Below are 71,412 nucleotides of genomic sequence, written 5' to 3'. Positions count from 1 at the left end.
ACATTTTTCAACAAAGGTGAACTACTATTATCAATAGAATTTATTTTTGTATGACACCATAATGCCCCTTTATATTTCACAAAATATTGAATATTAGATATGAAATACATATTGTGAAATATACATACCTAAATCGCCAAAGAGGAGAATCAGATTAACTTGCCACAAAAAATGATAGCTCACCGCAATAAGTTTCCTTCCATCGGATCAACTTGGCAATCAACTGTACCAACAAATGCCTCACTAAAGTTGGCGAAAACATTCGATGTCAACTCCATATAGCGAATAGTGCGACTTGATCCAATCTTATCATACTCTCATTTCTCGATTTGATTGAAATAATCAACTCCAAATTAAACATCATGGGCGCGGCAATTTGTGCGATTAACAATCTATTTTAATCGACTATAGCTGCTCAACCAACTTTCTTGTCAGCCTGAAATTTCCCTCGGACAAGCAACCACAACATCAGCGAGTCAAGCTGTCCGTGATCAAGATCAAAAGGTTGGGAGTAAATTGAGTTTGTTCCATGATGTCACCAAGGTTTATTTTTGGCAATGTATCTTAATCCCCTGGAGTGTTGGTATCTTTATTTTTGTGTGACAATATAATGCCATGTATATTATAGAAAATGTACTCCATATCTAATATTCAATATTTTGTGAATATATGGGGCATTATGTTGTCACACAAAAATAAACTCTATCGATAATAGTGGGTTGCCGATGTTGAAAAATGTCAATTGATTGAATCTAATCGACTTAAATTAAAGGCCAGGGTATACTAGTGTAAAAAATCATGGTTCAACCCCATCGATTGTTCATGGAGCTCAAGGATTGATCAATCAACTAATTGGTCACCATTTTCATCTAACTCAATGAATTAATTGACCACTACCTTAATTCTTATTAAGAGAGTAAGTGACCATTAATCATTCAATTAGATGGTGAAAGTAGTAGCCATTAATCGGTTAATTAAAGAGGAGGTAGTGACCCTAACCAAAGGCAATCATGGGTGAACATTTATGAAAGTTGAATGCGAGCGTTACGTAATGAAAAATGATGTTTTTTTTACTGTAAAAGTAGCAAGCCGTGCAAAAAAGAGGAAAACAACATTTCAATCCACAAAATTATTTATTTTTTTCTTTACATTTTTTGTGCATTTTCTTACTTTAATTTATAGAATAATGTAATTTGATCTTGAATCAAATACAAAATGTTTATGTTATTTGTTCTTGAATGGATTTATATTATCTATTTTCTAAGTGTATTGCATACTACTGAAAATTTACATCGACTTACCCGGAAAACTACCAATCCTCCAAACGAAAAGTTTTAGGCCGAAAATATTGAATTTTTGGGTCAACGTCAATAAACACATAATATTATATGCAATAATATAATATGTAAGTTATCATAATAATAATAATAATAATGGTTATAGTATAAAGAGAAGAAGAGAAAATTAATAGTAGTAAAGGAAAAAAAATTGGTGAAAAAAGGAGTTTAATTTATTTATAGATTTTCAATTCGAAATTTAATTATTTATTAATTCTTTTAAAATTAAATCAAATTTATTTTTATTTTTATATTATATTAAAAAATTAAACTTACATTACTTTAAAATTTTTATTATTTAAAATCCTAAATTTAACTCGAAAATCCACAATGACGTGAGGGACGGCGGCAAATTGATTTAAGGGTTGCAATTTTCTTCTAAATTACAAATTAATATATAATTTAATTTATTATTTTGGGTTTATGTCGAATAAGATCCCATCCGATCTAATTTATTTGTTTATATATCCAATTTATACCGATTTTATTATTATTATTATTATTATTATTATTATTATTATTATTATTATATACAGTGACGGATCTATATTGGGGCTTAGGGTTCGTTAACCCTCAAGCCCTTCCCAAATTTTTCTTAAGTGTAATTTTTTAATTTTTTATTTAGTAATTAAATTTGTCCCCTAAATTTGGGATTAATATTCTACATAAACCTTCATATTATTATTATTTTAATTTATAATAATATATAATATTTTTATTTATAAATTTATTATATAAAAAATAAAATATTTTATCTTAAATATTGTTTTCGTTCATTTTTTCTTCTTCACAGCCATATTATAATATTAATAGAATCGACGAGAAAGTTTTTATATTATTTTTTGTACACACAAACAACCGAATGTCTGTTTCAAATAAAAAATAGACTCAAAATAATTTGAAACTAAAAATAAACGGTAAAAAAATAAAACTAATAAACATAATAATTTTTCCCCCTCCGAGAGCCGTAAAAGCTGGTTCCGTCACTCTATATATATATATAGTAAGCTCAATTTTAGTTAAATGAATTTGGTTTGGGTGGGTATTATTCAAATTCGGTGTCATCTTAATAAGTACTACTACAATATTAGTGTGACATATGAGTGCAAATTATTTGTGAAGATTGCATTAATTATAAAATACACACAAATATAATGTCAAATAATAATTTGAATATTTTTTTATTAACCACACGTTATTAATTTGTTTAAGAATGGTTGTACTAAATTTAAGATTTCTAAAAAGATAGTGTAATATAGACTCTATTGTGGAGTAACAATGTTTTTCGATGTCATTATTGATTTATTATGCATTATGTTATGGTGATTTCATTTTATGTACCGACAGAACCAGCTTTTGACCTTCGGGTGCAAAATACCTTTAAATTTTTTTAATGTTTAATAAGTAATTAATTAACAAAATTAAATATATAAATAAATAATAAAATAATTACCTTCAACAAAAGTTTAATATCATAAATCGGAAATATTAAAGAGATGACAATTTATGTCTTCGATGTCCTATACTCTTAAATCGGCTCGTATGATTTCATTTTCAATTTTTACAAAAGTTTATTTCTTGATGTAATAAAATAATCTAGGGTGTGTTTGTCTGGGAGTTTTGATTTTGAGTTGGGATTTGAAAAATAAAAATTTTGAATGGAAATAGTGGTATGATGTGATATAAATAAATATTGATGTGATGTTTTGAATGTAAAATTAATGTTTAGTATAATATAAAAAATAAAAAAATAAATATTTGATTTGATGTTTTTTAGGAAAAAAATTGTATGAATAGGATAAATCTTTGCAAAATTTTCAAACAAACACACTATGACAAAAATTCATCTCCTATCTTGTTGTGCAAGTCATTTCATAGTGGATACTGGTCTTTTAATTGTAGTTTTCGTAACAGGTAAGATTAATGTCAACTCAATAAGTCAATACACTAACTTATAAGTTGTATGTCATTCAATAGTCACCATATTCTTTTCCAAGTCTCTAATATTTTTCAATCTCAAGAAAGTGGAGATTATTTAACAAATATAATGAACATCCTGAGTTTTTATTCCAAATTCACATCTTTTCCTGATATGATATTATTGGGATATAATTGAGTAAAATGAAGTAATCACTTTTGATCAAAATTTGAAAATGAGTCTCTAGGGCTTAAACATGTTATGCACATATTTTTAAACTTGACTATGTAAAGCGATTATTCATCTGTTGAATGAGCCGATCAACAACCTGTCATGATAAAAATTAAACTAATGATTCATAGGAAAATGAATAAATACGTATATGCTAATATCAAATAAAGGGGAAAAACATACTTACAAAAATATATCAACATAAAAATAGTGATAGTTGGTCTTAAACATAGTGGCATTTTTAAGCAACTCACTTAAATCATAATTATTCTTATAATTTTTTAAATCATTATTCACACTTTCAATAAGAACCAAAACATTCTTTATCTTTTGATTATTTTGTTGAAAATTCTTTGATAACATATATATATATATTTACAACAATTGCATCATTAAATGAACAATAAATATAAAATCAAATGTTATCATTTTTCAACCAAACTCAAAGCGGTGGACTTGCATTTAAAATCAACTTCATCATCATATATAACTTCAAGCACCTAATCATCACATCCTACATATCTAGAGCTCTTTAAATTATTTTCAAATAAGATTCCCAACGGGTATCCCCTAGTCAAACTACATTTTTTTTTGCCCATCCCAGTATTAATTTCACAATATTTTATGCAATCAACATGTTTTTTATATTGTAAAAGATCAATCTTTCTTTTTGATGCCACGACTACATTCACAATCATAACAAGATAGTCGAGGAAAAAACTACCGATTATTTCATTATTCTTTAAAGATGTCACAATTATTAATTGAAATCAGTAAACAAAACAATGAATATGGTGTGTTTTCTTATTTTCATCCAATTTTTGTTTTTTTTTTAAACCATTAGTCTCACCACTTATATTAGAGCTCCGTCATATCTTGACCTCGAACCTTAGACAACGAGAGTGCATGTTTTACAAAAGAATCATCAATTGCATTTTTCAAAGAATCTGCAGAAGTATCAATGACATGCACCAAAAAAAAAAATAATAAAAAAAAAATTGCTCTATCACATCCCCACAATCATCAACAAATATCAAAATTACAGGCATTTGCTCTTTTATTGAACTATCTCGGGCTTCATCAATCAAAAGCGAAAATAATTGGTATCAAACTAATTAACAATAGTTTCTCTTACTTCTGTAGCATAAACATTAGTATTTTTCTTTTGGATTTTGGAAGGGGTCATTTGACTATTTTCTGAAGCATTTAATTTCATCAATACATTTATTTGTGAATGCCGACTACACTCTCATTTCAAGACTTCAATAAAATTACCTATAAATAAATTAGGCATTAGAAATTTACAATATAATAAATAATACTCTCTCTGTCCCAAACACTCTGCAACATTTTTTTCTTTATTTTCTGTCTCAAACTCACTATAACATTTTCAAATTTAGAAATAGTTAATTATGTATAATTTTTAATTAACTTTAATTATATTTTAATTATTTATTTTTTAAAAGAAGGAAAGTACATCGTATTAAATGGTGTGCATAAAATTAAATCAGAATGTTGGAAATTAAATCACACCGACCATTTTGTTTCCTTCTTCACCAACATACCCAAAATTTTGGAATTAGGGTTCGCAGACGCAGTCGATGGCAATAGATCCTTCATCAACCATCATCTCATCCCCACCCCTATGTTCGTCTCATCCACCCTGCTCGAAAAAAAAGCCAACATAACTGTCAACGACTTGGAGCTCAATTCTTTGGTTGAGAAGACGCTGAAGGTATGTGGTTTGGAGGATGGAGGGCTGCCATTCGAGGATGGATCTGACACCTATGTGATTGTCGAAGACTTGGAGCTCGATTCTTAGGTTGAGGAGACACCGGAGGTGTGGGATTTGGAGGATGGAGGACTGTTGTTCGATGGTGGATGGTACGACGTCGGGGTTGCTTTTCTGACAGCCACTCACGGTGGTGGAAGAGATGATACTCATCTACTTGTCTAGGGCGTTCTAATTTTGGTTTTTAATTTATGTCTGCTTATATGGATCTTCAGTTGATTTTTTTTTCAATCTATGCTTGACTCTATTGTTGTGGCCTTCATAATTTCCAATGCATGATCGATCTATTTGAGGGTTCTATGATGATGAATGTGATATGTTAAATGTTGTGGTATTCCTCTTGGTTGCCATTTTTTTGCCTTCCAGAATTTTGTCTTTCATATGGGAATATAATTCTTTAAATATAATAAATTGAGGGGATGATTATGAGAATATATTGAATAAATTCTACGGTTATTCAATCTATTCTTGAGTCAGCTCATACACAAAAAATAAGATAGGCTAAGTATTTACATTAAACAAAAGCAGGCTCTAAAACTTACATTAAACAAAAAGAATACCCAACTAATTTAAGAACCAACTTCAATTCGTAACACACTTCGTATGTGATTTGCATACTTTAATGATCTATGATCAGTGAGCCATGAAATACACTATTTTACTAATTCTCGAGATACTTGGAGATTGTTAGGTAGGGCATCCTGTCGATGTAGTGTTTTCTTGCTCATATGTGGAATATGATATGCATTGTGTCCTTTGATTCTCATAATCTCTAGCATGCACCCCTGTAGAGTTAGGAAAACATAGTTAAGGGTTTCAGCTGATAGTTGATCGTATGAATGTCTAACTGCATCCACCAACTCCTCAATTGTGGTATTAGCCGATTCAATTTGAATGCTTTGAATTTCCCTAAACCATCCAAAATCATTAACATTTAAATCAAGAGGATTAAGGGGTTGGTGCACGAGAACAATATTGAATCCATCGCTGCAGCACAAAAATCTGGATCGTTGTTCTTAAAGTGCGTCTTTGCGTTGTTTTGTTGAATGAATATTGTTTTGCTTCCATTTGGAGGCCACTTCTGTTTGATTTCCGGGATAATCTAAAATTTTCATATGTACAAATGTTAGCGTGCAATAATTATGAATGAAAACAACTTAAAAAATGCATATCTGATTGATTAGACATTCTTTGATGATTGATTCAATTGATTTAGTTTCTAGTGTGTTGTCTGGTCGGTTCTTGCTGGCTCTCTGGGTTGTAACTTGTCGTGTGAATGGGGATATTTCAATCTTTACATCAAATAAAACCTGTTGGTCCAGGATTAACACTGGCCGACTAACAACACATATGAACATGATTTTCGTGATGAATTTTTTATTCTTGCATGCTCTATGTGGCTCGGCTTCGTCCGGAATCAAATAAAAACGCCTAGTCTCTCTTGTCAAGTAATACCACTTTTCGTCTATATGGATTGTGTTATCCATACATCAAAAGGCCAATTCTTGTTGGATAGCGCCATAAACTAGATTGTTCAATGCAAACTCAAGCCTTAATAGTTTGTTCGGGGCAATATTCGTATGGGTTTTGAGCAATCTCTTTGAGATCCATCGCCCAACAGTGGATTTTGAGCAATTAATGGAAGCTGCTAATCAACGTATTTTACCTCTCATATTTAGGGCTACAGCTTGGATCTCTTCCATGTTCGTAAGAACCCATTTTTTAAGATTTTTTTTAAAGCCAATTGGTATGATTGCAATTGATTTCCCTTGTTCTTACTGCATTTTTAGCTTCTTTCCAAAATCTTGTTACAATAAATCTACATACAGAAAATAAAGTGGCAGCTTCTTTCATTTTACTAGAGCTGTAAATGGGCCGAACTGAAATGAGTTTTGCTTGTTTAAGCTTGGCTCGTTTGCTATTTCAGCTCGGCTTGTGTTCGTTTGTTAAGAAAAATGAGCTAAAGTTTGTGTTCGAGCTCAGCTCGTTAAGAATTTTAGGAGCTCGAGCTTGAGTTTGCCTCGGCTCGTTTAACGAAAATTAAACCTGTTTACGCTCGAATTTGGCTCGTGAGCTTGAGTTCGGCTCGACTCGTTCAGCTAAAATAAACTCTATTCGAGCTCGATTTCGACTAGTTTAGGTTCAATCATTTATAAACAGTTTAAATTTAATCGAATTATTATATTACCATTCACAAAAAAATACAAATAAAATAATATATTCTTCAACATAATAAATACAAATTATCTAAGATAAATAAAAACAAACAATTGTAGAAAAAAAAATATACAACCATCAATAAATTAGTTAAGACACTCGCATAATCTAACAAATAAAAACAAACATTGTAAAAGAAACATGCAACCATCAATGAATTAATTGAAACGCTTCCAACTATATAAGAAAACATAACAAAAATTATTAAAACAAAAAAAGCACTTAAACTACAAAATATAATTAATTTTCAAGAGTGCACTAAATCTCCATTTGCAGCCACATGCATATAAAAAATATATATTAATTAAATATCAAAGATTAAAAAGTTTAAACAATTTAAATATCATTAGAAATTTAAAAGGCAAAAATAATATACACAAACCAATACATAATTTTAGAATCCAGACATCTGGATATAGAAAAATAATAATAATAATTAAATATCAAATATTAAAAAGTATAAAAAATTAAATATAATAAAAAAACGGTAAACTGTTTTTTTTAATCCCGTAACTGACCCCTTATCATTTTAGTCCCGTAAGTGGAGCCTGTCGCAAACTAGTCCCATAAGTGAAAAAATTTCGTTGTTTTAGTCCTCCGGCGCCGGAGAAGTAGAAGAATATGGAAAGGTTTCGAGGCCTACTATATATGGTAAGCTAACAGGTCTATGGACGCAACTACAACTGATTCACAAAAGCCAGGAACCATCTCGTCTTACGCGACGTTGTTGCCAGATTTCTTTGAAGAAGGGGATGATCGGTTCAGAATGCCCGCATGGCTCGCCGGAGGTGACGTGTCCGCCAGGTGTCGCTGACCTGGCGAACACGTGGATTTTTTTTTATTTTTTTTCATTTTTTAATTTTTTTAAAACTTATTTTTAATTTATTTTTAATTTTATTTGTATTTTTTTATTTTTTTATTTGGCCCAATTGAAAAAAATTAAAAAAATTAAAAAAAATAAAAAATAAAAATAAATCTACGTGTCCGCCAGGTGTCGCTAACCTGGCGGGACACCTGGTGGACACATCACCTTCGGCGAGCCACACGGGCGTCTCCGGCACCGGAGGACTAAAACAGCGAAAATTTTTCACTTATGGAACTAGTTTACGACAGACTCCACTTACGGGATTAAAATAATAAAGGGGTCCAGTTATGGGACTAAAAAAAACAGTTTACCCTAAAAAAAAATAAAAGTAAAAAAAAAAAAATAATATACACAAACAAATATATATTTCCAATTCAATCCGGAAATATAATTTCTTTATAACCAAAACTTCATCATCACCCTATATCTCATGAATTAAGAAATTATGCTAAATCACATATATATATATATAAATTTAGTATCTTTGATGAATTTTCTTTTATAAGTCCATGCAAATTTCTTATCCAATCATTAGTATAAAGTAGCATTTGCACAGTGTCAACTGACATAGAAGCATGTCGATCATCAATAATTTTTCCACCGGCACTAAAAGTAGACTCCGAAGCTAATGTAGTAGTTAATGAAATTGACAGTAAATCCCTGGCCATTCTGGACAATATTTGAAAACTCCATATTTCTCTTTTCCACCAACTTAAAACATCAAAGTTGTGTTCTTTTTTGGGTTTTATCACAGGTTTCTACTATTCAGATTTTTTTTCCCTAAAAAAATAACACATATAACAATTACTTTTTCTTTTTTTTTTATATTATACTAAATTTATTTTACATTCAAAATATCACATCAACTTCTATTTATATCGTATCAAACAACTATTCAAATTCAATTTTTTACTATTTAAAAATCCAAACTAAAAAACTAAAACCCACAAACAAACACAGTACAAGATTTGCATTTGCATCGCATGTGTACCAACTCTCACTAAAATAAATATCCAAACCCGACTTTTCATCACTCTTATGTTTCAGCACAGACATTTCTGTAGAAGATAATTTAAGGGCAGCAATGTATTCAACATATAGATCACTTGTTTTATTTCTTTAATATATTTAGGGCATGCTTCTTCACCACAAATAATAGGAAAAGAAAAATCAAAAAACTTTATCTTATATCTCGGATCCAAAATAGCACCCAATGAGAGCAAAATATTACTCTCCCCTCAATATTTATCAAACTTCACTATCATTTTTCTGGCCATTGTAATATGTGCTATATATGATGATATTTTATTATGTGTTGGGCAATTTTTGGATGATAAATTTTGTATGTATGCTTCTGATAGTGTGTTTTCGAATGTTTTACCCGGCTTCATGAAAATTGGTAAAGTTTTGGGCATATTGTGCATGAAATGAGCATAATGAAGAAAAGTCTTAGGTGTGACCACGCCTAATGATAGCACAGTGTTGAAGAAAGAAATAAATGAAAATTACAAAAAGAAGTCATCTGGGGTAAATTAGCAACTTAAAGACTCTTGGGTATAAAATTGCAAAGGGGATCTAAGGATGAGATTAAGAAGACACGATGTGCAATTGAAGAGGATAATAGAAACGCAAACCACATTCTTCACCACGACACCACTTGTTAAAAAAGAGAAGAGAACGCAAGCAAGGGGAGTGCAGAGAACCTCCATACCGGTGCAGACGACTCCCGGACATTCTTCTTTCATTCTCAGTATTGTTCTTCTTTGTCGATTTCCAAATTGAAAGCTTGATGAATTTCTTCATTCGCTTTGTGTTTTCAATTTCCATGGATTGTGAGTAATCTATTTTCCAGCTTAGGTATGGAGTGAAGTTTGTGATATGAATTTGTGAGACTTGGTTTTGATTTTAAATTGGTGTTTAATGGTATTGGGTATTTTTAATTTCTCTGCTTGACGAGATTAGAAATCTTTTTTTATATTTGTGGCCACATATTAGTTTGAGATTTCATAGTTATATTGAGGATTGACACCTGTAATTGTGCAATCTTTCAATTAGAATAACAACTTAGAGGAAAAATACTCTAGGGAGGAAATAAAATCAATTTTGCACAAATCTGCGTAAAAATTTTGTTAAATTGAATTGGACCATTCTAGTACTCAATGTTGTCGAGTAAGTAATACTACAGTCGTACCTATGACTCTCACTCGATTAGGAAAATAGCTAACGGTCGTACCTTAGCTATCAATAAAGTAAGGAAATGTTGGTCGTGAACGTCTGTAGATCAAATATAATCAATTTATCCAATAAACCAATAAACTTGATTATGGTCGATGAACAAATTTTCATATCCCGAACTGAAATTCGTGCCTAGATTAGAGTTTAGTCCATTTTGGTATTTGGTTATATTTAGCTTAGTTTATTTTTTTTGTAATTTGAATTATTTTTCTTCTTTATTTAGTGTAGTAAATCAAATCTCAAATCCCTCATATATATATATATAATTATAATACGCGAAGTGATCAAATCATTGCTTCTTTCCTGCGGAGATGACCCTACTCACCACTGTTATATTGCATTTTTTTTTTGGTGGCGTAGGAACTAATATTTTATTTTGCAGTTGTGCGATTAGCTTGCACATTACCCTCATATGGCTTGAAGAATCTAGTAGCTTTTCATTTAAAAACTCTTTGATCCTATATAATTATGGCAAAAAAATATTTGCAGTCGGAGAATGATATCCTGAAATCACGTTAGTTATTTCATGAAAACACCCAAAAATTGGCAAACTTCTCCAACTTGCATCCATTCAACATTCTGAGGTACATAGTGAAATCCATGATCAATGTCAGTATATCTAGATAACACATCTTTGAACTCTAAGGCAGAAGCTAACATCATGTATGTCTCATTCCAACACGTCGGACAATCAAGATGCAAATTTTTAGAAGACAACTGAAGTTGTTTCTTCATCTTTCTAAACTCAATGCGACGGGCCTCAGAGTTATTAATGTACTTGATTCTTTCTCGAACAATATCAACCACATGACCAATTTCACTAAGACCATCTTGCACCAATCAATTCAGAATATGCATACAACATCGAACATGGAATATCTTTCCCTCAATATTCAATTTTTTTTCTCAACAAAAAATCATCTTTTATCCTCTTCACAACCACATCATTATATGGAGCATTATCAACCGTGATGCTAGATATTTTATTCTCAATTCCCCAATCAATAAAACATCTAGTAAGTTATGATAATGTCTGTACGTAAATGTGGGACATTACAGAAATTTTGAAACCCTTTTTTGTAGTACCCAACTCGCATCCAAAAACTGTCAAATTGCTATCATGACCTAAAATTATGTTAAGCAGCTCTCATACCTTGGCATGATCATACCGGTAGTTGCTGATTGAAGTTATTCTATCAGAAATTGAATATGTGGTAAAAGATAACACTTGTTGCATATCTTTTTCTCTAATCGCCAATTTTCTTTGCATGAAATTATCCAAATGTCTCTATATGCCGTTGTAGTCCCGTGAACTACTTTTTTGAATAATTCCTTGCAATGTTTGCATTGTACACCATTTTTTTTTTTTTTCTTCCAGTCCCTCCTCAATTTCAGTCTGATCTGTTGTCGCAATAATTTCCAAGTCAACATCATCTACACTTGATCTTCATTACATTATTCAGAATCAATAAGTTGTTGTATTTCTTAATTATTAGTATCCATCATATAACCTGAAGAAGAATCGTGGTCGGAAGGATGAAATGACATACCATGTTAAACAAAATAATAATAATAATAATAATAATAATAATAATAATAATAAATAATATGTTATATATAAAATAAACACACTATATTTAATTAAAAAAAAAGATATTTTTAATTATTATTAAAATATATTTTATGAGAATCTGCAGTTTTTTTCATTTCTCCTAATGTAAAAAAAAAACATAATTACAATGAAAATAATATAAAAAAAACAAAAATATATATCTAATAAAATTAATTTATTAAAATAAAAATTGAGAACACATTAATCCATTCAAATATATATATATATATGGATTACATAAAACCGTAATATACAACTAAATTATATATATATAGAAAAAAAAAAAAAAAATCTACGTATACGAAACACATGCCTTATATAAAAATTCAAATTAGTTTGTTTTGCAAAATTGAAATGTAAATCTTTACAAATACAAATTAGTTTGTATTGCAAAATTATAAAAAAAAAAAAAAAAGAAAAAAAAAGTCAATCTATAAGGATTGAATTTTTAGAAAATAACAGAAATAATATAATTGTAAAAATTGATTGATTAAAATTGCAGAATTTGAAAAAAAAAAAAAAGAATTGTATTTAAAAAATACACATAAATATATTATAAAAATTTAAAATATATATATTTTTGCATAATATTATAATTATTAAGAATCTACAATAATATTAATAAAAAAAAAACATAAACTTACTGTACTAGTGAATATAAAATAAGTTGAGTCTAAAAAAGACAGAATACAGTGTTAGGGGAGATATAATACGAGAGAAACTGTTTCGGCCGTTTGCCCAAAATCATAATAGAGATTACAAACTTTACTATAAAATCTAAACTATGAAATTGACAAAATTACCCTCTTAATAAACTCTAAGAAGTTAATGACAAAATTACCCTCTAATAAAATCTTATGAGCCGAATGACAAAATTACCCCATTAACAAACATATATAGACACTATCGAACGTTTGCGAACATGACTCGTGTTCGTTCGTTAACAAAACGAGCTATTTTTTTTGTTCGAGCTAGTCTCATTTAACTTAATGAACAAGTAATAACAAACACGAACGAACCAAACCGAGCTTTGTTCACACTATTTGTTCATTTTTCACCTCTATATTTTATAGTGTATTGGCTTTTATTTTTGCGATTCTATTATTGGACTAATGCATTTCTCTGCTCTTTTTTAATACTGTAATTGTCATTTTCAGTCCATAAATCAAGAGAATGCTCGTTTGGGAATAAGGTGCTGCAAAAAGATCGACTGTGGGCTATTTAGTTCGACTACTTTAATTTTAATGTATAAAATATAAAAGAAAAAATGAGATGTGGAAAATACCTTATCGCCCTCTCTAGGTCTATCTTTTTGCATCTGTTTGTAATGTGGATGAAATGCAGATGAATTTAATGTGAGGACTTTTTATATTATTGTATTTCCACTCCTTTTGGAGGGAAAACAATCAATGGGTTTTGGTGAGAATCTTTTTGTGTTGTCTCTCAGTATTTTAATTTTCAGAACGTCCATAGCATAAGTGCAATAAATATAGTTGTATTTATATAAATAAATTTATTTTTGTATTATTACATCATTTTCTACCAAAATTAATTTTATTCTTATATTCATCTACAATAAAAATTAATTAATTAATTAAAAATTCACATAATTAAATATATATAAATATACATTTCACTTTATTCTATCACACCGCTTAAATAAAAAATAAATAAATATACACTATACTCCTCTTTCATATCCATCACTTAATCTCTAAATTATCTAAAATTACCCTATTTGATATTACTCACCTAAATTCTTGTGTCAAGGTCGTATGTAGCTCGGTGTTTGGGACGGACGTAGTATAAAAAATCATATAATAATTAATTGCTTGAATGTATTGAACTAGGCAATTCGTCAGATCCTCGAAAAGTATAATTTCCCTTTAAAAGGAACTAAACCACATCCATTTCATTGCTAATCTAACTCGGTAATCAATCTCATCTTGCTTATTTTGTTGTGAAAACATTCGTTTACTTTTAAACTCAAGATATAGAACTTTTGCATAGCAATTTCCGGAAACGCATCATCTCCAAATTTACTATCTTTTGAAAATAAGTAACAAACCTGATAAAATGCTGCATCTATAGCAATATTATACTTCAACCACTTAAATTATGTAAACCATTGTTTTCAAACTGATTGTGTACTCCCAGTAAAGTTAGTTTGTGGATAAATAAATTCATTTTTTTTTTATTAGCAATGAGTTTTTGTCAAACAGTGTCTTTTTAATTCATCTCTCATATTAACTAGATAATCTTTAATCGATTTTTGGAATCCAAAATCCTCAATAATATCATAATCTGACAACTCAACCCCTGTTGAAAATTGTTTAATATTGTCTTCCACGTTACCAACTACATTATCACTTAGAACATTGATATTATTTGATGGAGAAGATACACTCTTCAATTTTTTAGAAATCGATTTAAAAATCATTTCATAATAATTTTTTTGTTCAAATGACCCACCATTAAAATACAATAATTAAAAATATTAAATTACAAGAAACATAAATACAAAAAGTACAATAAAAAAAAAATCCATTTGTTGATTCGCTTTCAAGATATACAATAAAAATACTAAAAGAATCATAAAAATCTAACCAATTAAATTTTTTTACCTATCCAAAAATTCATTTGTTGCTTCTTTGATTCCGTTTAAAATACCAACTGTTTGTAAAGAAAATGAATAAAAAAATAATTTCTTTAATTTTGGGTAAAAATAATAAGAAGAAAATAAAGAGGTGAAAGAAAAATTTGAGGAAAGAAGTGGGGCGTGGTGGGACTACAGTGGAAGCTTTAGTTTAAGTTAAAATATTACTCTATTATATCCGTTTCAATACAATAGTCTTATTTATTATTTTTGTCCGTCCAAAAACAATAGTCATATTTCCATAAATAACCATGTCACCATAAAACTATCCTTATTTTTTCATTTTTGTTACTCAATTGTCATTACTTTTTACACTAATACACTTACAAGGGTAAAAAAGTCTTTTATCTATATTTTTTACCAACAACTAATATAATATCAATATTTCTTAAATCTCGTATCTAACTCAATTAAGACTATAGTTTTGAGAGAGAGTGAGTATTATTTTTAATTTTTTTATATAGATTAAATTTTAAATGATATAAGTTAAAATAAACAAGTTTGCAAAGGACACAACGACAAAATTCATTTTATCTTCCATTGACTTGGAGTTGGGGCCATTAATATAATTATATATATTTATATTTTCATTTCGTCATATTTATCGTGTTCATTTTTTCATTTTCGTATATCATACTTATTCTGTCATTTTTTTATTAAAAAAAGTATTATACATTTTAATGTCATTTAAAAATTTTGAATTATTTTTGTTAATTATAATTATATTAATTAGTTATCTTAATCTTAATTTAAAATTAGTTTTATTGAATAATAATTATTTTTACTAATATATTCTTAATTATTTACTAAATATATTTTTCCTGAATTATCATATTTACGGTATAGGAAACACCGTATATAGGATGGAGGGAGTATTTTTTACAATGAAAAAAGTAAAATAATATGAATTTGGAGGTCAATTTACCCTCCATACCCCTATTTGTTTTCGTCTCTAATTTTATGCATGTTTTAAAAGTTTATCTAATCTATGTTCTCATTTTCTTTTACTCTCTCTACACTTAACTTATCGCTTTGTATTTTGTTAAGAGTTTTTCATCTATTCAATATTTTTACATTGTTACCTTTAGATTTTAGTATTTTGAAAATTTTTAATGTATTGTTCTGTTTAAACATGTACTTGATGCTAATTATGGATTTGTTTTTAACGTGATTGGAGAGTGATACTGTGTGTAGATTTTTGTTTTACAATTACATGAATTTGATATTTATCTTCCTTATTTGAAAATTTAAAGGCATGTTTGGTTGACACTTCAAATAATTTTTTACACTATTAACTAGTGTATACTCAAATTTTTCCATTCAAAGTCGTTTGAGTTTTATTTTTCTCACAAACCCAATGTCTGCACATATAACTTCGGTGTCGCTTGGGTCTTTATTTTAACTATTAAAAATTGGTCTTTGTCTCTCTTTCTTTGTTGTGTATATTGTTGGTATTTTGGCCCAAACCTATAAATCAAGTCCAACCCGCAATCCAAAACCCTTTAACCCGACTCGGTTATAAGGACCCGACCCGGCCCGACCCGGCCCCTTATATCTCCTCTCCCTTCTCCCTTTCGGTTTAAGAGTTAATGGATGAAGAACATAAATCGGTTTCTCTTTCTCTTCTTCGCGATTTCTCTCGGTAAGTTTTGGGGATTTTTTTTCTTTGCCAAAATTGCAGGTGTAAGCATTAAAAATTAAATGTTTAAATTAAATTAAATATTATGTATTTTGAAAGAAAATAAATTTTCAATAATATAAATATATGGTATTTAATTATGCACATATGTTAATTTTTGTACAATAAATATCAACCATTAATGCAAAAAATCTACTTAAAATGGAAGATATCGTACAAATATTACGTACATAAATAGAGCTATAATAAATTTGGCAGCAAAATAAATTAATCTTATCAATAAATGAAATATATAAATTATTATCTTCCAGAAAAGGCAATGATATAAAAATATTGTCAATAAAGCAAGTATATAAATTAATATCTTCCAAAAAATGCAATGATATAAAGATTTTGACAAGAAATGAAGATGCACAATCAAATCTGTCAAGAATGAAAAACGGCATCTGATGGAAAGGGAAATATTATAAAATCTTTCTATTGGTCAATCAGGACGCGCCACGTGGCACCATCCAAAAAGGAAGCCAAGGCCACCCTCCCCTATAAATAGGAGCCTTGGCCAATTCACTACACACCGAAGTTCATTTGAAGACTCGCGCAAGGGTAAGTCTCTCTAGACTCTCTGCAATGTTCTTCATTGTTCTTCGTGTCATTCGAAGCATTCTTCATCGAAAAGTCACCAATTTGGACAAATGATCCAATATTGGTTGACGAACCGATGGAGTTAACGTTCTTCGTCGTATAGCTCCCAAAGCCATCGAGGAATCGATCAAAGCCAAGGAAGAGCCTGCAAAGTCGCTCATAAAGCTTCAAGATATTCATTGCATTCTTCATCAAAGGCACAAACTCGGCCCTCTTTGATCCAAAAGTCAAAGGGACATGCCGCCAAAAGCGTTATGGAGCACCAAATCTACCCCCTAAAAGACCAAATTCTATCGGATCATCCAAAGGAGGCATCAATCCAAAATCGACGATCAAAATTGCCAACACGGATACCAAAGCCTTCCAAAAATCGGCAAAGCCAAACCGAAGACCAAAATCCCTTCGGATCAAAGAAGCTACCCAAATCCAAGTTAGAAAAATGGATCGACCCGGAAACAGAATCAAAGGATCCGAATAGAGAATAAGACCCACTTATATTTAAATTAAATGTAATTTGTACGATTTTGTGTTTATAAAAATATAACGCAATTTTTTTGTCTACAACAAGCATTCTTGTTCAATCTCTTATGGTATGTTGTTCCTTGGGTGTTCTTTGTGAGTTATTTGAGAAATTGGTCGATTAGAGTTAGAGTTCTAAGATCGAGTCCATTGGTTTGGGGTTTTGTTTGGAGGGGTTGAGTTAGTCCTATCTGAGTCATTAGGTTGTAGTCTGAGCCGTAAAAAATTTCCCAAAGTGTTATTGTTGATTCGCTTGGGAATTGCCGGAGGGAGTTGCCAGATTCGGTTGTTCCCTGTCTTTGTCCGTTGTTGTTCATCGCCGGAGTTTTTGCTATGCTTCTACCGCCGCTGCTGTTGCTACCTGAGTCGTTGGCTGCCAATCAACTTCGTGGTTGGAGTTGGAAATAGACACGAGCATGGAGTGTTCAATTTAATCACCTTGTTTTCTTATACTTATATGTTTTTGGATTTTGTTAAGTTTCTGTATTTTAGGCATGTATTGTTGTTTGACATACTAGTAGAAACACAACATATATATATATACCTATAGATATATATCAAATTTGATCGAATATTTTTGGAGAGATTTAAAAATATCTTTTAAGATAAAAAAAATGATATATATAAAATAAAAATAGTGTCGTGCATGTTCGTGTAGTAACTCCAAAAATTTCGTCAAAAATAAAAAAATCTCTTTAACCGGTGAGTGTCCGGGTCGAACTCAGGGAATATGCAAATATCTTATATTTAATTAGAAAAAAAAGTGCAATGAGTTCGAAGAATTGAAAAGATAAATTGTATAAATTAAATCTAACTAAAAAGCAATAAAATATACGTATCTAAAAAAGAATGAAGCGAGACGTTTGTGTCTGACTTTTGCGTCCTTAATGGCTAGATTTCAATGGATGAAATGAGTGGGATGACGATGGCGTGATAGCGAAAAATATATGTATAATTACGGGGCGGCTCGGAGGAATGAACGCGATCGCATTTGCTAGCTTAAGCCGATTCTTAACCAAAAGTTATTTTTAAAAAATCACTTATTCAATTTAGAATTAAAAATTATTTTTAAATATTTATGTTATTAAAGTTAAATATAAAACATATTATAACTCATTGTTATTAATTTATTAACAACATAAAATACAATGAGTTTCTTGCATTGTTAGATCTATCTATTTTTTGTTTTAGGTAAAAAGAATTATATTAATAATATAAAAATAATAATGTTATATTAAATTATTGATTCTTATAAATAGACAATATATAAATATATATATAATATGAATTATGTTAATATGTGTAAATTGTATTTTTTTAAAAAAAACATATTATAAAAAGTCGTGCAAAAAATATTAAGCGAACAAAATAAATATAATAAGAAAAAATAAATATACTTTTTTCAAAAATAGTAACATATTATAATATTCATTATTTTGGTATTTCCAATACAATATTTCATATCTCACTTAAAAAATATTTATTCAAATAATCTTATAATACAAACACATCGTCCATGTAACATTATTAAAACCATACATAAATCAATCATACCAGCTTTGAATAAAACATCATTGAATCCATTGAATGGATCAAATTAATTTTAAACTTAGGGTTTGGGGCATTGAATTTTGATTTGAAATTTAAATAGTAATTTATTTTTTTTAATAATTATATGATGTGATATGAATTTGTATCAACGTGATATTTTAAATGTAAAATTAATTTTTTAATATAATATAAAAAATAAAAAATAGACTGTTAATTTAATATTTTTGATTTTTTTTTAATGAATAATAGAATTTGGAGAAAGTTTTACAAACAACACATTCTTAATATAAATATGTTAGTAATTGTTTTTATATTTTATATTACTATGGTTCATTTTAGATAGAAATTTTTAGAAGTTTCGATAAAATTTATAAAAAAATACTAGTATATGACGTGATATTTTATAAAATGAAAATATTTAATATTACATTTCTTACAAAAATTATTGTTGATACATAAAATAAAAATTTATATAATTTATTTGTTATTATTATACTTCACCCATTAACAATTTATCTATTTTTTGTCATATAACAAAGTATTTATTTTCTTTAGTAATTGTACTGACAACCTAACACTACATATACATTTCCAATTTACTACAATTTATACTTTTAATCTTTTTACTGTTCCTTAACAATTTATCTATTTTTTTGTCGTATAACAAAGTATCTATTTTATTTAGTAATTGTACTAATAACCTAACACTACATATACACTTCCAATTTACTACCATTTATATTTTTAATTTTTTTACTATTGTTTATACTTACATTTCAATATAATACTAATATTTTTAAAATTTAGTGAAAAAACAAATAGATAAATACATATGAAACAACAGAGTGAGTATATATTTCTTTACCATTTTGTTTTCTATGTTAAATATACAAAATTATATTAATAATATAAAAAATACAATAATTATCTATATTAAATTATTTATTTTTAATAAATAAATAAAATTATATTTATTATATAAAATATGTTAACATATGTGCATTATATATATTTTTTAATAATAAAAAATTATATATAATAATAAAAAATTATCTCATTAAAAATATGCGTGTTTCTTTAGCTTCAAACACCCAATTTTTAACTCTCTGATGTTTGCAAAAATTATTTTTTTTTTTCTCGCAAAATATTTTATCAAAAATTATTTTAATATCAAATTAAACCAAATATTTTTCAAAATCAATAAAAAGAAAATACATCCCAAATAAACAAATTCTGTGTAGTCGTATATACAAATTACAGCTGTCCATGAAATTAAATAAAAATCTGAAAAGGAAAAAAAGTGAAAAACCGACAATGCAGAAGGTACAACAAAAGAGGCGAAGGTACAACAAAAGAAGCGAAGGTACCTGAAATTGACGTTCATGGCCTCGCAAATAAACCCTTATTTTGCAGCTCACTGACAATTGATCCAATCCGCTTTCCCATTCATCAAATAAAAGTCTTTTATATAATTTTATATATTCAACAAATAGCATTTTGTATATCTGAGAGAAAAATCATCATCAGATTCCGGAATTGAATAATCATCCGATCCCTTTTCTTCAACCAGCAATTTGACAGATCCAGTAAGCATGTCTTCCTTTCCATTCTTTAATGTTTACCGCTTTGCGTATCCATACACTGCCAGACTTGCATGTAGCTAGTACTAATTAATATGGGTTTTTCCATTTTGAAGAATCGCGTTCTGATTTTGGGCAGGTTGTGATTTTCGTGTGCAAAGCTTGCGGATTGAGCTGCTTTGAAATGTCAATTTTTGACGGGCTTCCCATTTCGCGAGAGAAATCGGTGAGTTTTTCTATTTTTCCTGTTCTTTGTTTTTGTTTGTATGCGATTCTATTAATTTGTGCGTTTGGTGGCGTTTAAGTTTGCTTAATTGTAATTCGATGCTGTCATTAATTGAAATGAATAAATGAAAATGATTTGGACAAGGATTTGGATGTGTGCTTGTTCTTACCAGGACTGCTAAATATTGATTTTTGGTCCTATTTCCATTACTGTTCAAGAAGTGTAATATGTGGACATGTATGGGGAATCTTGCTGGTTAAGTAAGATTTATTTGGTAGACGCTGTGATTTTGTGTACTTGTTAGTTTACATTTATGTTTTTTTGCTACCCAAATTCTAAATTGAATCCTTTTATCATTTTGAAGGAATGCTTGCATTAGGTTCTTTACTAAATTTGAGCAACTTATGGTGAAGCTGAAGTCTGGAAAAATCGTCTTTGCACCTATATAATTTACTTTTCTTTATTTGAAGCTAAAAAATTGAATATTGCAGTGCTCTCCTATGTACCCAAAGGATCCGCTGTTGCATAACATATTTGCTTTGGAAAGTGTAATGACTAGAAACTGTTTTATGTGTACTTTGGGTTGCTAGATCTTTGTAAGAATATGTTAATCCAAGATCGTGTGCTCTGATATATTTTCAAATAATCTGAACGGACCATATCAAGAATCTCCATATTATGGCAGAAGTAAAAATTGTAAAAATCATAGGTGGCCACCCATTAAGTTCTCAAACATCGTTTAATTTAATTGGAAATATTGTACGGTTCTTGGGAGAAGATGCTAGCTTATACTGCGGGGTAGAGTTGGTTACCTTGCTATTGATATTGATATTCTATATTCATAATGTTAAGTTAAAAGGAATGTATAATCTATATATCTGGAGAAACATAAAAATTTCATGTACGCTCGCCCAATTTGCAAGACATGCCCTACAAACCTAGAATTTCGGACAGACAGACACTCATATTGTATACTTATCTTCCTGGCTTGTTATCACTTGTTTGTTTCATTTGCAAAGTTTTGTATGGTTTCTTTTTCTCAGACATTTGTTGCCAGTATTTCTTATGAGTATTGATTTCATAATCTATTGATAGAGTTCTGACTATTGAAGTCATTTTCGTCATCTTCTTCCCTGGTATTCACAGTATTTAAAAGAAGAACTTTCTAAAGTAGATGAAAGTTGGGCTGCTGCACGCTTTGATTCATTACCTCATGTCGTGCATATTTTGACATCAAAAGACCGTGAAGGAGAAGTCCAGATTTTGAAAGAGCAGAGCGAGGTTATTGAAGAAGTTGTTGATGAAGTTGTCCATGCTTACCATGGAGGTTTTAACAAAGCAATTCAAAATTATTCTCAGGTTTCTCCGTATTTATCTTTTATCTCTTCGTGTGATGCTCAGTGTCCCATGTTAATATGATTTATGCCTAGGTCCTGGTAGCATGTAGCTTGTTTGAGATGATTCCACTTATTTTTATTACATCTTTTTGATCATTCTGCATTTTACGGATATTTTCTTGCATGAAGTCGACGCCAACGGTAAAAGTAACTAACTAACTATGCCTTACATGGTTTATAGTTTTAGCTTCGTATATGGAGATCAATAATATGTGAACAGGATTAAAAGATATTTCCTTTTATCGTGTCAAGGGAAACTATGGCTTAATTCGGCTATAGTTCTAGGTTCTCATATGGATGCAAATATTATGCCAGTGGGCCTTTAAGTATTTCTGTCTTGTATAAGGAGCATTTGTAAAGTTAGTAGTTTCATATTTATGGGCCCAGTCCCCAGTCCAGGGGTTTGTACTCAAACTGCTACAAATGCATGTTCAACTTTTAGTAGTATGTGATTAAGTACACATATTATCCACAGGAATATAGGATTAACTTTAACCTAAGATAAAAATGTTTTTCATTTAATTCAGGCAATCAAAACGGAAGTGAAAACTAATAACAGAATCAACTGCATAACAAGTAGGCACACAGAAAGGGAACATAAAGAATTTCTGAGGAAAGTGTGCTCAAAGCTTAAAAGTCAACTTATTGGTGTTAGATTCAAACAATCAAAAGTATCTAATTCATTTAGTTATTCCTCTCAAATGCTTAATGGTGACTTATGTGAATTGCTAAGGATGCCCTCTTGATGTCTCCCACTTCTGAACATGATAATACCATTCTTTTATCGATCTACTAGACTATGTTGTTATTATTATTATTTTTTGACTCACCCGAAACATCTAATTGGTATTCCATTAATTCAGTTATGTAGTCGTAGTTGATTGCATTAAAATTAGGAGCAAAACAAGTGGAAGGAACAGTTTTGCTAGTCATTAAACAGTCGCCAGTTATACCACACTCAGTAATTATTTTCCAACCACTTAAATTATATAAATATAAACATGAATCATTTTGCAACTCAGAAACATGATTCACTACTCCAAAAATACCTGGTACACATCTATGAAACAAGGAAAATAAAATTTCAGTTGACTGTAAAAATTTTGAGTTGCTTCTAGAAAATCTGTTGGTTTTAAGGTCTTGTTGTGCTCAATAATTCTCAGGTGTTCGTTAGCAGATATCTTTACTTTCATCCCTCTGTGTGTTTTTTGTTTTTCCTTCAAATTGGATATGTATGCACAAATTATAAAGTTTGAATGGGTTTTCAGTAGGTGATCTTTCATTTTTACTTGCAAAATTTTCTAATCAGTTAGGTTGCTCAAATAAGGAATCTTAATAATTTGTCTGCATGCATTGATCAATCCATGTAAGCATTACCTCAATTAATGCACAATGTTGTTTGTTTCTCTCATGTGACTTTCTGTTGATTCTCAATTTCTTGTCGCATACTTGGGCTCCCTTTGACCAATCTCAAACATTAATACTCCTTGATTTTTGCATTTTTTACTCTATGATCAATTTTGTTATTTGGAAAGTAGAGGATATATATTATATAGAAACTAGTTGGAGTTACAATAGGATGAAGAAGGAAAACACAACTAAACACCAAAATGTCCAAATTTGACTTGGAAAATGTATTATCTAGTAGTCGTCAAGCGCTTAGACAAGGAGCTTTGAAATGAGGCATTCTTAGAGCCAAGCAATGAGATCCTCTCCAATTGAGACACTATGTTTTGCAAGGAAGTGAGTCGGATTATTTCCGCTTCTCGAAATGTGATGGAAGACAATATCTGAGTGCCTAGAAATGAGATTTCAGAGCTTGTTCAATTCAAAATTTAGCTTCCATGTGGTAGCCACATCGATAATCAAACCAAGGGCATTGAGTTATTTTCAAACAAGATTTTAGGAAGGGGACCAAATTGATGTGGAAAAAGGTGAAAATGTGGATAATGGCGATGATTTCTGCATCGTTTGAGTCTACAATGTCGATAGATTTGGACATTATGAAAATTACATGCCCAGAAATATCCTTACTAACTCCAGCAATGCTTGCAGGGCCTAATCTGACAAAAGCAGAACTGTCAAATGCTAATCTTCCATCAAACTTTGTCTGGAGGGTCCCAATCTTTGAGTCCAGCTAACTTATTGCTCTTTATATTTGGATGAGTGATCCCATGAAGGTTGTTCATTATAAAAATGGCATTGGAACATCTAGACGAGAGAGTTTTGTTTGATAACATTCACCAACCAGAAGAAGATGCAAAATATGACCCAATTTGTAGAGGATCTATTAACAATCATTTTCCTAAGTTATATCCAAATTCTTTCTTTTACTTACCATGTTTTCATTTTTCCCCACTCTTAGACTCATTGCCCACACAAAACATAAGATCTTTCAAATGCAAGAACTTTGTTCACTCCAAGCCATAGCATAAATACTATGAAGTATCGACTTTAGTGGTCTTGTATATGATGTCCAAAGGTCATCGAAAGTTGGATATTACAACTGTTTCCAACCCAAACTCCAAGGTTCCAATTGGGATATATCCCACGACTTGCAAATGTTGAACTAAGGTCCCGAGCCTAGATGAACCAAAAATTGGAAACACCAAATTCAATTGGTGGAAATATCACAAATGTTCTTGGTTATTATTTAGAATGGTGTTTAAAGTTTGGAGATTGGTTGGGTTATTATTTTTTCGAAATGAGAGTTATGGGATGTTTGGATATTTTTTGAGATTTGAGGATAAATTGAAATATGGTGTGATATATTTGCTTAAAAGTGAATTAAAAATGCGTATGGGAAGTATTATGAAAAATATATTCGAGATGGGCACCCTTGTACAAATTACATGGGCACCCTTGTACAAATGTAGTTCATCGAGATCCTCCTTTTAGAGAACACTTATCATTCTTCTTGATGATCACAATATATGGAGATTTTCGAGTAGTAGGTGTGGGGAAATCAGAGACTAGAGGAAAGAAGATTCTGTATTTCCACTTGATTTGAATTGATAATACATGGTCTTAAATAGAAGATTACAAGGAGAAAAGAGGGAAACAAATTAACTAATTCCCTCGATTAAGGGATTGACTAATTCCCTCAATTTAAGGGATTACAAATTGATTCTCCTGAGACATTTACAGAGCTATTTACAGCTCAGCTACTCTTTTGACACTCCCCCTCAAGCTGAGGAATAGATATCTTCCATTCCCAACTTGGATACAATATTATGGAAACTCGAACTGTTCAGCCCCTTTGTTAGAACATCGGCTAATTGTCTCTTTGATGGAACATAGGACATACATACTAACCCTTCATCCAGTTTTTCTTTGATGAAATGTTTATCAATTTCAATATGCTTTCTCCTATCATGTTGAATATGATTATGAGCTATATTAATAACTGACTTATTGTCACAGTAGAGCTTTATAGGACCATCCCATTTGACTCTCAAATCATCCAAAATGATCTTCAACCAAAGTAATTCGCATAATCCTTGAGCAATTGCCTTAAATTTTGATTCCAAAGATAACCTTGCCACTACATTCTGCTTCTTGCTCCTCCATGTCACTAGGTTACCTCCAAGAGAAGTACAATACCCTGCGGTTGATCTTCTATCCACAATGGAGCCAACATAGTCAGCATCGGTGTAGGCTTCCAAAGTAAGAGTGTCATTCCATTTGAATTTTCCCGGATTGCCTTTCAAGTAGTGTAGTACCCTGTAAGCAGCCTGAAGATGAGGTTCTCTTAGATCATGCATGAATTTCACTAATCATACTTACAAAATATGCTATTTCTGGTCGAGTGTGAGCAAGGTAAATGAGTCTGCCAACCAACATCTGGTACATTCTTTTATCAACATTCAACACCTGGTTCTTCTATAGCTTCTCCCAATTTATAGTTTGGATCTATTGGAGTAGAGATCGGCTTACACTAAATCTTCCTTGTTTCTGCCAATAAAGCAAGCACGTACTTTTGTTGAGATATGAAGATCCCTTGTCTGGAATATGCCAGCTCAATACTGAAGAAGTACTTCAATTTCCCCAGTTCCTTTATTTCAAATTCTTTCAACTTTAATTCATGCTTTTCTTTCTCATCATTTCTAGTCACTATGATGTCGTCCACATAGACTAAAGGAGCAGTCACTCCCCCTACAACCGAATGCTTAATGAAAAGAGTGTGGTCACCTTGGCTTTGTTTGTACCCAAATTCTTTTATAACTTTTGCAAATCTGCCAAACCATGCTCTAGGAGATTGTTTTAACCCATAAAGGGCTTTTTTCAGCTTGCACACCTTGTTACCTGTGTCCCCTTCAAATCACGGTGGGATGTTAATGTAGATTTCCTCATTTAAGTCACCATGGAGGAATGCATTCTTAACATCAGACTGTAGTAGTTGAAGAATTCTCACCGTGTTTATTTTTGCAACTGGAGCAAATGTTTCTTGATAATCCACCCCATAAGTTTGAGTGTATCATTTGGCTACTAACCTTGCTTTATATCGTTCAAGGGATCCATCAGCCTTGTACTTCAATGTAAAAATCCACTTGCAATCAACAAGGTTTTTCTCTTTGGTGTATCAACGATCTCCCATGTTTTATTCTTTTCTAATTCATTCATCTCTTCTCTCATAGCATCACTCCATTCCCCTTTTGACAATGCCTCAGCCACATTGTTAAGGATGGCAATGGTGTTCAAACTCACAATGAGTCCCTTTTAGGCTGGCGATAGGCGCTTAAAAGAGACATAATGAGAAGATCCAGAACATTTGTTGAATCAGAGGATTGTTCAATTGATTGAGTGTGTAAAGGTGGGTCAGAACTTACCGTGATTTCATTCTCCGAATCTGGATTGGATTCTTGGACTTGTGTCAGTTCAGGAACAGTCTTTCTCCTCGAATACACCTGAGGAGATTGTGGGAAATTGTGAGTGATGTTGGTTGGAGAATGAGATGATATGGGTTTAGTGACAGGGTCAGGTGAATCAGATGTGTCTGGTTCAGAGAACTCGGGTTCAGAGGGAACATGAGAGTTTGGCTTTAAGGACCCTGAGGATTCAGGTTCAACAACACGGGCTGGCACATGAGGAAGGTCAAGGGTTCTAAGTGGGCATAGAGCTATTTACAGCTCAGCTACTCTTTGACAGTAGGCTTCCAAACATCTAGTCGACATGCTGCCTATGTCACTCAATAGTTTTGTTGCATCTATATCGAATACTTCCCCTCCTAAGCTTGGATTCTTAATTCAAGTAGTTTCAATAATACTTTAGCACCCTACACTCCTTCCATATGTGACCCTTGATTTCATATTATATGTTCTATGTATTCGTTTAGTAGTCTCTAGTAGTAAACTGATTTAATAATTAAATAATTCTAATCATACTTGAAGTAGGGGGACATATCATTGACGTTAGATGTGAGTCACATGGACTTTACTATTTCACTCCTATTACATCCACTACTTATGTCACCATTAATTTTCTCTCCCTCATTTCCCAACACTTTGATTGTCCTAGCTTTCCTAAACTAAAACCTATTGTTACTTTTTTGTTTTTGTTGTTGTCTTTTGATTAACTTGTTTGCCTGGGCAAACAATCTCATACCTCATCTCCCAAGCAGGTTTATAATTGTGTTTCTATGCCCTTTGCATTAATTTATCATTATATTTGGATTCCTAGTCATATTCTATTGATTTTTGACTTTCGAGTATTTTCTCACTTTTGTAGTCGATTTTTAAGATGTATTGGCCTCTAGGCCCTCTACTTAATGAAAAGTCACTTTGAGTTTTACAGGGTGTTTTTGTTTGGGTGATTTAATTTGTTTTCCATTATTCACAATCCCCTTTTTTCATCCAAAGAAATATCAAATCAAATACCTAATTTTCATTTACTATATTACACTCAAAATCAATTTTACATTCAAAACTTTACACCAATTTCTATTTATATCACATCAAACAATTATTCAAATTCAAAATTTTACTATTCAAATCAAAACCCAAAATCAAATCACCCAAGCAAACACATCCAAAATTGTTTCTATAGTTTGTGCTGAGATAAAACACACTTAGACTTGTTAATTAAGATTCTTTGTAGTGACAATACTCTTGAATTACATTTTTGTCTCTATTGTTTCCATTATAATTATCCATCAATTTTCTTGTGCCTATAATAAATGGGATTTTTAAATAGAAAAATTTCCATCTTATTGAAACTATTTTGGGAGTTTATTCTCTTCTTGCTATGCATGGTTGAACTTTTTAATAATTGAATATTATAAATGCTTTCTTCAATGAGAATCTCAGATGAAGCAATCAATATATAGAGTAAGCACCTGATTTTGTTGCTCACGGGGATTTGGTCTTGTCTATAAGCTTCTCTTCTCTTTATATGGTTTAAAATAGTCCCTGCCATGTGCTTGGTTTGGCGGTTTAGTACGATTATACAAGAGTAAGGAATGATTAGATGTGAATCGAGTCACTCCATCTTTTATAAGCACACTGGAAAATGTGAGTGCTTGTACCCAATTGTCTATGTTTATGACATTGTCATCACTGGTCGTATATTAGGATGAAATTTGTGACCTAAAACTGTTTTTATTTGAGCATTACAAACTACGGATTTGGTGCCTTTTAGATATTTTCTTGTTGAGGTTACTTTCTTAACTAAATTGCTATTTCAGTACAAAAATATGTCTCAGATTCTAAGGGTCGTATTTGGATGTGTTTTCATCTGAGGTCTTGAAATATTCATCATATTTTTTCATCTGAAAAATATAACATTAATACTTATGTTTTATGTAAAATATTATATAAAAAACTTATTTTTCACTCTAAATATCGCATCAAATCCTTAGTTACTTTACATATAAAAAAAAAAAAAAAAAAAAAAACCATTTTAGTTCAAAATTTTACTTTTCTCAAACCACCTCTCGGGTGAGCTTTTGATGGATATTGGTCACTATGGGAAATTAGCTTAACTACCTTAGCTTCTCTCAATTGGATATTTTCTATGATGTCAGCTGTTCGTCAATTTCATCAGTATCCATGTACACACATTGGGATGCGGTTACATTTTATGGTATGTGAATCTTGGTCAAGGACTATTGTTTATGAATGAAGGCCACACTCGAGTTGTACTGTATTCTGATATTGACTAAGCATGAGTGACTTCCGACAGATATACATTAGAATGGATTTTGTTGACCTTAACCTTGCATCATGGAAGGGTTAGAAGCAAAGATCATTGCCATCTAATGAATTTGAGTATAACACCATGGTCTTAGCTCTTCTAAACTCAAGTGGTCACACATAACTCTTAGAACCAAAGTTGGTGCTATTTTGTTGTGTGTCCCCAATGACCAGCAAACCAAAATTGTCACAATTCTTAGAGTTTCTCATATTAAGTACATATACGACAGGTTTGGTGCATGCAATTTATATGTCCCAGCTAGAGGGAGAGTAATGAGTTTTAGCATCAGGCTAAGCCCATTGGGTTTGTATTTACTGTTATAACTGTACCCTCATATGTGTTTAAGAAAGTATTACTGTCATTTTTCCCAGAATAGATAGTGAGGGTGTTAAAAATATACTTTATCTATTTGTTTTCATGGTTAATAAATAGAAATGGTGAAAATTTTGAAAAAAATAAAAAGACTCAAAAGAGAGTAGAGCTTTGAACATAATGAAATAATTTTAGGGACATTTTGGTCTGACAATCTTTTTATTTTAAAAATGCAGTTTGTTTAGTGTGTTTGTTTGGGGGTTTGGATTTTGAGTTGGGATTTGAATAGTAAAAATTTTGAATTTGAGTAGTTGTATGATGTGATATAAATAGGTGTTGATGCGATGGTTTGAATGTCAAATTGATTTTTAGTATAATATAAAAAATGAAAATTAGGTGTTTGATTTGATGTTTTTTGGGGGAAAAAATGGGATGAATAGTGTATTTAAAATCCAATCCCCCAAACAAACACACCTTAATATATTATTTCTAAAAGTCAGTTTTTCCCTTAAATTTATGATTTCCAAGTATTCAGATACATTGCAGAATTAAAGTAGACTTATTAAAATTAATAAATTGATATATATATCTTTGAAAATGAACTTAGACATGTGTATTGTCTACTTTGTAATATGCTTATATAATAAAATTATATACGTAGGATATACTTTATATGATGAATATATTTTTATATAGAACATAAACAGCTACACTTCATGGACAATAAACATGTATATGATTTTTGTTAGTTTGTTCATAACATGTATATTATTGAATGAAACCATTCGGTAACCTTCTCCTCATCTGTGGTTCTAAACTAGTTCATATTTGGAGAATGACCTTCTGTTTTTTACTGGTTACATTTACAGCTCTTTGTATATGTCAAAAACTCAAATTCTGTAATCTAATTCCAATAAATTTGATGAACAAGTCCTAGTATATTTAATACTATAGGTAAATTTTAAAGATAGAGTATTGTATTTATTATTTATGCATTTTTCCTATACTACATTTGGATGAGAAACCTGGTTTTTAACTTAAATATTACTGTATATGCTTGTTTTTCAGATATTGCGGTTATTTAGTGAATCTGCTGAAAGCATTAAGACCTTAAAGGTTGATTTATCTGAGGGAAAGAAGCTTCTTGGTGCTCATAATAAGCAGTTGCATCAGTTTTGGTATCGTTCTGTTACCCTGCGGCATATCATTGCGTTGTTAGAGCAAATTGAAGGCATAGCTAAGGTTGATTTGCTCATGCAAAATTTTATGTTTTTACTCTCTCTCTCTCTATCCATATTTCTTCACTGTGTTTTACACTCTGCAGGTACCGGCTCGTATCGAAAAGCTCATTGCTGAAAAGCAGTTTTATGCTGCAGTTCAGTTACACGTGCAGTCAACTTTAATGCTTGAAAGGGAGGGCCTCCAATCGGTTAGTTGACTATTTGTTTTCTTTTTTTCTTTTTAGTATGAGTGATCGTTGTCATTTTAAGAATAAAAATATAGACAGTCCTGCTCATATACAGGCTTTCAAAGATTCCAAGGAGGTTGGAACTTAAGCAAAAAATATGTTTCTTGGATATTTCATATCCAACTTGCCCGTAAACTATTTTTTTGATGCTCAGATATGCAGTCTACTCCCTGGATAAGGCTGAGTTGAGTTCGTTGTAGATTTATGTTTAATTTGAATTTGGTGTGGGATTCATGCCTGCTTTACAACTTATTTTTCTAATGACCCCTAAAATATACTGTGTCAGTTTGATTATGTCTTCTCAAACATGAATATGAATGCTGTAGAAAACTATTAAGTACGAAGTATTAGGTTGAGGAACCAAAATTTTATTGAGGATTCTACATTTTAGTTTAAGTTGAAAGGAAACATTAGTGTTTCAATATTAGAATAGTTCTGATTATTTCAATGTACTGCATTATTATGCAAACCAGAACAATTCCGAATTGTTAAGATTTTATTGAATATTCTTTCTCCATTATATTTTTAAAAATATGTCTGAATCACACTAGTTTGATTCTGTTTATTTGATAATCATATCTAAGATGGTGATGTAAAGTGGTTTGCAAATAAAAGAGATCCTTATTTATTGAATAGAACGTTAACAAAGATAATTCAAGAAACCCTTGGACAAACTGAAGCTGAGAAGCTTACTCGACTATTCAATAACATTCTCTACTCTGACACTCAATACTGAACAAAATAAGATGATTAAACTCAATCCTAGAAGAATGCTAACTGTAGAAAAACTCAATTGTAGATCCTAATAAGGCATTTTGATTCATCCAAAGTGCTGCGCTTCTTTCATACGGTACCGAGTGTTGACAATCACCCTGCACCTGCTGCCCTAGACTGGTTGGTTGGACTGGCAGTCTCATTTTAGTCTAATATCACATGGTATTGGAGCCTAGGCTTTCCAACTTTTAACATTTTCTTCTATCCTTTTCTTTTTTTTTTTTTTGGAGAAAAATGATATATATTAATTCTTGGTGTAATCATGGATTACATGGTAGAAACGAAGAGCCTCTTGGAATTGCACAGAAACTAGAAATAAAATCAAATGTAGCTTATATGGTGAATCACAAAAGCCAAAAGGAAATCTCCCTGGTTCCTCAACGCCCCATGTAGCAAAAAAGCATGAGAGATCGTTTGTGCATTTCATGGGATGTATAACGAAGAGATTAGATGACATTGGGAAATGGAGCACTGCAATCAATGTATATCAAAGTTAAGATCCAGGGGGCTAATGCTCCTTGGAATCCAACATTCCAACCAAGCCAATTTTAGAGTCACCTTCAACAATGATCATGGGAAGAGTGGCCTATTTTTCCAATCAATAAGCAATAAAGAACTTGGATGATTGGCAACATTTTTTACTTATATGAGTTAGCAATGCTAATGGACTTGGAGAGAATAAAGCGGACGTGGCCTTATGGTCTCTGATCACCCCACTAATACCCGCCTGCCTCATATTTTCCCATCCCATTATATATATATATATATATATATATATTAACAACATCCATCATTCATCTACAGCTTTCGCTAAATTTTTTCTCACCATAATTTTACCTGGACGCTTACAGTATAGAAGCTATCTGTTGCATTTTTCTATATTTCTGGTCTTGGCAGATAGCTGGATATAGTCTATTGCTGCTTGGTCTGCTATGGGCACATATGCTTTGATTCTAAAACAAAAGGGCTTTGTTTACTTGTGAGTTTTTTGTTGGTTTTTAACTATACCAAAACCTTTCTCCAAAAAACATAAAATCAAACACCTTATTTTCATTTATTATATTACACTAAAATTTAATTTTACATTCAAAACATCTCAGCAATACATATTTATATCACATCAAACTATTTCAATTCAAAAATTTACTATTAAAACCCAAACTCACAACCAAGCACAACCTAGAAGATCAATATTGTACACGTCTGTATTTAGCCAAAAAACAATAATTTATTTGATGTGACTGTGTCCGGATACTGTGTGTACCTATATATATTTATCTCCCTATAGTATCAAATTATAGAAAATTAGTAAGAACAATATATGTTGATGTTCACAACACAATATGTGCATGCTTCAATACCTGTTTTCACAACTTTTTTTTTTTCATGGATGTATTTCTTTAGGTATTGTCTTATGGACATATTATATGTGACACAGGTTGGTGCTCTTCAAGATATTCGGTCTGAATTGACTAAGCTGAGAGGGACAATCTTCTACAAGGTTTTTGAAGAATTGCATGCCCATCTCTACAATAAGGGTGAATACAGGTGGGTAAACATTGCTAGTCTATGAGCCTCTAAACCTTTTTTCTAATAAATGTGCCAGATTAAGTATATACAGGGAGTAATTACCTTGCCTATCTGTGATAAGGGATATATATTAAATTTTGTTTGCAATTTATCCAACATGCTTTACTTTGATTATCCTGGAGATTGGCTTTCTTGTAGGAAGACTGTTCTTATATTTTTCTTTTCACCCCTTTTCAGTTCTAGCTAAGATGCTGTCTCTGCTTTATACTTTTTTATTGTGGCAGCTCAGTTGTCGTGAGTATAAATGAGAATGATGATGCAATTCCAACTTCCACAGCTGGTACATTTTCCTTGAACCATTCGCACACTCACTCTCGAAGAACCCGATCTATGAAAGTAGACAATGATCTTGTGACAAATGGTGCTGCAGATGGATTCCGGAGACCGGGCTCAATTGATGGAGGGTGAGCTAAAGTTTTACACTTCCACTGGTCATTTTTCCTGACCCTAAGTTTGGTTGGTTTTGAGGATTTATTAGTGAAGAAGGATGAAAAGATAAATATTTGAAAGTGTACTAGTGTGGTAATGACCAGAAAAAAAAAGTTTAACAGAAAATATGTTTCAATAATGTAAATTAATTTTCCTCTAAAAAAGGCTAGATAATTAGAAAAAGATGAAACTGTTATTTTTTCACAGTGCCACACCAAATTGTTTGCCACCTTTATCTATTCATCAATTTCTTGATTATTATTTGAAAATTAAAAGAGTTATACATGCATAGAGAACTTATTTGTTTATTTCATTTCATTTATGCTCCTTGAAGGGCCACTTAATTCCTTTCTAGTATTTCACTTCCTATGTCAGTATCTTTCAATGCACAAACTATACTAAATTTCAAATTCTCAGTTCCCTATTTTAAGTATTACTGTGTTCTTTCTTTTTATCGTTTTCTTTCTCTTCCACACATTTTAAAACAGTCTATGGCTGGTAATCTTTCTCTTAGGATTTTTTGTCTGCCTAGTTTTTTTCTGAATGTCTCTTGAGCTTCCCTGTGCATTGGCATCAAGAAGCTTCATTCATATTCGGTGTAGTTGAATTGGTGTTCTTACTCTCTTAAGTATGGGGACTTTTGGGGTGTGTTTACTTTGTGTTTTTAGGTGAATTTGTTTTTTATGTTAGGTATAGGAAATTGTGTCGGTAATATAAAAAATAATATTGTGTTGAATTGTTGACTTTGTGTGAGTTGATCAAATGTATATGTTATATATATATTGTTTTAATGTGTGTATATAATGTATTTCTTTTAATAATATTTATGAAAAATTGTACCATTGAAAAACACAAAGTGAACAAACCGTTTGCTCTCACTTGAATGAAAAATTGTTAATAATTTTTTTGAATGATTTATGTAAATGTGTTTGGGCACGAGTATCTTAAATATAAATCTATAGCATACAGAAATCACTTGAAGAACATATGGTTTTACAAATGGTATACATCTTATGTGAATATGTGCATACATTTTAAAATATTTCCTTCTATAAAAATCTATAAATGCCTTTGCTTTTGTTTCATATATTATTCATATTACCTCAGTCATAGCACAGCCGCATTAGGTTGATAACCGGTCATAAGTTTTTCACTTTTCAAGATACGCAGTCCAATTATAAATTTATGCTTTGTTATATGCAACAAGGGGAACTCCAAAGCACATTTACACCCTTAAAATTAAGATTGGCCATATTATGCTTCACATAAATGAAACTATTTTTTGTTATCTTCCCTTTCTTCTCCTATGCCTCAGTTCATCAATCAGTGGCTACATCGAGGATGGCATGACTGATTTCAATGATGATGCTGATGGACATACTCCTACAATGAAGGCAAATAATGGTGATACTGGCTCAAGGGATGTGAAAGTTCGGTCTCGTCAGATTCCCATCTGGCTATCAGATTCCACTCCTGATGAATTTGTTGTATGCGCTTTACTACTTTGAATGGCTCTTGTTGAGGTTACTTGTTCTTAGCTTTTAAATGTGCTAAATTGCTTGTGTAACTCAATACAGGAAGCAATGAGAAAGAGTGATGCTCCAGTTTTTGTGAAATACTTGCGGACTATGGTTGAGTGCCTCTGTGTGCTTGGGAAAGTTGCTGCTGCTGGTGCTATGATATGGTATGTTATTAAATATAACTACAATTTATCTCTCTTCAATAATTTGCAGCTACACATGGCTACTATGCTGTAACTCATGATTTTATATGTTTTAGTGTAAATGAATTATGCTTTGGAGATGAGATAACAGAATTTCTGTGCCCAACTGGAAATTGATCATCTGAAAGATAGCACAAAAACTGGGAACTAGTTAGAAGAAACAAGTTGAGCTGTTAATTTAATCTTTCTTGTTTGTTGAAACTAGTTACTTTAAATTTTACAATAGTCATTTGATGACGTAAGTATAGTATGAAAACCCAAAAGTTATTAGTTGATTCTCAACCACCACCCATTTATTAAAAACTTTACATACTAAAGGGATCATGTGCATAGAGAGGAACATGTTAAAGCAGGTAAAACTATAAACCATAAGATTATGTCATTGAGTTCCTAGTTACATGAAATCTATTACTTGAACACGAACTGAATTATTTGCCTACTTATCTATAGAAACCTACAGTTTATTTGAATTTTAAATTGTGTTATATGATAATAAAATAGTTCTTGATGTAAGTGAGATTACAAATATATAGAAGTCTATTTAAACCACACCAATAAACTCTTGTCTATCTAAACTATACAATCAACGCTCTTCCTCAAGCTGTAGTATATATATTTATCATACCCAGCTTTGTTACAACTTGTTAAGAAGGTTTCTGGGATTCCAATTTAAAACCAATTGCTATTAAGTGGAGTAGTTCTTTCACCCTTAGAAGGCAAGGGAGACCTAACATTTTGTGGGATATATTCAACACTCTCCCCTCGAGATGATATCATCTCAAAATTCTAATCAGAATCAATACCCAATACGGGTATCATGGTTTTAATACCATGTTAAGAAGAGTTATGAGGTTCCAACTTAAAACTAATTGGTATTAAGTGGAGTAGCTCTTCACTCTTATAAGGCAAGGGAATCCCAACATCTTTTCCAATGTGGGATATATTCAACAACTTTTCCCTGTATTTTTTCTGCCACTGCCTGAATTATAGTGAAAGTTAGCATTGTTTGGTTGTTGCAAGTTTTTTTTGTTTGGTCTAAAGCTCGAGCTTTAGTAGTCTTGAATCTGGGATTTACTGTCTTTGTGTGGTGTAACATGAAGCCTACAAACAACAAACTTACGTGGCAAGCATTATTTCAAAGATATTTTCCACATGCTTTTGGAGCCATAGCTACCAGTATCATGCTTTCTATGGTTATCACTCAAGTAATGGATCTTTTGTGATACTAAACTACCTGGAAAATATGGATGCTTTGGTTTCATACCTAAAAGCCAACCAGTTTAAGTGTCCTAACTCATATTGTTCAAATTGTATGAGATTAGAAGAAACAAGCCACCTTGCTGGCATTTTCCCATCAATTTCAATGCTGCTCTAACTTCTTGGTTTTTATTTTTTAGCCAACGCTTACGCCCTACTGTCCATGAAATTATTACCACCAAGATCAAAGCTCAAGCAGAACGTGCTGCAGGAAAAAAGTCTGGTCTTGGTCACACGTCCTTGTCCACATCATCAGGTCTACGATATCTGAAAGGGAGGGTGGAGGGTCATCACTTACCTCAACAAAAACGTCTGAATGGCGTATCAACCACAGGAGCTTTGTCAGCAACAAGCCCTGTCTCTCACATGATGTCTCCTTCTGGTGCTGCCCAATTTGCAGCCAGGGAATTACTTGATTCTATACTGGATACTGTTGTTCAAATATTTGGTATGAGATTGCAATTTTTTTGGAAATCTATTTTTTTAAGCTTTCTTTTTCCTCATGTTGGTATAATATTCCAGAAAACCATGTCATTGTTGGAGAGCTACTTGAATTGAAATCTTCACAACAAGTTAACCTGAATACGCCAAAAGCATTGGCTGGAGAGATTAGTTGGAATCATGATTCGGACGCTTCTCATGATACTGGAGGTTATTCTATTGGCTTTTCCTTGACTGTTATACAGGTTTTTCCTTAACTTATATTCTAGTAGTTAGATTTTGTGCTTCAACCTCAATTTGGGGATAGACCTGTTTAGCTGTATTACTATGTCACCCAATGCATGATGACAGAGTGAGTGCCAACAACTTATATGTGAGATCCTGCGAGCAACTCCTGAAGCCGCATCTGCAGACGCATCTGTGCAAACAGCTAGACTTGCTGGCAAGACCAGTCCCTCGAATGAAAAGAGGCAAGTAAACATTATCTTATTCTTTCATCTGATATTTTCCTTCCCTTTGAAGGTTTACCTTATCTAGGCATTTTCTTTTCTGTACACCAGCCTTATTTCTACGGCTTGGTGTTTTATGTTTTGACCATTAATTCATCTTCTGTTATCCACATTTTAAAAACTCTTGTACTTGTAGTAAATGCTGTGGCATGGTGTTGACATGAGTTTCTGTTACTATGGGAATCTATGCACTTTTCAGCTTTTATGGAATTGTGTTGAAATGATGATCGATGTAGTGGTATCCAATGAGTAACTTAATAACTTTGATTTTGTCATTGACCAAAAACTTATTTGAGCGGAATGGTTATTCTTTTAGAATGCTTGTCCTCAAAATTGTAGTGGGCATATATACGATGTGATTTGCTGTTAGAATCACTTGTGGTCCGATCTCCAGTACAGTTATGTTAATTGTTTTGGCTTACAGTGATGGATCAGACGATGGCCTTGTCTTCACATTCCGCTTCACAGATGCTACTGTTTCCATTTCTAATCAGGGTAAGAAGGAGATGTACTGTCAGTTCCTGCCCTGCTTCATTCAATCTTCCACCTTTGATGTTAGTGAAATGGCTTTATTGTTCTTATGCTAATCCAAAAATCATTCTGTTTTTCCATGATGTTGGGTTGACAAAGTTATATATCAGTGCTTTGATAATCACTATTGTGTGCGTCAATGCTATCGTGTGTGATAATAAGGAAAGCTCTTCATTTTGTCATGAGCTTTACCGAGTCACTTTACATAGGGACTGATCTTCTTCGGCAAGGATGGAAAAAGGGCGCCAGTGTACACCAGGAAGGATATGGAAGTGGAACTGTGTTACCCGAACAAGGGATATATTTAGCAGCATCATTGTACAGGCCAGTGCATAAGGTATGACTCGGCAGAAGGAATTAAATTCCCCAGTGGACCATTTTCCAGGTTGCTCTAATAGAAATGTAAATTACTATTTCCTTATGTTTCCCACTTGACATGTGCAGTTTACAGATAAAGTTGCATCAATGCTCCCCCAAAAGGTTTCCCAAATCAGGCAAGCACATTCAGCACCATCTTATAACTTCTATAGCATATAATTGCATTGATTTGTGTGAATGCTGTGGTGACTTCTGTACTATGAGCTCCAGTCAATTTTCAAGTTCCTTCAACATTTTCATTCACAAACCCAGTGCAGCAGACGATTTTCTACATATTAAAATGGTGTAGTTAGAACACATACTTTTGTGGGGTGTGGCGGGGAAATTAACTTTTATGATTCTGCGAACTTATATGATCCTAATTTAAATTGGTGATTGACATCAGTTCTTTTCTTCAAATAATGGTGACAATGTCATGACTCATGGTAATTTGTTAACTTATTCGATGCCTCATGTAAGTGGAACTTGATTTTATATAAATATGTATATATATGGGAATTGTGTTGTATTTCCCTTGAATTGGCATGAATCAATTTAATCCTAAATACTTACCTTGTTTTGGTACAATTGAAATTAAGGGTTGAAGATGAAAGTGGCATTCCTATAGTTGTGATATAATTACTGAACATTGCCAAATTGTCATGGTGTTTTTCATGTATAATGACCCACAAACATGAGAGACTGATCATCATTGTGTCCTTTTGGCCTGATACTTATATATTTGATTATTCCCCATCTGGACTGCTATTCTTTCCCTTTTGTATGTTGTAGGCTTAAGTGTATCTTTTGTCACCTGAACCGCATGCGCTTCTTACTAAGTTTGGAAACCTCAATGGAGATTTAGTAGCCATTATATTTGAGTTATTTTATTTTTATGATAATATTTTTATTGTTCAGCAGAATTGGGCCTTTGTTGAGTAGGAAAGCATTAGTGCTGAACTGAGATACTCCGCCTTATGGCTGCTAACTTTTTGTGTGTTCCACATGATATTCTATGGACAGTATAGAAGGAATGAGATAGGCGGGCTTTTGTTGGATGACAAATGTATAGGACATAGTTTGAGATGTGCATTTTTGGTATACACAGAACATAATAGAGTGCTTTAACTTCCAATTCCTCTACATCGATCAGCCAACCGAGCAGTTAAGTCAAACTGGTATATATGAAATTTTTTAAATTTACAAACATTAAGTGCGTCTCCTTGTTCTACTGTTGCTGTTTGCAGTAGTTGAAAGCTTGGCTGGAGTCTGTCAACAAACTTCAGAAAGTAAATATACTTGTTCAGGACACAAGATTTACTAAAAGTTAATGGTTGAGACGTACTGGCTTCATTGGATCCCTTTATTTTCGTTAAGAGATACAAGAATTATGTAGCTTGTTTGATATGAAGTAGTTGCTTCATGATTTTGAACCTATCTACACTTTTTATGAAAATGGAAGCTCTTGTGCAAATCCAAATAGGCATTAATCCATGGCTCCATGCTATTTGTATCATAATTGAACCTTCTAAAACATGATTCCCGGTTTTTCTTCTCTGAGCTATCCTAACCTCTCTTATTCTGTCAAATGTTTCCAGTAGTCTTTTGTTTATTTTTGTATGTGTAATCTGATTCTGCATAACCTATTCATTCGGTGAAGAACTTGTATTTCTGAACCTTACTCATTTCACTTTTATAGCTTACAGTACATCTTTATGCTACCATTTTTGCCTCATACTGGTGAATTAAATTTTGCAGCAATGATGGGTTGCTTTCGTTTGTGGAGAACTTTGTGAAGGATCACTTTTTACCAACGTTGTTTGTAGATTACAGAAAAAGCGTACAGCAAGCCATATCAAGCAAGTCTCATGAACTTATTTTCTTCCTGCCAATAATTGAATAATATCTTTAATCTCTTTGTTTGATGAGTATGTTATTACTTTAGTCTAATATGTTTCAAGTGTCAAATGTAGTTGTTGACTGCAATATAGTAGATTCAGTATGATTTGGGTCTTCTGGGTGACTGCTTGTGATAGATACACCATGGACACCAGTTTACAGCATGTGAAGCATTGTGTAGATGTAGCTAAGCCTCTAGAAATCTAAAGCATGAAGTCTAGAGTTCAAATCTAATCAATTATAGTATTGACTTTTTTCTCCCCTGAAATCTTGCAATATGAATTGAAGAGACTTTCAGCATGGGTGTGTGTGCATTTTTTTGGAACTCAAATAGAATTGCTATTCTTAACTCATGGAATTATTCTTTTGAAGGTAGTTCATGCCATAAGTTTAATAATCACTGTTGGCCGCACCTAATCAAATTTCATTGCTTGCCATGGTGCATGGGCACAACACAGTGCGCTCATATTGAATCTCACTGGAATTACTTACTAAAACATATCTATTCTACCAACTTATCATAAAACTAGAAAGAAAATCTGTGTAATAAATTAACACTTGTAATCTTCAATATCTACTTCAATAAACAAGATAATAGGTGTTCAACCTTCAAGGTATGCACCAAATTCGGTTTTATTAAGTCAAATAAAACACATGGAACTAATTTAACATTGTATTGAACTACACTAGTGGTGGCTTGAACCAGACTGCTGTTATTTCTTTCATCATTGGAAAAGGTTTAGCTGGTGCTATTTATTTCATGATGAACGGTATTATATTCTTAGCATCTAAATGTAATCTATAAAATTTCTATTGTCAGTTTTAATGTTATTTACTTTATATTTCTAGATAAAGTAAATATAGGGGTTTTGGTGATTTCAACAAGACTTTAGCTATTGTAAGCTGAACCATGTGTAGTTAACATAATCTCATTGCATTGAACATGCTAGGAGATGCTTATGTTCACACCGAGAGCTTTAATGGCGTTTAGATCCTAAACCCTAAACCCCCAAGTGCAGTATGTGTAAATATGGTGAACAATTCTGATATGTTTTCTTCTTTAAACAGGTCCAGCTGCATTTCGCCCACGGGCTAGTGCAGCTGCTTCGTATACTCCATCAGTTGAGAAGGGGCGTCCTGTCTTACAAGGACTGCTGGCAATAGATTTCTTAGCAAAAGAGGTATTATTGATGTCATATTAACTGTAATGATGGGTCACAGTAATATATTAATAGAAACAAATGGTTCGTGTCTCTTACTATCCCATGCCAATTTGTCTAGGTACATGGGTGGGCTCAAGCAATGCCAAAATTTTCTGGTGGTCTAATTAGCTATGTAAAAACTTTCCTTGAAAGAGCATATGAAAGGTGTCGAACATCATATATGGAGGTTTGAACCTTGCCCTTGCTATCCCTTTATTCCAATTTTTAAGTATTATCTAAAAGATCGCGTATGTATTCTTTAATTTTGTCTTACCATGGAGAAAAGCATGTTCATACGCATTCTTGTGTTCATCCTCTTCTCTTTTTGATTGTTGATTTTATTGTTATTCCTTATGACACTTGGATGCATGCTGATTGTGATGGGATCGATATGCAAAACAACCTTTGGATACTCCTGTATTTCTTAATAGAAGAAATTGTAATCTTAAGTTTGGTTTGAAATATTAGCATATGTTCCTTGACTGCTTTGCATGTTCATCTTGATTAGATGACTTTCAAGGCTTCATGCTAACATAAAAGGTGATTATCTTAAAATATCTTTAACCATAAGAGGTTGTTATTGAAAAATGGATGCAGATATCATAGACGAGATACTGTGCAAACTGCAAAGCTTCAGATATCATCTGAGCATTAGTTACTTTTCTTATATTTTAATTCCTGGAACTCTGTTGGTTGAAATACCAGGCTGTTCTTGAGAAGCAAAGCTACATGCTCATCGGGAGGCACGATATAGAGAGGCTGCTGCGACTTGAACCAGCAAGTGCATGTTTACCAAATTCAGCAGATTATTTTGGTGAAACATATGGATATGATACAGAGTCTTCTGATATCGAAAATCAATTAAGTGATATACTACTTAATTTGAGGCCTATCAAGCAGGTATTCTTAGTCAGCTTATCTGTACATAGAAGCACAGATGATATGTCAGGTTTTAGTGAGAATGGATGACCTTAGACTAATTTTACATTTGGTTTATATATCTTCAGGAGAACCTGATTCATGATGATAACAAACTTATTCTATTGGCTTCATTGAGTGATTCATTAGAATATGTTGCGGACTCAATAGAAAGGTAAGTTGCCTGTTATGTTGCATTAATAAGGTTATTTTGTCATCAGGTTTTGGCATCTAGGAACCCATCTCTTACTTTGCCTTTTGAATTATGGTTAGATAGTTTAGATGGTTAAAAAGGTGGCTTTATGACATGATGTGTTAGTTGTTGTCCTTCTCAGGCTTTACCATTCATATTACTCTATTTAAATTTATGATATCATGTACACTTTATGTCCGTCCTCCCCCCGCCCTTTTCTTTTAATAATCATATCCACCATCAAGTGATGCTTTGTGGATCAACGAACATAAATTCCAGAATTATATATGACTATATGTTTGAAATCTTTGGAGATGTTAATAATCAGATTATAGACAAGGAGGGTTAATTTTCCGTTGGAGGGATGGTTGGTGCATCTGACTTGAAGAAACTGAAAAGATTGAAACTGCTACTATCCATGTTAACGTAAATACGTGCAGATGTGATGATTTTACCCTAATATGGTAGCTCAAGAGCTCAACTGTTGTGAATGACTCTCAAGCTTCTAAGTGAATATGTAATATGTGAAAGCAATTGCAATGGATGGAGTTGATGGCATTCTGTGACTAATTAAGGATATATATATATATATATATATCAACTTATGTGGTGTTTTACATTTTCCTTCTTATGTACAATAGGCTAGGGCAGTTATCTTCCACATCAGATGATCATTTGGAAGAAAATGGAATGCCGAAGTCCCATGATGGATCTTTAAGAGGTCTTGCATCATTTGCTGAAGAGTATAGAAGATTGGCAATTGATTGTCTTAAAGTTCTTCGGATAGAAATGATGCTGGAGACAATTTCTCATATGCAGGTACATGAAATATTGTCTACCATCAAATTGTTATAACAGCAATTTCTCCATCTTGCTAACAAGTAGCTGTTTTCATTAAGTAATAATTTATGCTTTAAAAAATTGTGAATCAATGTAGGAAATGGCAAATAGGTCTTACATGGACGACCAAGATGCAGAGGAGCCTGATGACTTTGTTATATCATTAACTTCCCAGGTATGTTATTAATTGTGACAATTAGTTGGATTCTGTATTATTGTGTTATTAGACTACAGAATCATATCCAGAGTCCAGACATTGTCAAAAAGCTAGCATTTAACGGTTATTTATAAGTTGTTTTAATGCGACACTGACAGTTAGCACTCACAGTATTTTTCTTACAGGATTCATTCCATTCTTACAAATAGATGGAAATGTGTTTTTTCATTCCTAAAAGCATGTTCACAGTAACAAATTACATGTTGAAATATACATAGTATTACGACACTAGACCAAATGAAATATCTAGAAACAAACTCAAAAGAAGAAACTATAAGAATGCAGAATAATCCTCTTCATTCCTAGTTTGATGCTGACTTACTTTTAATCTTGGGAAGTAATAGAGTTATTCTCCAGGAAAGGTTTTGTTTGCTTCAAACGTTTCATCATCCAGCATTTATTAATAATTTTTCTCCTCGACTAAGCTCACAGTTCACAGTGCATGTGGCTATAGGGTTTTCGTTATTTGTTTTACTTTTTTCACCCAGTTGAATTTATGTGGTCACAAACATCTGAATTATCATGCTCTTTTCAGCCTATCTGAATATTCATTAAATTTACTTGGCCAATGTCCATGTCCTCAGTGGTAATCAAATGTGAGAATGTTACTGTATTCAAATGAGAGATTCCAGTGTCACCTTAATGAACCCATTTAACTTGGCTCTTGCATAGTGAACTCCTCCGACCCATCCAAAAACTGATGCATATAAAAATAAAAAGGGATCTGAACTGAAACTTTACCTATTTTCTCCCACTTCTCTTTAGATTTATGGAAACTCTACTTCTCAGGGAGACAACTTAGTGCTTCAGAGAAATCAAATAGGATTGTGTGTACTAAAGACTGCAAGCTTGCAAATATGTGTTCCCGGAAAGGTTTTTTGATAACTACAGAGAAAAGACCTGTGCAATCTGTGTGGATTGAGAGTGTTCTTGTTTGTTCATTTTACTTGGATTAATTGCATCTAATCTTTAATGGAAGAAACAGTCCCCTTTCCCCTTTTTACATCAATTCCACGACAATAGTTTGGTGAGGTTGTGAATTGATTTAGGTTCTTAAAATGACCTACTCCTTGTCTACATAGATATCACGCCGGGATGAAGAAATGGCCCCATACGTTGCAGATGTGAAAAGAAATTACATATTTGGAGGAATATGCAGTATTGCAGCTAATCTGTCATTGAAGGTTTGTTATCACCTGTGCTTATATTAAATGCATCCACAAGACTCTGGAGAAGCACCAATTCTAGTTCTTAGATGTACTTACGATGAAATCATTAATCTCTTCTAGGTTTTGGCTGGAATGAAGTCTATTGACCTCTTTGGAGTTCAGCAGATTTGTCGTAATTCAATTGCACTGGAACAGGTTTCTTATCCTTGTGCTCTCTCTCTTTCTTCTTCTGGGAGCTACTAAAATATTTTGGATGATTCAATCTGAAATTTCAGACAAGTAAATCTATGCTGAACATGTTTTAGACAAGCTATAATGATATTTGCATTCAATATGAGACTAGTAACTATGTTACTTGAATAAGCATGTATCGACAGTCTAGTAGATGCTGATGCCACATCAAGATTTCCTCTTACACACAAAGTACTTGATTAAAGCCTTTGCCTCTAACACATGTTCATTATAAGGAGACTAGAAGAAAATTTTTGATTTTCCATCTCAAGAGCTACTTTAATACCCAGTTTTTAAAATGGAGGTTAATGAAATATGCTGTTTGTAGTCTTGGTCAATATATAATTTGTATCTCCGAAGTCTATTGCTGAATGTTCATTAAACTAGGTGGATTGCTTGAGTTCCCTGTTGATGTGCTTTGAACAAATATTTCATTCATTTCCCATTTCTTGAAAGCATCACAACTGATGTAATCAATTTTCTTTGTGCTCATATTTAGGCTTTGGCAGCTATTCCTTCAATCGACAGTGAAGTTGTGCAGATGAAACTGGATCATGTTCGGACGTATTATGAATTATTAAACATGCCCTTTGAGGTAAACACTCCCCTCTCTCTCTCTTTCTCTCTCACTCTCTCTCCCTACCTTCGACACTTCTATGGCCTTCACAGGAATCATATTGGATAAAATTTTCAATTGATAAAAAATTTACTTTGACCTTCCAGGCACTGCTTGCATTCATTTCAGAACACGAAACCCTCTTTGCGGCTGCAGAGTAAGTTTATTCAGCCATTTTAGAATCTCTGGTGTCTAAATGTCACAATCATCTCTAATCCAACGAGACATCCGGCTGCAGGTACGGCAATCTTTTGAAGGTACAAGTCCCAGGCAGGGAAATCCCCGATGATGCTATGGATCGTATGGCGGAGATCATACCCCTCTAAAGATGACGAAAAGCTATCTCTCGTTTATTAAAGTAAGCACCTTCTCACATCAAACGAAATGTCAGTGGATGAAATATAAGCGAAGGCGAAGTGAGAAGCAAGCCGTATGAGTTCGAGTTTATATTGCGAACTTGTGAGCAATTATTACATTAATTTCTGATATGTTTCTTCGATTTCTTGGATCAGAATGGTGTCCATCCAATTCTGTATATTGTGGTGTGGAGGGATTTTGATGAGGATTTTGCTTTCTAGATGATGATGATATTGAGAAATATGAGTGTTTATCTGGAGTTGCAGAGAGTGTTTTACAGCAGAATGAAATAGTTGGTGTATGTTTTTGAAGCAAAGTGAAGTGATGAGATATTATTTATTTATGTTTGCCTTGTATGAATATTGATTAATTCTTGCTTGCTGCAGTTATTGGATGTGTTGTAAAATATGGTACATTTTAAATTGTGCAATATATTATATGATAATATAATATAAATACCATACATAAGAATATCACAATAGTCGATACAATATATATTATATTTGATTTCATTACATACGTTATATTAACAAAGTATATATGATATATAAAAGAATAAAACAGGCAATAAGCATGTTAAATTGTGTTTGATATGTTGAAATGAATAATTACTATGGTGTTTATTATACCAATTCAGCATTCTAACATGTTCCTATACATCAAATATGCTAATGATATTTTTGTAATTAAATTGTTCAACAATTATAAGTTATATTTCCTTAGTTTAGACATTTTATTTGTAATTTACAAAGAAAATATCTATAGATTTGGCATATTGGGAAGAAGTATATGTATTTTTTGTTATCATCACTTTTATATTATATGCATTTATTTAAGACATTATATAAGTATGCATTCTTCGGTTAAATTAACAAACTTCTAATTGTCCATGCTTGTGTGGTTTTTAGTTGAGTTTAATATGAAAAAAAAAAAAAAAAAAAAAGAATAATTTAATATCTTAATACAATATTTTATAAAATACAATAATATAATTTTATTAAAAATTTCTTTTGGTTGAAAAGAGCATGAAAATTTGATAGATTTGATCCATTCCTCAGAGGATGCAAGAACAACACTCGTGTCTTTCTATGTACAATTGGCAAAAAATGTCAAATGCAATTACAAGTGTATACATATACACAATAAACACAATTAAAATGTATGTATGTATATTTGTTCATTCCAACTTTTGGAAACACACTACAAAAATGTTCTAAAAACACAAGCTAAATACAACAATATGAACCTTGAATCCTTCATCATCACTAAGCCTTGAGTTCCCTTTGGAATAATGGACTTAACCGGAGCGTCTTCTTCGCCAAATTCCGGATATCTTCCCTTGTCGACTCACCCGAAATCTCAATCAGTTCTTTATGTCCCCCACTGCTTATGAAATCCGGAGCATTTTCCTCTGTAAAACCACAAACTAAATCGCATTAAATCAGTGAAATCAAATTTCTACACATCAACACAAGTGCTCGTCTATGCCATTAATAAGCTTCGAAAAAATTTCCAACATTATCTTTCAAGATATCTCCTGCAGTACAAATAATAGAAATTATTTTTCAAATATGTTTTCATCTTACAAATCAAATGCATGTAAGGATCATCTCAGTTTTTCGATACTTAAATAGCCTAGTGAATTAGGCTCTATTCTCTTTGAGATTTTTTTTTTACTCTTCTTTTAGTTTTTTTACTATACCATTCTTACTAACTTCTATAAAAATATATTATTTCTCACAAAGATCACATTTAATCACTATTTAAACACAAAAAATTCGGACACAAAGACAAACCAAACACACCCTTAAACTCGAGATATTAACGCTAAGTTCATATAAAAAAACTAAATAGATCACTAACCCCAAGTTCTTGAAATGTAATGGGAATGCTCATTCAAAAACATTTGATCTCATTTAACATTTTTGCATAGAAAAAATAAGGATCGTACCGTTTTGAGCTAAATGGCAAATAGCAAGCTCAATGTGCCGTCTAGTTGAAGGTGTCGAGGTGTTCAAGTTGGAGATAAGCCACGACAAACCTCCGTCTTCCATTAGAAGTGAACGGCCTCTCCAATTACCTAAAGTACACATTATTGAAAGGTGCACTCACGAAAAATCCTTTAAAACTAAAAATAAATACACCTTGTGCTATACCTTGCATGATTCTTCTCGACTCACATTTGGCAAAGTTGGCGAATCCTCGGGCGACCTGAGCAATGACAACATCGTTTCCATGGGAAGTCATTTTCAGAAGAGCGTCGATGGCTCCCTCTTCTTTCAACAATGAATGTAACTTTTCTGCGATGAGAAAAAGGGAACATTCATACAAATTTCAATGGCTAACAAATGGTCACCACTCATTTACCAAAGGGATCACTAACTACCACAGATAAGAAGCCAAGGTTTGAACTGTATCGATTATTACCATGTAGTAAAGTTTATGCATTAGATAATTCCCTTGTCAATATACTTTAAATATGAGTTAGACCAAACAACAGTGCTGAAGTGAATGAATTGGTTCCTCTTTTGAAGCTGATGTGAAAGAGAAATGAAAACTCATTCACAAGCAAGGGAAGCATTCGATAACTAAATAGGAACACGACAGTCTGAGAGCTGCTCAAATCAACTCGACTCAATAAGGTTTTCAATCAACTCGGCTAAGGTTGACTTAAAGATTCTACTTAACGAGTAGAACTTGGTTTCATTTAGTTAATCAAGAAAATTCAATAAATCGTTTGAGTCAAGTTTGAAAATTTGAAACTTGACTCAACTTGATTTGCTCTAGTCATTCATTCATTACGAAAAAAAACTGAGTTAATTGATTTCGGAACAGATTACAACCATCAGGAGAGAAAACATATCAGGAAGCTGACTTCATAAACTAACTTTCAAAGGCGAATCTACTTGTAAAATGATCTTAGGGAGTACCATTTCCACATAAATTGGCAATTGCTCCAGCAACCATCCGAAGAGTTTGAGGATCGTTGGTTTTGCAATGAACATTTGCAAGAAGTTTAGCCCCACCTTTCTTGGTTATCAAACCTTGATTTGTTTCTGAAGGAAAATAATTGTGTATTCACATTATACGGATATATATATAAAATCCTCAATCAAAACAATAATGGAACCAAGTATGGATTTACCATTCATGGCCAAGTTAGCAATTGCTCCAGAAGCAACCCTAAGTATTGTTGTGTTAAGTGATGAATCTAACAGCTTGAGCAGCGCATCAAGACCGCCTTCCTGCACAATTCTTTCCTGATTGATATCTGAAATTGGAAAATAGTAACTCAAGATAAAGTTTTAAAGCTAAGTTATTACAAAAGACATTCAAAGAATACTAAGTATTTGAACATCATCCTTATTTTGCATACAATAGATCATATTTTTCTTTCTCATTTCAGCAGCTATGAAATTGTATATTGGGAGAAAGTTCCATTCTATTGAAGGCTGCTCATAAATGTTACGAAAGCATTCTTGAGAGAACATAATTCGATAAATCAAAGCACTAAATAAGATACTAAGAGTTGAGTGTTTTTGTACTGAACATGAAAATAATTAAAGCACTCAACTCAGATATGAATCTCAATCGTTGCATACCTTCAGCAGCGAGGTTAGCAACAACTTTCACGGCATGAATTTGGACATCCAAGTCGCAAGATTCTAACAAAGATAATATCTTCTGAAAACCAACTGCAAAATAAAAGAACAGAGGCTCGTGAATACAGAGAAGGAATGCAATTGGTGACATTTTATACAGAAAATACATAGTTCATTCAAGCAAATGTAGTAATGAGTTCATCTAAAGCTCAGAATCTTGCCTTCCTCACATATTTTGGTGATTGTATCTCTCTGGCTAAGGATAGATTCCCTCGACCGGCACTTGTGTACACTTTGTGGGCTGTGAAAATCAGAAGTTGTTCTTCCTCTATTTTCATGCATATACGATACTTTTTCCTGCAAGAAGTTAAATTATAAGATATTGTAACAAGTACAGTTCATATATTGAATCAAGCAGATTATTTTTTTACCTCAAAGCCATCTTCACTTTCCGGGACAACCCTCATCATTTTAAGCAGCTCTTTTTCAGCTTCCTTTCTTTGCCTTTCCTCTACCTGAAGTCTCTGTCTCATAGCACTAAGCTCCTGTTGAAGTTTTGTCTGAAGATTTACATTGTAACTCGTTAAAATTTTGAAATTGCAGTTCCCAGATGTGTTTTTACGCTGAATTAGAAATAAAAATATAATGCATACCACCTGATTAAATAGAAGTTGAAATGTCTGTGTTTGAAGGTACCTTTTCTGATTCGATATTCTTGCATTCAATGCTTAATAACTGAAGCTCATTGGTAGCTGTCTCATGGAGGTTATGCATTTCTTGCAGCCTCATTTGGAGCTCATCGATCTCTTCCTTTGCACTAATCTAGAATACAGGAAGAAGAACAAGCTCGTCAAAGATTAAAGAAATCAAATAATGACCTGTGATCCACACATCTATCAGACTCATACAAATATAACTAGATGCATCTTCGTAGTAGTTAAACTTTTAGTTAAAATAGTCAGTTTAATATGGTAACAAAGTTGGTAGTATGATGTTCAAATATCCACCATCATCCTTTTATGGAAAATAGTTCAATGGAACAATTAAATGTAATAAAAAAAAATGACATTCCGACGAGCTTCAACTGCCGAATATGATAAGTACACGAAGATGCAAATACCATGTCCATAAAGGTAATGAAAGGTGTTTTCAACCTGGAGAAGCTTTTTTGTGTAATCCAATTCATCGATTTCTTCAATCCGAGCATGCTCCTCAGCAAGCTTTTGGTTTAGTAGTTCTACTCTCTCTTCATACATCTTAGTGGTGTCTGTAAGTGTTTTACGGAATTTCAAATTTTCATCTTGTGTTCGCTGTAATAAGGCAAGGCATTAATTGAGGTCAACAGTAAAACTCGGATAGTGGATAAATTTTAAGTATAAAGATTGTTTAGTAAAATCCACCTGCAACATAAGTTGAGCATCAGTTAATTGCTCCTTCATCTTCTTTATTTCTTCTTCTGCAAGACTCGATCCAATTTTTTCCTTGTCCATTTGCTTCATCAAGTCAGCAATTTTCTCTTCGTACATCCTGGTTGTATCAGCAAGTATTTTCTGGTTCTCCGAATTATTGAGCTGCTGTTGCTACTAACAAAGAAAACAACAGCCTTACACCTTTTGGAAATGCAAATTTGAATGGAATGAAAAACGAACAGAAGTTTTCAATTATTACATTGAAGATATCTAGAAAAAAATGTATTGAAGTTGCAGGCTGTAAAATTGTACTTATAATCCCATAAGAAATTTGTCAATATCTATTTTAACCATATAATTGCTACTGTCATCAAGAATAACAAAAATAATGTTCAGCAAAACATGCATGACCAATAAATGGATCGTGCCTAACATAACATATTAATTGTTAGATAATCGTCTCACCTAAAAGTTTAACCTAATAGAGAAATGCATCATTATACAGCCTTCCAACAAAGTAAAGAACTGTTTGCTCTTTTTAATTTTTTCCCCATACATTTTCCAAAAAAATTAATATAATACACACATCCATTATTTTTATATTCTCTACACAATTCCCTAAACCTCACATAAAAAGTCTCTCTTCAAACTATTTTCACAAAACAAACACACCCAAATATACTTTAAAATTGCAATATTATACTCCTTTCATCATTCAAATGCGTACTCAAACTTTTGGGTACGGGCTTTAACATGGGTGTGTACTTTTTGTTATTTTTTGCCTTTATAGTAAATATATATATATAAAATAATCGGGTGTGTTTGTTTGTGGGATATTGATTTTGAATAGTCTAATTCTGAATTGAAATAGTTGTTTGAGATGTGATATAAGTATGTATTGATATGATATTAATGTAGAATTAAATTTTAATGTAATACTACCTCCATCCACTTAATAAGTTTGACATTTATTTTTTTATATTACTCTTTAAAATAGTAATTATTATATTAAAACGTAGTACAAATCAAGAGAAAAAGACAAAAATACTTCTATTAATATTTTATAATACAAATATAATGAAATTTGTATAATAAATTATACAAATATAAGGATATTTTTAATATTAAGTACAATGACATAAAAGGTAAATGTAAACTTACAAATAAGGGTGTGTTTGTTTGGAGGATTGGGAAGAATTTACACTATTCATACAAATTTTTCCCCTAAAAAATTAAATCGAACACTTATTTTTCATTTTTTATATTATATTAAAAATCAATTTTATATTCAAAACATCACATTAATACTTATTTATATCACATCATATTACTATTTAAATTCAAATTTTTTACTATTCAAATCCCAACTTAAAATCCAAACTCTCCAAACAAACTTTTTATGACAGCTTAAAAAGGAAAATGAGCATAAATTTGGAAGAGAGCAACTAATTTCACAATATCAAGAGTAAAACAAATAGAAATGTTAACTTATTGTTAGACTAAAGGTAAGAGTTCTCGTCCATACCTTCCCATGCTTCAAACTCGTCTCTAGGTTCGTGAACTCACTGCGTATGACAGCATTTTGATCTTTCAGGCATTTCAGATCATCTACTGCATTGTTCAGCTCAAATTCCAGCCGAGCATTTTCCTCCTGCAGAAACTGTAACCATCGAAACCTCTTAGCTGACATAAGTCAACTGGAAATTTTGGGTGTGATTTAGTAACAGTTTTCGACTAAGATAAAACTTTAACAAAACTTATTTACCTTATTTTTTCTCATGTGGACTTCTAAGCTTGCAATCTTATCAAGTAAAGATGCATTTTGTCGTTGATGGGAATCCAACTCTTGTAGTAAATCTTGCATCCGTAATGTCAGCCTAGCATTCTCTTTCTGTAATAACTGTAATCCAGATATGTTATTTCTAAAATACAACTTGAGCAAGGAGAGTACCCAAGCAACTAAAACAGTTGATTATAAGTAAACAAAACATTCCCGACTGTTTTTTAATGTCCCTATCATTAAAAAATTCTCATTAATAGAAAGAATGCTATCCGAATGGGAATGAACATTTTGACGAAAATACCTCTGTCCTAGTGACAAAATGTGCTTCTGCTTCAGCAGAAGAATTCCTGAGTTCTTCCAGCAACTTTTGCATCTCTACTTTGTCAGTCTCCCTCGACCTCTCGTGCCGATCAATCTCTGCAGAAAGATGGTCGACTTGAGCCTCTAACTTCCTGCATAAGCGTTCATAGTCAAATTCTTCTTTCACCTTTACCATGTTTACAACTTTCATTGCCTGCATAAATTCATGACAAAAATATTATGCAACGTTAGGGAACATGAAAATGCTAAGAATCAAATATAGCACAACAGCTGTAGTTTGATGTTTCAGTTATTCAAACTAACCCGTTGTCCAAACATCACAGTGCTTGCAGTTTCTGCATGGTGGCGAGCAGATGGCCCGATTGTTGTAATGAGTGAAGTTCTTGCAGAACCTGTCATACATATCTTATTAAATGTAATATCCATTGAATACAGTTCATTCCATGTAAAAGGAGACAATGAATTATAACAAGAAAAGGAAATAACCTCCAAATGAATCGCGAAGCAATCTAGTCAGCTTAGAATCCCGAGTAGGTATGTGAGGACTATTCTCGGCCAAAGCATTTATACACTTCCCTAGAGAAGTAAGTGAAAGATTGATAAACTTAGCTTCCTCGAGCACATGGCCTTCACTCCCTGAAACAAGAAAGATAACATAGATGAAAGCAACCAAACTACACGTTAGAGTTCAAGTTGTAAATAAAGATGAGATGAGTCAAATCACATTCAAGATGCAAACACTCAAGCTTGAGCTCGATTTCAACACTTGATTTTTAGTTCAAGCTCAAGTATGCTTAAAAGTTGAAACAAATTAGTATGGATACAATTATACTACTACTAGTTCAAATTTAATTAAAATTAGGAAAAGAAAACTATTTCATTATCTCTAATATTTTAGTTAATAAAACTCGAGATGTATAGAATGATGAAGCAAGTTAGAAAACAGCTGATGGAATGAGTTTTCCCTGTTAAAATATTTTATGAAAACTGGAAAATTGCATTATTATTCATAACGAAGATAAAGGATTGGAAATAAACATAACATACTGACTCGATAGACTCAAATTTAAATAATCTAATCTATAGATAAAATCAAATCTAAATCTAAATGTATTAAATCTAAAACCGAATATCTAAAATATCTCCAACATCCCCAATAAGATACCGGTGGACAGAGGAGAGCATTGGATCCTTCATTTCCTTGTCTCTCATATGACCAAGAAGCATGTGCCCATTGTCTGAGTAATGTCTGCATCAGACATATGCCTAGAGCCAACTGCAACTTTACCAACAATTGTGGAACCTTGAAAAATATACGAACTTCCGACATTGTTTGCCCACATATTAGTAGGAGCTCCTATAGACAAGTTCAAAACTCCTTTATCGACAGTAATCTGATAGCTTAAACTATTTGATGCACCTCTTTACGAATCTCAGAGACATACCGAATTTGGCTAAGTTTCCTAGTACGCCAATGATGAATCATCAACTGAATAGATCCAATTTCTATAATCTTGCACAATGCATCAATCCATCAAACATATGCCGGAAAATTCAGCCTCAAATCTATTGAACCATTATAAGTAAAACATAAAATAAACAACCAAAGTCAACCTATCCATTCATTCTTACATATTGCTATCTCCATATGAGTCGTGAACTACAAAAGCATCATAAAGTTTCTTTCCTTTTTCACTAGCAATTTTTTTTCAAATGTCACAATCTTCTTGCAGCAGTAGCAAAACATATTTAGCCTTCTCTTTGATTAAGATCGAGATCTTTGTAGATTGCAAGAATCTAGATTCCACCAACATGAAACCAGGTTTCACTTTTACCTTCGGGATACACCTTCAAAATGTACTTCTCTTCTTAGAGGAGATTAAACTTGATATCATGAGGACTCGGTATTCTTCCGATACACTATGATTTCCCCAAGATGCTAGTATGAAGTGGGGGGAGCAAAACAATCAACAAAATAGCTTTATCTTGATCATCAATTTTCACCTCAGTTTGCTCAAAATCGACCAAGATAGCATTAACTCATCAAAATGAGTGGATGAGCCTTTAGGCATACATGGGGAGTAAAGGCACTCTTGTAGCCAAACAATGTTCGTGGAGTATCAAAAATTGAAGCTTTTACCTTTTTCATTCATTCTTATCCATCTGGAATCTATATTTTTTTCTACCTTGATTTACATTTTGCTCTAATGCCAAATCAAAATTACCTCATAACAGGTTGTGTTTCTTTGATTTTTTTTCTCAAATTTTACTATTTGGATTCTTCGTCACTAAAAGAAATACATTATTTTCTTTAAAAAAATATTAATCAAATATTATTTAAATACAAAACTCAAACCAAATCTTGAGAACAAAGTCATAACTATTAATTGAAACTTCTTTCCTCTACAAAATTTCACATCCACCATCTAATTTTCATTTCAAATACTACGTAAATATATATATATATTTCCTATTCAAAATATCATATGTAACACTTATTTACATCATCAAACACTTCTCTCTATCAAACTTGAGACTACTCCAAAAACCAATCCAAAACACCATGGGTGTGTTCTTCTTGTGCTTTTTATTATTATTATTTTGTTTTTAGTTTTTTGTTTTGAGTTTTGATGTTTTAAAGGTAAAATATTTGTTGAATGTGATGTTTTGTATGAAAGAAATCGAGGGATTGACTTTGAAATTTTCTTCAAATTCTTCAAATTCTTACTCTTTATTATAAGAATACATTATTTTTTCTTACAAAACATCGCATCTAACACACTACTTAAACAAAAAAACAAAAAAAAAGAAAAACCCGCAGCCGTTACTCTTTGAATGCACCAACAAGGCAAGTCACACTAGGCGAACTATTTGTGACAGGCAAGACCCGGGGGCATTGGGGGTTTAAATCCATGACCTTGTTTACTTATGCTTTGGTTTTATTGTAGGTTGTTTGAGATTTTTCACCGTAGGTTGTTTAAAATTCTTCGGGTGAAAATAGATATTGAATGTAATATTTTGAATGGGAAATAGATGCTAAATGCTTTTCCTTTAGGGATACTGATACGCACTGTATATTAAATTGTGCGAAAATATAAACCAAAGCACAAGGCAATACAACCGTAGTTTTTCAGCAGGGTGGAAATTATCTTATAACTATCATATTGCTTTTTGTTGCTTTTGTTAGATTTTCCTCATATCATATAGATTAATTAAATTATCAAAAAATTAGTTGATTCTGATTCGACATTAGAAGTACATTGATTTTTCCCCAATAAAAACAAATATCACCTCGAAACTCAATACTACACAAGATTTGCAACACCTACTTGATGCTTAGATTTGCTTAGCATGTTAAGATACACAATGCTAACTTGAACATATTTTAAGCTTAAGTTGCTAGACTCATTAGTAACTCCTAGTTAACAAACCTGATTTCTCAAGGCGCTCCGATCCTGCAAGATCAACAATCAAAAGCTTGCTTTTCCGGATAGTCGGTGCATGATTCCCATCTCTAATATATTTTTGTTGGCCCATGTCTATTTCTCCATTCTCCTGTGTGGATCTACGGATATGAACCTATAGGAAGGACAACCGCGGAAAGAATTGAAGTGATTGCAAGTTTTCACAATCAAACATGCTATAGGAAGTGCCAAAAAAATTACACAAATCAGAGCAAACTTCTCGTACCATGAGGATTGCATGACTGCGCGATGATTCAGTGTTCATCTTTGTATTAGCTGCATGGCGATTAGCTTCTCCGAGTTGTAAAAGTTGTGTAAAGTGATCAAGGTTTCGTATTTTCACTAATTCAGCAGCAGGCACAGATATTTCCCCAGTCTTGGGATCCTCCATAAATGAAATGTTCATCTTTTCAGGAGCAAGCAAATCTTGAATAGACTCCATGTATAGCTGTCGATGCAACACAAATAATCATCATCGAATTTGAACATAAGAGAGGTAATAAATTAACAACCTTACCTAAAAAAATTTAAGCTAATAAGATTAAGGGAGAAAGTAAAACATTTACATTTGTTCGAAGACTTTAATATGTAATATACTTATGCATATCTCTACAAGCTTAAACTTTTAGGTAAAATGGACATATCAGAGCAGACGGAACGTCTCGTTCGTGTGTTGCATAAATCCACCTAAAGCATTTAATTCTTCCATCGGTTGCAAACAAATCTATGATCTAAAACAGAGTAGTTACAATTTTTTCAATAGTTCGAAAACATGGTAAATTCTTTTGACTAGTATGTTCAAAATTTTCTTTTGAATAATCCAAGTACCTGCAAATAAGAAATTTCAACACTATCCGGTGCCAATGTAGAGGCCAATATGTCCTCCATAGCTCGAACCATTATTCCACGCTCGGATGCATCATCTTTACCCAGTCTTCCAAGTGTGTATGTTTTACCGGTACCTGTTTGGCCGTAAGCCATAACTGTGCCATTATACCCTTCCAGCACACTCTACAGTTGTGTATCAGATACTTTACAATATCATCATACCATACAAAAACAAAAACAGGCACAGAACTGAAGCGAACAAAAATATGTAATTCAAACAAACAAATGGGAATACCTCGACCACAGGTTTCGCCACTGCCTCGTAGATGCGCTTTTGAGAAGCACTCTCGGTAAATATTTCATCAAATCGGTAAGATTCAGTACTCCAATTATTCTTTCTCAACTTTAGCCTTTTCAGCTGCATGACAGAGAAGATGTGTGAGCAATTTTCTTTCGACACGAGCAGAAATTTTGTAAGCATTGACAGGGTAAGATCAAAGAAGGGTAAAATGAAAGTAAAATCAGATTTAACATATACAGGCTTGATTGACCTATGGATACAATACCTCGGGCTGAAGCTCCACACAGTCAGCATAATCGGCATCAGATAGTTCCATGGGATTCCTCGGTCGAAGTCTAACAGCAACTCTAACTCTTTCAGACTCTAAAGTACAAGCAGATACCAGACATCAACACATAGACGAGATCATTTTTAACGTTCAAATTATGAGTATATGACAGTGACGAGATAAAATTTCATTCCTCTTATACCTAGTAATCTACATTTCCACATTCAGTCATCATCTAATGAATGCTCTCCGGGCTTTAGCTTCTTAAGAACACAAGTTTTCCAAACTTTACTATTTTGAACTCTGCATTTTTTGAAAAAAAAAAAAATACATATTTTCTTCTCAGAGAGCATCTCATCAAACATTATTTTAATACCAAAATCAACTCCAACTTTTCCAAACCAAACCCAAAAAAACACACACTCGACATTTTTCATGTTTGATTTGTTTTCAATTCGAAATATGCAAACAAGAGATAGTTCAGTTGTGAATATTAACCCATATCATAACATACAAAAGGAAAATAAAAACTCATTTTTTGATTAGATGAACAAAACTAAATCTACATTGTTTCCAAATTTCAATCCCAATCCAAAATCTATTAGTAACTACAATCTAACAATTAATATGAAACAAAGTCTGCAACATTCTTGTTCATGATTTAAAAACTTGGTCGTATTTGAAAAATAATTGTACAAAATTTATTTTTTAGAGAATTTTATGCAATATTGAGTTTCTAAATCATGGTGCGGTGCGGAATTTCCAAATCATAGGTGAATTATAAACAATTTTGCCCCATGGGCAATTTTTTTTGTTTTGTCAATTTTCAATAAATAATTGTCGATCTACATTGGCAAACATGTTTTTGTTTGTTCCATGATAACTTGGTGAACCAAAAAGGTTTTAATATTCTATTCTTGTATTAGTATAATTCAAAAAAGCAAAAAACACTTCAAGATCAAGAATTCACATTGCTTGCAAAAACATGGTTTCCAAACTAAACAAGTTCAATATATCTTTCCAAGTATAATCAGGCTGCCATTGCCGATGGTAATAAATAAGCTCAGCTTCATCAGACAATCAAACAGCTGTAGAACAACCAATTCGCCATTCCTATCCTCAAAACATTCATAATCCTTACATACATTTAAATTTAAATATATATATATATATATTGTGTGTAAAATAGAGCGAGAGAGGGACAGAGAGACCTGGATCGTTATCAAGAGGCAGAGATCGCGCGGCCGCCGCCCTTGAAGTGGGAGTGACGGACCGTCGGGAACCGGCAGAAGCTCTCGTACGGACAGAATGTTGGTGTCCAAACGCGCCGGCGGCGGCGTTGTTTCTTACAGATGCATTGCCATTGACATTGCCATTGCCGGAAGAATTCATCCAAGTCCTTCCGGCATTAGCCATTTTTTGAGTTCTCTTATCTTGTCTTCTTCTTCCTCCTCACTGACTGACAGTAGAGAGAGAAAGGGTACAATCCTCCAGCTTCAACTCTCTCTCCTCACGTCTACAGACACGTTTAGAGAGAGAGAGAGGAAGGAGTGTGGAAATCGACGGTTCCAAAATGGATGGAGTTGAGTTGAGGCGGGCACGATTGGAGAAAATATTATTCTGAGATAGAAAGATGGACTTTAGGAGTGTGTAAAATGTAAAGGCGGTGTCTTTGTTGTTCTTGTGTGTTCAAAATGATGATTTGATGATGATGATGATGATGATTTCTGAATCATGAATTACTCAATCAATTAATTGCACTCAAATTTGCCATCTCTACAATAAACAACGGAAGAAGATGGTAAAGCTGTAACGATGTCTGTCAGTGTCAGAGATGTGACAGGAAAAGGGACAATAATTAAAATATCCGACAAAATTTCCATAGGCCACATTCCCATTCTCATTTCCATTTCTGCAAGATCCGGTCATATGTGCTGTTATATTTTGGGGGAAGGTTAGGGTCTAAATCAGCTTATATTGTTTGTAATAAAATCCATATATTGTATGAGATTATATTAGATTATATTTTATTTGTATTATATTAAAATATATTTACGGTAATACCGTGTGCTGTCTTATAGCACTTGGTATACTATTCAACACAATCGTCTATATTTTGACACTCCAGCCAAATTTAGGGTTTTATTTGGTTTGTTCTAATTCAAAATATCATTTTACCATTTTTTGTTTGTCTTTGTCAAAATCTCTTATACATTTTCACTAATCAATAAAATACTACTCCCTCCGTCCAAATATAATAGTTTTATTTACAATTTTTGTTCTTTCCAAAACAATAGTCTTATTTCTATAAATAATCATATCACCGTAAAACTGCTCCTACTTTTTTATTTTTATTACACAATTGCCACTACTTTTTACACTAGTACACTCACAATGGCAAAAAAGTCTTTTATCCATATTTTTTACCAACTATTAATATAATATCAATATTCCTTAAATCTCGTGTTCAATCCAATTAAGACTATATTTATGGAACGGGAGGAGTATTATTTTTTAATCTATTATAAAACTTCAAAGAGCCCCTCTCAAAAGGGACGGAGGGAGCATAATAATAATAGTTATAAATTAAGATTAAAATGACTAAATAATTTAATTAAAATAAAAAATATATATAAATTATGAATATTAAAATATGAATAAAATGTAGTATAATTATATTTCCGTAAAAGTAAAACGATAATTATTGGAACCTATCAAAATAGAAAAATGGACAAATTATGAGGTATCGAGGGAGTAAAATTTATGCATATTTATAGTAATTGGAACGTCAAAATATTATTGGGGTTTGTTTGGTTCATAAACTTGATGAGATTTTACGGGGTTTGGATTTTAAAATCTCAATAAATCTGTATTAAATTGAAAATAGATAATGAAATCTAAAATAGTTGGGATTTTAAAATCGAGTTTTTAATATTAGGCTGCCCTAATTACTTTTTAATCTCAAACTCATTGTATTTTATATTTTACTTTTATATCTCTTTATCTAATAAAGAAACTATATTTCTTTGATATTATATATTTATATTTATATTATATTTGATTGGTTCAATAAATATACTACTACAAATACATGTATTTATTTATAATTATTAATTTTATTTATATTTATATTTAATTATATTACCAATAATATTTTAAATAAAATAATAATTCCAAAATTATTTGATTAGTGTGTTAGTTTTGTATTTTTAGTTTAACGTATTTTTATATTAAATATGATAAAAAAATCTCGGTAGTATAATAAATAATATTTATTAGATTGTTGTATTGCTTAGTGTATAGATCATATATTATATACTCTTTCCGTTTGCTTCTAAGGATTACATTTATGTTTTGTATCATTGTATTTAACATTAAAAATATCTTTATATTTGTATAATTTTTTGTACAAATGTCCTTCTATTAGTATCTTAAGACACTAATTGAAGTATTTTTGCAATTTTTTCTTAATTTATATCGCATTTTGATATAATAATTACTCCCTCCGTCCTAGATAAGATGGACGTGTTAATGTAGATACAAGAATTTAGGTAAAGTATAATTAGTAAGTAATTAAGCAGTGTATTAGTGAAAATAACTATTATATAGTAAAAATAATTATAGATTAAGATTAAGATAATTAAATAGTTTAATTAAGATTAAAAAAAGATTTAAATTTTAAATTTTAGAATATAATTAAAGTGTATAATCAATTTTTCAAAAAAGAAAAGGACAAATTATGTGAGACGGATGAAAATAAAGAATATGGACAAATTATGTGAGACGGAGGGAGTAATATTCAAATATCAATACACAAAAGAGTAAATTCTAGATATTGTTTCTTTTTTATCGACTCAAGTTTGTTCTTCATTGCAATTAACTAGTTCCAATCAAATGCAACTTCTTCAAAATTCAATGGTACGCAATGATTTGTACAAAGAAATCTATATGTTGCAACCTAAAGGATGTGAAAAAAATGAAAAAGAAAAAATTGTTTGCAAGTTAAAGAGTCTTTATGGAATTAAACAAGCACCGATGCTATAGTACAAGAAATTTGATTCGTTTATGATGAGTAATGGTTATAGACAGACTTATGCAGATCCCAGTGTAATTTCAAAAAGCTTCCAAGTGATAACATCATTATCCTTTCTTTATACGTAGACAGCGATGATTAGCAACTTGAAGAAAGATTTGTTAATTTGTAGTTTATGTTTAAATCTCGAGTATTTTGATTTGAAGAAAAAAATTGAAAAATTTATGTGTTATCGCTGAAATTTGTTGATGACGGTCCAATAAATTTAAGTCTGTTGAAATTGATAATAATTGAATTATCCGACCTACTTAAAAAAGTACGTGGGCTAGTTCCGCAATCGATATTAGAATTGCAATAAATCCGTAGTGAAAATATAACAATTAATTGCAACGGAACTGTATTAAATTAAACAAAAAATAGATGAGAAAGCAAAATAAAACTGAAATAGGCTCGAATTCAAAATGCACGAATTTAGCAACAAGAAATGATAGAGATAAATAACAAAAAAATAATAATAATAATAATAAGAAAAAAACAAAGAAAGATATATATCGATTTAAAATAGGCTGATAATATCGTATGAAATAAAATAATATATTTTTATTAAAAATCATATTAACGATCATTTTGAAACTTAAATCACAACCAATCAGATCTAAATCGGCCTAAAACCAACCCAAGATAATAAATTAAAATTTGAGTTTCATCATGGGCCCTATACGGGCTCCATTTGGACCTATTCATTAAAAATTAGTCTTGAAACCAACCCAAGGCCGTTTTGATAAAAAAATTAAAAAAAATAAAAAATAAAAAAATAAAAAAAAAAATTACTCTGCATTTTCTTCACTCACATTTTATTTTACGGACAAAGAGAGTATTTATTATAATACTCCCGTATCCCATTGGATGGATGATATTTGCTTTTTGTATATAAATTTTTTTGAATATTAGTATTATATTAGATTGTAGTAAAAAAGACAAAAATAGATGTAATATAAAAGTAATGATATTTGTGTAATATATTGTAAGTTAAAAATGTATCTATTATGTTAGATATGTAATACAATTATTAAATTAAAAAAATAATAATCTTGTTTTAAGACATACGAAAATAAAAATAGTAACCTTTCAATTGGATGGGTGAAGTATTAAAATAAAATAAATAAAAATAAATAAGATATTATAGAAAGTTTGCTAATGAATTAATAAAAAATAATGAAATAAATAAATAAGTGGAAAAATTAAAATTATTCGTTAAAATTAGATAATTAACTTATAAGTGGATAAAATATTTTAATTATAAATAGAATGTCATAAACTAAAAAAAAAAAAAAAAAAAAAAAAGGAAGAAAGAAGAAATACGGACGCAAATATATAAATATAATTGTTTGATATAATATAAACATATATTAATGTAATATTTTAAATATAAAATTAAATTTTATCGTAATATAATAAATAAGAAATAAATATTTAATCTAAAAAAAAAATTTAAATAATAAAATCAAAGACAAAATCTCACAAATAAACCCTCATTATTTCTTTTCATAAATATGTCTGTCCAAAGAATCAATGGCATGTATATGCATGTAAACCTTTTATTACATCAAATCCCTCCCCCAAAGTTCAAAAATGACATTGACAAACCTATGCAATATACTATCAAAGCTATATATTTTAACCAGCCGGGAGTTTACTCAGAGCGTCATAAAAAATATATATTATCATCACTAATTTTCCCAGGGAGGGTGGGAGAGGGGTGGATGCCTTCAGACAACAACGGTCGAAGATCGACACGGCCGTTGTCGTTCCAAGGATAAATAAACTATAAATAATTTTTTCATTTTAGTCGAAAAAGTGGAGGAGTATTAGAAGTAGGTAATAGTACTCATCAAAATTCGAGTTTACCTGTCAGCTGTGTTTCCCGTCGTGGAACTGAGCATTTTTCGATGACTTGAAGGTTTCGAGAAACTCTTGAGCCCTCTGCAGCTCCTGCTGTTGTCTCAACTTGTCCCATTTGTGTTCGGCAGCCAGTATCTCAATGACACGTGGCACGGCCCTCAGGGCGGCGTCCGTGTCCAAAAATGCGAGGCGGGACCGTCTGGCTATGAAATCCACGGCTGACTCGCAGTACTCGTGCCGCGCACAGTAGGCAACTTCGGCTTCTAGGATTGGGTATCCGTGCGTTAGTCGCTTTCCGAGATTTTCGTTCTGGAAAACCATGTTTTTTAGTTAGGAAAAACAATGACAATGAGAGTTATTCGAGACGAGTGATGAATCTTCGTGACAACCTAGTACAAATATCGTCTATTCTAGGCTCCAGCAAGAATGGAAAGAAAGAGTTAGCATTTATTGATCCTTAGCTGACAAGAACAAGTATAAAACCATAAATATCGGTAACACAAAGACGGAAAACATTCGGGTTGTTCTCTTAATCCCTACACAATTCCCGACGAAATGTTTTTACTTATATTCTTTCAATAAAAACACACTATTTTCTTACAAAATATTTTTAAAACAAAAACAATAAAAACTACACCGTCATCACAGTTCTCTAAACAATTTCACAATTCTCAATAACATAATAAAAAATAAAAAATAAAAAAAAAATCCCGTAATTTTTAAAGCACTAAGTGCATTTGCTTTCAATGTTTTACATTCCCAATTCACACTGGTAATGCACTACAAAAATCCCAAAAATTAACACATCATTATGTCCAAGTTTAAAATGAAATACAACAAAGCAAAAATAAACTAATATAAAGAAGAAGCATCTCTCAAAGCTCAAAATAAAACAAAAGAGAGCAAAAAGATAAATGCCTTCCATGAAAAGTTATACCTCATCCGTCCCAAATCTTTTATTATTATTTCTAATTTGAGATGTTCAAAACTTTTGCAATTTTTCTCCATTTACATACGATTTTTCTTCTTTTATACTTGTGAAAATAATTTATAAAATCATACCTAATAAGAAATAGGGACAAAAAGGTAAAAAACCATCAAAATTATATTATCTAAAAACCGTGCCAAAAGTAAACCAAATTTTTACAATACAATTAACTCAAAAACACGGATTATTACTACCTTTATTTGCACATTTTTGTAAATACTTAAGTGCTTGGTTATGTTTCCAAAACGTCGGGTTATAGTAACCTATAAACATCATATAATGCATCTGTTTTTCATATAATATATTACATTCAAAATTTAATTTCTATTTAAAATTTTACTATTTTCAAACTTCACAAATCCAGCAAAACACGACGAAACATACTATTTTGTGATAGCGACTAAGAGAAACAATAAACACAACATTTAGAGAGGATTAAACTATTCTCAACCCAAAGGAAAAAAAAAAAGAAAAAGAAAAACACAGAAATAGTAGTGGATGGGAAGGAAGAACAGACCTGAGCAATAGCGGCGACTCGTTCTGCCAAAGTACCATAAGCACGCGATAAATGCTTTGCAGCGGCCGTGTCCATGACACCAGGAACAACCTTCCCACTGTACGTCCTTTTCATGCGCATGTATTGCTGGGATAGAACAGTGAATGACGCAGGATCCCAGCCATCTGCGCCAACAAGTTGTAGGTGGTGTGTAATGCATTTATTCGGCGGGCTAAGGTTTCCGGACTTTATTGCAGCATTTACTGCATCTTCGGCCATACTGAGAGAATTTCAAGTAGGAAACACGTTGTTAGTAGACATGGCTAAAGTTTCAAATCTACAAAAATAGAAACTAGAACTGCACCAACAGTTGCGGCTCCAATTATTCTTAAATATACCATACACGCGTACACACACATATATACATAATTGTTAATGGCGGCGCGCCGCATTAATATATTTTTAAACTACATAATTAAACTATAAGCAGTAAGAAGCAGAAGAATTGAATAAAATAGGAGGGCAAAAGAATACGAGTGAAGAGTCAAACACAAGATATAACAGAAGTCTAGCCATATTCCTTTTTAAATTTACTTACTAAAAAGTAAGTCACAGTCCAGAATCATTATGCCACTTTGTTTGGGCACGGAGACTAAGAAATTTGATATTTTAATATAAAAATAAGATAGATAAATAGTAAAGTAGAAATATTACGGGAAATTTATCAATGAACCGATAAAAAAAATAATGGAATAAGTAGGAAAAAAAACAGTGGCAAAATAGTTATTATTTATAAAATTGAGAATAATAAAATTATAAATGTATAAACCTTTTTAATATAAATAGATTATGTATAAATGTAATAAACAAACAAAAAGGGAAAACTAACATAATTATTCTGGGCAGAGGGAATAATAGTCAAAATAAAGCCTAATTAACCCCTGATAAAGAAGATACTTTGGAAGACATGAACTTTTATCCCAATTGTAGTTTCACCTAAGCACATTATGAATTTTTCAAGTTGAAAAAAAAAAAAATTGTCTGTTCGATGAAGAACAAATTCATGCTGCACCAACATACAAACTTCAATGCAGTTTTTTGCTATATTTACAAACTCCACTGTCTTTTGGTAAAGAAAACAAAAAAAATAGTGAAAGTATAATTGCACTATTTCAATGTTTCATTGTTATTTTTGCCATTTACCAAATACTCCTTCCATCCCACTTCTCATGTCCATCTTTCCATTTTCGTCCGTCCCATTTATTTTGTCACTTTTCTTTTTTGGAAAATAATTATACACTTTAATCTTATTTCTAAAAATTTAACTTATACTTTTTTTTATTTTAATTATACTAATAAATTATCTTAATCTTAATTTATAATTATTTTTATTATACGATAATTATTTTTACTAATATATTTTTAATTATTTACTAATTGTACTCCTCCTAAATTCTCGTATCTACAGTAACGCGGACAAAATATCCGGGACGGAGGGAGTATGTCTAACACTAATCGAAAATAATTCAATTCATTTTAGGAAAAACTTATCCATACCATCTTTGATTCTACTAAAAAAAAAACAATCTCAAATTTTTCGAAGCACTTTTGGCGTGTAACAACTTTGTCAATATAACCACAATTGTCACTTTTGACAATGAACGAAACGTATGAAAGGCAATAATCACTATAAGATTGCATAGTGTAACATATGTTGTTACATAGCCATCTCACCCAAGTTTTAATAATCCAAAATTTCAAAACACATTTTCTAGACAGAGAGACAAGAAAATACATACTTTAGAACAAATATACATATAATGGGATGGTGTAACGAAATTCCGGCAGCTAACCAAAATCAGAGCCACAGCCACAGCCACAGCCACATAACACAACTCTTATTTTTCTACCTAAGCTTTGACTGGACTATACATAACACACAAGTTTTAAATTATTCACCATATATATAATATATATCTTCGCTGCGCCGCGAGCTTCTTATGATCCCAACATCGAAAAGCCTATATTATACACATTCATTATTTTTATATTTTCTACACAATTCTACTTAACATAAAAAAATATCCCTTAAAAATATTTCACAAAACAAACACACCCTTAGAATCACAAACACTAAATGTAGTTTTCGTGTGGTTTTAGTTTATGTTCCTACACAATTTGATTCCCTGCAGTTCCCTAATTCTAAATGTATCTGTCTCTCTATTTCAAGTTGCTAAGTGGTCATAAAAATTAAAAACAAGTTTAACATAACTACCTTCTATAAGTAGTCCACTTTCCGCCAGTAATCGTAACCAGACCTGGAAAATCCTCGGCCACAACGTGATCCCTGGAAATGCTCTCAGTGTTTTTAGCCTTCGGATCCATAGCCAATGGCCGGATGCCGCTCCAAGCCGACAAAACATCTACTCGCCGGACCTGAAAGGAAAGGTATTCTTATAAATTAACCTAAGCAACAAGTGTGTATATATAATTCAAGCATATAGAAGTTTACGAACTTTGACACTCAGATAGTCTGAAATGGCATCTAATATGAATTCAATCTCATCCTCATGGGGTTCCGGAAGCATTGTAATGCTTGTATTAGAATCGGTAGTGCCAGCGACAGTTCTTCCTAGCCAAGGAAGCATAAACACAACACGGCCATCCTTAGTTTTGGGAACGATTAATCCCATTCCTTCTGGGGAATAGTAATCCGGAAGCACAACATGGACCCCACTACTCGGACAGATAATCGGCTTTGCATCTTTGTCAGCCATCTTCCTCAATGAATCACAAAAGGGACCAGCGGCATTTACTACAACTTTTGCAAATGTGTCGAACTCCTCCCCTACAATTATTGGCAACAATCAAACATTATAAAAACGAGTGAAGTTTTAAAAAACTCAAAAGACAAGCAAAACATCGACTACTTTATTATTCTCTGTTGTATAGTGCACGAGTTTGTTCACTTTCACAAAACACAAGGTGCAATTGCCAATACTGGTAAAAAAAAAAATTCTCATAAAATATTCAGTCTGCTCGCTCAGACTTTATTAATAGAACAATTTTTCATAAATATTATTAAAAAAATACAAATATACACACACATTAATATTATATTCATATATCCATTCATAAAAAATCAACAATTCAACACAAAATATTATTTTTTATATTACCAATACAGTTCCTCGTAACATACACAAAAAATAAAAACGTTGAGTAAACAGACTGATTATAAGAATAACAAAAACAAATATTTCAATAACACTTTCATAGTTCCTAATGACTAACAACAAAAATCTTTAAAATTTCATAACACTAATAGAACATATTGTATTTTCAATCTAAAGTAAATTATTATTACCTTTGGAAAACATTTCATCCGACATCTATTTTCCATTCAAAACGTCATATTTGGAATCTAAATTTCATTTTCAAGATTTCAAATTCAAAACATCTATACACACAAAAATACAAGCACGCCCTATTTAACATAGTTAAATGCTAAACAATGTACATATTTTTAAAGGCAAACGAGCAAAAGTGCTAATCATTGCCAAGAATGACATTAATACCTGTCAAATTATTTCTTATCCGAGCACCCACTATCCTTCCAGTATCCTCATGCCGAATAAACGAGATGACTTCAGCATGGTTAAGTGTGGCGGCGCCTGATACAGCTGCAGTACACGCCAACGCAATGTTTAGCCGCGAGTCATTCATCTGCCCATCATAATACACAACGGTTCCTTTCAAGCTCCGATCTTTTCCTTTTCTTGCCAAAGTGGGGAAGAGTTCAGCCGACTCCTGTGTCGAATAGTATCGCGACAAGTGGAGCAAGTGCCCACCAGCAACAAGATCGTACATCTTCAAACCCATCCAATAGTACACGACTTCGAACCAGCTAAAACATGGAGTCATGCACGGCAATGCGTGGCAGAGATGGGGAGCATTGTCGATTACTTGCTTGCGCTCCTCAAGGGCGTGGAAGACGAGCTTCAATTGCCCATAATCTAGGTTGAAAACCGCTTTCTCCAAATATCGAACTCCTGAAATATGTCATCTAAAACACCTTATCGTAATATTAAACTTAGGGTGTGTTTGTTTGGGGGTCAGAATTTTGAATTGGGATTTGAATAGTAAAAATTTTGAACTGGAATAGTTGCATGATGTGATAAATAGATGCTAATACGAAGTTTTGAATATAAAATTGATTTTTTATATAATCTAAGAAAAATGAAAAATAGGTGTTTGATTTGATGTTTTTTTTGTGAAAAAAAATTTGATAAAACAGTGGAGAGTAGTTGAAGTTTTTGAAACGAACACACCCTTATATCTTTCCGAGCCATCAACATTACTAATAGTTGGAAATTGTTTATACAAGTATACAAATCTTTACAAGATATAGTTTCTAATGAACTTTATGATTGCCAAACTTGCAATGCCAATTCTGTATGTACATATATATATATATGTATTGTGTATAACATTAATTCATGAAAATTCAGAATCTATGGTGAATATAAGCATCCCCTAAATTTTCAAACTTGCTCACGTGAAAGAACAAAGGTTTCCTTTTTACTTGATTTGATTTCAACTTTATGCAAAATCACAGAGACTACATGAACCCTACGGTACTATTCTCGATGCACAGAGTACAACACAATGCGTAAGGATATTATAAACGCGGAATTGAAACTGACCTCCATGGATGAGTTTGGTGGACCTCGAAGAGGTCCCGGAGGAGAAGTCGTCGCGCTCAACGAGCCCGACACGAAGCCCCCGCGTGGCGGCGTCGAGGGCGACGCCGCAGCCGGTGGCGCCGCCGCCGATGACGAGGACGTCGAGAGGATTAGCCGCGGTGGACGCAATGAGGGCAGACTCCTGAGCGGCGCGCGGCGGAACGGCTGCGAGAGGGTCCGCAATCCTCTGCCTGGCGGCGGCGAGGGTGGGGCCCCGGTCGGTGGCGGCGATTGAGGGAGTGCCGAAGAGGGTGAAGTACGCTCCTCCGGCGACGGCGGCGACGGCGCCGATGCGGCGGAGGCGTATGGAGGGGGCCATGGCACGATTGGGGAATCAGAATGGGGATGGATTGGCAGAATTATGGGAATCGGAGGGATGGAAGGGGATGAGCATTTGATGAGTATGGGGCGGGGGGAGGAAGAAGAAGGAAGAAAGGGTTGAATTCGTTATGGGACGGGACGAGCGGTGGGGTGGGGTGGGGTGGGGTCGGGGTGGGGCTTTGGGAATCGGACATGTACCGGGATGCACGAGAAAGATATTGCTTATTTCAGTGCGAAAAGACCGTTTTACCCCTCGGGCTGTTTGGTTTATATCTTGGAATTTGGATCGATTCGGAGCTCGGAACGGAAT

The 71,412-nt window shown here is 32.2% G+C and overlaps 3 protein-coding genes across 10 annotated transcripts; 1 reads left to right on the top strand and 2 right to left on the bottom strand.

Annotated features, from left to right (window-relative positions):
* Positions 1 to 20,628: 20,628 nt before the first annotated feature.
* LOC127251218 (exocyst complex component SEC8) lies at positions 20,629 to 46,984 on the top strand. Of its 6 annotated transcripts, XM_051274827.1 has the most exons (28): positions 20,629 to 20,800; positions 20,934 to 21,020; positions 22,167 to 22,379; positions 30,989 to 31,162; positions 31,245 to 31,349; positions 33,601 to 33,710; positions 33,977 to 34,032; positions 34,123 to 34,156; positions 35,497 to 35,668; positions 35,759 to 35,865; positions 37,302 to 37,609; positions 37,684 to 37,847; positions 37,954 to 38,072; positions 38,536 to 38,606; positions 38,852 to 38,979; positions 39,087 to 39,136; positions 40,758 to 40,858; positions 41,967 to 42,079; positions 42,180 to 42,287; positions 42,806 to 43,000; positions 43,108 to 43,193; positions 43,853 to 44,030; positions 44,149 to 44,226; positions 45,351 to 45,452; positions 45,558 to 45,632; positions 46,168 to 46,263; positions 46,392 to 46,441; positions 46,523 to 46,984. In XM_051274827.1, exons 2-28 carry the CDS (start codon positions 20,979 to 20,981, stop codon positions 46,608 to 46,610), a joined length of 3,123 nt encoding a protein of 1,040 aa, XP_051130784.1. In that variant the 5' UTR covers positions 20,629 to 20,800; positions 20,934 to 20,978; the 3' UTR covers positions 46,611 to 46,984. The 6 variants fall into 6 exon arrangements, with proteins under 6 accessions (XP_051130784.1, XP_051130781.1, XP_051130782.1 ...); XM_051274824.1 differs by having other exon boundaries at positions 20,630 to 20,800; positions 33,977 to 34,156; XM_051274825.1 differs by having other exon boundaries at positions 20,630 to 20,800; positions 20,911 to 21,020; positions 33,977 to 34,156.
* Positions 46,985 to 47,664: 680 nt separating this feature from the next.
* Positions 47,665 to 60,045, bottom strand: LOC127251246 (kinesin-like protein KIN-UC). 2 transcript variants are annotated; one of them, XM_051274857.1, is made up of 22 exons: positions 59,829 to 60,045; positions 58,615 to 58,712; positions 58,344 to 58,466; positions 58,049 to 58,231; positions 57,447 to 57,668; positions 57,188 to 57,335; positions 54,243 to 54,392; positions 54,060 to 54,148; positions 53,737 to 53,949; positions 53,418 to 53,552; positions 53,178 to 53,312; positions 51,644 to 51,823; positions 51,398 to 51,553; positions 50,940 to 51,065; positions 50,675 to 50,803; positions 50,465 to 50,600; positions 50,244 to 50,336; positions 49,787 to 49,912; positions 49,572 to 49,697; positions 48,798 to 48,941; positions 48,593 to 48,721; positions 47,665 to 48,052 (listed from the first exon to the last, which is right to left on the bottom strand). In XM_051274857.1, the coding sequence occupies exons 1-22, from the start codon at positions 60,031 to 60,033 to the stop codon at positions 47,907 to 47,909; spliced, it is 3,192 nt and encodes a 1,063-aa protein (XP_051130814.1). In that variant the 5' UTR covers positions 60,034 to 60,045; the 3' UTR covers positions 47,665 to 47,906. The 2 variants fall into 2 exon arrangements, with proteins under 2 accessions (XP_051130814.1, XP_051130815.1); XM_051274858.1 differs by having other exon boundaries at positions 51,644 to 51,817.
* A 72-nt stretch (positions 60,046 to 60,117) lies between these two features.
* LOC127251247 (glycerol-3-phosphate dehydrogenase SDP6, mitochondrial) lies at positions 60,118 to 71,204 on the bottom strand. 2 transcript variants are annotated; one of them, XM_051274860.1, is made up of 7 exons: positions 70,743 to 71,204; positions 69,615 to 70,088; positions 68,553 to 68,884; positions 68,312 to 68,472; positions 66,058 to 66,316; positions 64,559 to 64,861; positions 60,118 to 60,237 (listed from the first exon to the last, which is right to left on the bottom strand). In XM_051274860.1, the coding sequence occupies exons 1-6, from the start codon at positions 71,098 to 71,100 to the stop codon at positions 64,562 to 64,564; spliced, it is 1,884 nt and encodes a 627-aa protein (XP_051130817.1). In that variant the 5' UTR covers positions 71,101 to 71,204; the 3' UTR covers positions 60,118 to 60,237; positions 64,559 to 64,561. The 2 variants fall into 2 exon arrangements, with proteins under 2 accessions (XP_051130817.1, XP_051130816.1); XM_051274859.1 differs by lacking the exon at positions 60,118 to 60,237 and having other exon boundaries at positions 64,229 to 64,861.
* Positions 71,205 to 71,412: the final 208 nt, after the last annotated feature.

The sequence above is a fragment of the Andrographis paniculata genome, unplaced genomic scaffold (genome assembly GCF_009805555.1).
Source record: "Andrographis paniculata isolate CXL003 unplaced genomic scaffold, ASM980555v1 Contig43END, whole genome shotgun sequence".
Classification (NCBI taxonomy): domain Eukaryota; kingdom Viridiplantae; phylum Streptophyta; class Magnoliopsida; order Lamiales; family Acanthaceae; genus Andrographis; species Andrographis paniculata.
This window is presented reverse-complemented; position numbering and strand designations above follow the sequence as displayed.

What these genes read in the sequence shown, in the direction of transcription:
- LOC127251218 (XM_051274824.1), top strand. Translation starts at nt 20,979, where the DNA reads ATGTCAATTTTTGACGGGCTTCCCATTTCGCGAGAGAAATCG. An exon ending in CAAAAGGTTTCCCAAATCAG is followed by an intron (nt 39,137 to 40,757) that starts GCAAGCACATTC and finishes TAAATTTTGCAG; the next exon opens with CAATGATGGGTTGCTTTCGT. An exon ending in CAGCTAATCTGTCATTGAAG is followed by an intron (nt 45,453 to 45,557) that starts GTTTGTTATCAC and finishes AATCTCTTCTAG; the next exon opens with GTTTTGGCTGGAATGAAGTC.
- LOC127251246 (XM_051274857.1), bottom strand. Translation starts at nt 60,033, where the DNA reads ATGGCTAATGCCGGAAGGACTTGGATGAATTCTTCCGGCAATGGCAAT. An exon ending in TTGAAATTTCTTATTTGCAG is followed by an intron (nt 57,669 to 58,048) that starts GTACTTGGATTA and finishes TTGCATCGACAG; the next exon opens with CTATACATGGAGTCTATTCA. An exon ending in CGAGTTTGAAGCATGGGAAG is followed by an intron (nt 51,824 to 53,177) that starts GTATGGACGAGA and finishes CTTTGTTAGTAG; the next exon opens with CAACAGCAGCTCAATAATTC.
- LOC127251247 (XM_051274860.1), bottom strand. Translation starts at nt 71,100, where the DNA reads ATGGCCCCCTCCATACGCCTCCGCCGCATCGGCGCCGTCGCCGCCGTC. An exon ending in CACCAAACTCATCCATGGAG is followed by an intron (nt 70,089 to 70,742) that starts GTCAGTTTCAAT and finishes GACATATTTCAG; the next exon opens with GAGTTCGATATTTGGAGAAA. An exon ending in GAGTCGCCGCTATTGCTCAG is followed by an intron (nt 64,862 to 66,057) that starts GTCTGTTCTTCC and finishes ATGGTTTTCCAG; the next exon opens with AACGAAAATCTCGGAAAGCG.